Source organism: Hemiscyllium ocellatum, chromosome 7 (genome assembly GCF_020745735.1).
Source record: "Hemiscyllium ocellatum isolate sHemOce1 chromosome 7, sHemOce1.pat.X.cur, whole genome shotgun sequence".
Lineage (NCBI taxonomy): Eukaryota > Metazoa > Chordata > Chondrichthyes > Orectolobiformes > Hemiscylliidae > Hemiscyllium > Hemiscyllium ocellatum.
Window position 1 is genome coordinate 4406035 of NC_083407.1, and position 68018 is coordinate 4474052.

General features: G+C 44.4%; 1 protein-coding gene and 1 non-coding gene across 2 annotated transcripts; both read left to right on the forward strand.

The window, feature by feature from the left end:
• Window positions 1-14741: 14741 nt before the first annotated feature.
• On the forward strand, window positions 14742-58327 carry arpc2 (actin related protein 2/3 complex, subunit 2). Its single transcript, XM_060827780.1, has 10 exons — window positions 14742-14889; window positions 21173-21207; window positions 26020-26132; window positions 32787-32832; window positions 34785-34971; window positions 42852-42945; window positions 43850-43976; window positions 47558-47658; window positions 50579-50679; window positions 57944-58327. The coding sequence occupies exons 1-10, from the start codon at window positions 14816-14818 to the stop codon at window positions 57966-57968; spliced, it is 903 nt and encodes a 300-aa protein (XP_060683763.1). The 5' UTR covers window positions 14742-14815; the 3' UTR covers window positions 57969-58327.
• LOC132817750 (small nucleolar RNA SNORD89) lies at window positions 57465-57578 on the forward strand. The gene has a single exon (XR_009644917.1). It is a non-coding gene; the product is annotated as a small nucleolar RNA SNORD89 (small nucleolar RNA).
• Window positions 58328-68018: the final 9691 nt, after the last annotated feature.

Genomic DNA, 68018 nt, shown 5'->3' on the forward strand with positions numbered 1-68018 from the left:
CACATCCTTTGGCAGCTCATCCCATACACGTACCACCCTCTGCATGAAAACGTTGCCCCGTAGGTCTCTTTTATATCTTTCCCCTCTCACCCTAAACCTCATCCCGCCTCAGGAGACTGACTGTGCGGAGTTTGCACATTCTCCCCGTGTCTGCGTGGGTTTACTCTAGCTGCTCCGGTTTCCTCCCACAGTCCAAAATGTGCAGGTCAGGTGAATTGGCCATGCTAAATTGCCCATAGTGTTAGGTGCCAGGGTCAATGTAGGGGAATGAGTCTGGGTGGGTGCGCTTCGGCGGGTCGGTGTGGACTTGTTGGGCCGAAGGGCCTGTTTCCACACTGTAAATAATCTAATCTAATACCTATGCCCTCTAGTTCTGGACTCCCCGACCCCAGGGAAAAGACTTTGTCTATTTATCCTATCCATGCCCCTTATAATTTTGTAAACCTCTATAAGGTCACCCCTCAGTCTCCGATGCTCCAGGGCAAACAGCCCCAGCCTGTTCAGCCTCTCCCTGTAGCTCAGTTCCTCCAACCCTGGCAATATCCTTGTAAATCTTTTCTGAACCCTTTCAAGTTTCACAACATCTTTCCGATAGGAAGGAGACCAGAATTGCACACAATATTCCAACAGTGGCCTAACCAATGTCCTCTACAGCTGCAACATGACCTCCCAACTCCTGTACTCAATACTCTGACCAATAAAGGAAAGCATACCAAACACCTTCTTCACTATCCTATCTACCTGCGACTCCACTTTCAAGGAGCTATGAACCTGCACTCCAAGGTCTCATTGTTTAGCAACACTCCCTAGGACCTTACCATTAAGTGTATAAGTCCTGCTAAGATTTGCTTTCCCAAAATGCAGCACCTTGCATTTATCTGAATTAAACTCCATCTGCCACTTCTCAGCCCATTGGCCCATCTGGTCAAGATCGTGTTGTAATCTGAGGTAACCCTCTTCGCTGTTCACTACACCTCCAATTTTGGTATCATCTGCAAACTTACTAACTGTGCCTCTTATGCTGGCATCTAAATCATTGGGAAAATGTTCAAAGGTATTGTTAAAGAAGCCATGGGATGTTTGCTGATGTTAAAGGTGCTTTATTAATGCAGTGTGTTATTGTATTGGGATATCATATTGCAGCTGTACAGGACATTGGTGAGGTCACTTCTGAAATACTGCATTTAATTTTGGTCTCCATGCTATAGGAAAGATATTATTAAACTTGAAAGGGTTAAGAAAAGATTTGCAAGGATGTTACCAGGATTGGAGAGTTTGAGCTACGGGGAGACTGAATAGGATGGGGTTTTTTTCCTTGAAGCACCAGAGGCTGAGGGGTGGCTTTATAGATGTTTATAAAATCATGAATAGCCAAGGTCTTTTTCCTAGAGTAGGGGAGTCCAAAATTAGAGGGCATCAGTTTTAGCTGAGAGTGGAAGAGTGATGCATGTCTGGAACAAGCTGCCAGAGGAGGTGGTGGAGGTGAATTACAATATTTAAAAGGCATCTAGATGGGTGCATGAAGGAATATGGGCCAAATTCTGGAAAATGGTTATAGATTGGTTTAGAATATCTGGTCAGCACAGATGAGTTGGACCAAAGGGTCTGTTTCCATGCTGTATGACTCTATGATTCTATAAGTTTTAGCTGGACATTTAGATAAGATCAAAGTAATCGAGCAAAGTCAAAATGGTTCCATGAAAGGCTATTATATTTAACCAAGCTTTAGCATTCTTTAAGGAAGTAACATGGACCATGGATAACGAGAATAAAAGGGATGTCATGTAGATTTCTAAAGACAGTATAGCCAAGGTGCCACGTGGAATATTATTGTGGAAAATAAAAGCTTGTGATGTAGGGGAGCACATATCGATATGGAGATAAGATTGGCTGGCCAACAGGGGGCAGAATGGATCTTTCTTCAGGTTAGCAAGATGTAACAAATGGTGTGCCATAGGCATTGGAACTGGGAATTCAACTATCTACAACTTATAAATCTGATTTGGATAAAGGAACCAAAGATATAGTTACCAATTTGCTGATGATACAAAGATAGGTAGGAAAGTAGATTGTGAAAAGGATGTGAAGAGGCTACAAAAAAGGTATATAGGTTTAGAGAGTGGGCAAATATTTGACTGAATTGTGGGAAAATATGAAAGTATCCATTTTAACAGGAAAAATAAAAAATAAAAATATTATCTAAATAGTGAGAAATTGCAAATCTCTGAAATGGAGAGGGATCTGGGTGTCTTTGTACATTGTGCAGGCAAAGCAATTAATCAGGAAAGCTGATAGAATGTGACCATTTATCAAGAGGGGAACTAATTATCATAGTAGGGAGGTTATACTTCAGTTATACACAGCACTGGTGATACTCCATTTGGAGTACTGCACAGTATTGGTCTCCTCATTTAAGAATGGATAATAATGCATTGGAAGCAGGTCAGAGAAGGTTTACCAGCCTAACACCTGGAGCGGGTATTGTCTTATGAGGAAAAGTTGAACAGGCTAAGTTTGTATTGACTGTATGTTAGAAGGTTAAGAAGTGCCTTGATTGAAATATGTAAGATTTTGAGGGGTTTTGGCAGGAAGAGCATGTTTCTTCTTGTGGAAGAATGTAGAACTTGGACTTACTGTTTGAAAATCAGAGACTGCAATTCAAACTCAAACTCATTGTTATCTCCTTGTTGCTGCCTGACACCCACTGCCTTCTGGTTCTGTCAGTATTTGTTCTTCACCATGGGCTATCCTGCATGAACAGCCTTGAATTGTGATGATCTTTCAGAAAAGGTAAAGAAAGGAGAAGGTGTTACATGGTTTGGAAAGTGAGAGGTCAGGAAAAGCCAAGTGATACATGAAGAGGTTAAACAATGAAAAGGAAGTTCCTGGAATGCTATAAATGAAATAGGAGAACTGAGACACAGGTGGACAGGTGGAGCTTTGTGTGTGGACTGTGAACTACATGGAAAGTTTGAGGAATATCTTAACAGAGTATCCAAATTCTTCCTCATTTATTGCATTTCCATATTGAACTGAACTGCACCAGTTCAGTGTGGAAATGATTGTTGGGTTCTTAATCATAAATTAGGAAAAATGAGAGAAGTAATGTAATAAATGAAACAATAATAGTTAGATCAGGCTTCAGGAATTTAAAATACATATGATATGTCAGCCTTCATCTCAGTTATTTTTAAGAAATTGGTGGATTTCCATTTATGCTGCTACTGAACCCTTCACAGAAAATTAGAGCTGAAATGTATTAGCATAAGCACCTAAGCACTGTCTGCATTTCAGCACAGTGTCAGTTAACTCACTCGCCCAGAAAAGCTTCAATCTGAAGTATTCACTCTGATTTATGCATTTTTTTGTAGATTTAAAAATTGATTTTTGATTTTTTTGTGTTTCCTTTCTGTTTCATCATTTTTTTCTCTTTCTCTTCACTCATTCTTTCCTTCAACCATAGAATCACAAATTGTTATGGTGCAGAAGGCCATTTGGCCCACTGTGCCTGCACCAATTCTGTTATCTTGTCCAACTTATTACCTAGTGCCAATCTCCTGCCTTTGCCCCATATCCCTCTTCATTAACTTTATCCAAAAAAACATGCAGTTCTCTCGAGTGCCTCGACTGAACCTGCTTTCACCACATTTCCTGCACCTACATATCCCCCCTTCCACCTCCATCCAAGGCCCCAAAGGATCCTTCCACATCCAACAGACATTTTTCTGCACGCCCACACACATCATCCACTGTGCCAGTTGCTCTCAATGTGGTCTCCTCTACATTGTGGAGACAGGATGCCAACTTGCAGAATGTTTCAGAGAACATCTCTGGGACTCACGCACTAAACAATCCCACCGTCCCGTGGCTGAACACTTCAACTCCCCCCTACCACTCCACCAAGGACATGCAAGTCCTGAACCTCCTCCACTGTTAAATTCTATCCACCCGACGCCTGGAGGAAGAACAACTCATCTTCCATACCCAGCCCCTACTGTACTCACTGTATAGCCATGACTGTGTTGCCAAATACCAGACTAATGCCATTTACAAGTTCGCTGATGACATCACCATAGTCAGTTAAATCCCAGATGGCAACGAAACAGACTGCAGTTGGGAGGTGGAAGATCTGGAAAAATGGTCCACTGAGAACAATCTAGCTGTCAATGCCAGCAAAACCAAGAAACTCATTATGGACTTTCAGCGGGATGTTACTCATGCCTCCCCTATACATCAACAGCACAGAGATGGAACGAGTGGAGAGTGTCAAGATCTTGGGAGTGGTCATCCACAACAAGCTTTCTTGTATTCTTCATGTGGACACACTGGTTACAAAGGCCCAACAACGTCTCTTCTTCCTCAGGCAGCTGAGAAAATTTGGCATGGTGGTGAATACCCTTGCCAACTTTTATAGGTGCCCCATCGAGAGCATTCTGTCTGGATGTATCACTACCTGGTATGGCAACTGTACCATTCAGGATCGAGACGGTTACAGAGAGTGGGGAACTCGGCCCAGACAATCACAAAGGCCAATCTCCCATCTATAGAATCCATCTACCAGGCCCACTGTCAAGGAAAGGCTGCCAGCATTCTCAAAGATCCATCCCACCCTGGCAATGTTTTTCTACAATCTCTACCATCGGGGAGAAGGTACAGAAGCCTGAACACATGCACCAGCTGATTTTGCAACAGTTTCTACCCTGAGTACTGAATGGACTCACAAACTCTTAACATTCACCTGCACCTGTGTTTTTGTTTTTGCTGCTGTTTACCTGTTATTTACTTATCTATGCTGCTTAACTCTGTGATCTACCTGCATTGCTCACAAACCAAAGCTTTTTCCGTGCCTTGGTACACGTGACAATAAATTCAATTCAATTCAGTACCTATCACATTCTCGGACACCTTCCCCCATCTCCCTCTAAACCAGTTCATGTACCTGTTCCAAAGGTTTTGGTTCACCACAATTTAAACCAGAGAAAGTGACCATTTGGCCCAACTGCCCAAGAGGTGTTGATGCTCCATATGAGCTTCCTCACACTCTGCTTCATCTCATCATCAACAGGACTTTCTGCTTCTCTCACCTGTGCCCTACAGCTTCCAAAGCCATTAACAGCACAGTCAGGCTACTGGAGAGAATCACCCAAGAGAAGAAGAATAAGGAGAACTCCCAGCTCCAGATCCATTAACAAAACATCCAGACAACAGCTGTGTAAGCAGCTAGTTTGGAACAGTCCATTAGATCCATTCCCTTTGCATAATGATTGAGAAGAGAACACTTCCAGCCATTGTCTAATCATGTCTAAACCATCATGTCAACTTGCTATGACCTTGTTAGAGTAACTGGCTCATTGGTGACAGGAGGTCATGCGATAAGCTAATTAACTGTTCAGTGTTCAGTTCTAGGCACCTTACTTAAGGAAAGCTGTTAATGTCCAAGAGAGTTCAAAGGAGATACACTAGAATGATACCAGAAATGAAGGATTTTGGATACAAGGAAAGATTAGAAAAAAATGGGTCTTATTCTTCTTGAAGCAAAAAAGATTAAGAGATGGACCTATCGAGGTGATCAAAAATGTGAACAATTTTGCCAGGATAAAAAAGGATATTGTTGACTTGTTGTAGTCAAATTATGAGTAGGAAAAAAATAAGAGCTATTCCATCGTTTCTCATTTGGGCAGACTAATAATTATAAAGACCTCTATCTGGTCATCTCTCACTACACTATTTCCTGGCAATTCCATTCATCCAGTTCTAGCTACATGCTTGTAAATTTCATTGTACTTTATCCAGTGTTTCTATATGCATGTTGTAATATGGCAACCAGAATTGGGAACACTGCTCTCAGTATAGTCTAAACAAGGTATGATTCAAGTTTACCAAATTTCAATCCCTTAAAATTCTATTCCATTAGAAGTAAATTCCAGTGATTTGCATTCGTATTTTAAGGCTTTATTAACCAGCATCACTATATCTGGTGACTTGTGTGCTTACACCCCCAAATTCTCCTTCTCCTGAACTCAATTTACTCCTATTTTCCAGGGGTTTGTGGGCTCCTTTAATTCCCACAGAAGTGTACCCTGTAATATTCATCTATGATAAAAAAACAGTCTGCAATTTACAAGCCCATTTTGCAAAGTTTATTTATATTATAAACTTAAGAATATCATGACTGATCTTCAATCCAATGCTTATTATCTCCACACTATCCCCATATCCTTTTATGTCATTGGTATTTACTTTAAAAGTACCCATTGACTGAATTTCCATAGCCCACTGGATGATAAATTCTAAAGATTCCCCACTGAGTAAGAGAATTTAATCTCATCTTGATTCTAAGTGCAATTAATGTTGATCTTGCTTTGTGCACCACCTGTGCAGCCATAATCTTGGATTGCCTAATTCTGTCCAAGCACCCTGTGATCTGTATGTCCTTGTTTGCTATGATCAGGAGTGGTACCTTGGCTCAGTGGTTAGCACTACAGCCTCATAGCACCAGGGACCTGGGTTTAATTCCAGCCTTGGGTGACTGTCTGTGTGGAGTTTGCACATTCTCTCCGTGTATGTGTGGGTTTCCTCCAGGTGCTCCGCTTTTCTCCCACAATCCAAAAGATATTCTGGTTAGGTGAAGTGGCCAAGCTAAAACTGCCCATAGTGTCCAGGGATGTGTAGGTTAGGTGCATGTCTGGGGTAAATATAGGGAATGGGTTTGGGTGGGATACTCTTTGGAGGTTTGGTGTGGACTTATTGGGCTGAAGGTCCTGTTTCCACACTGTAGGGATTCTAAGATCTGCCCGTACTGCTCACGAAACAAAGCTTTTCACTGTACTTAAGGACATGTGACTGCAATGAATCAAACCAAAACTGACTAATACTGAATTGTGTCCCCTGCTTCTAGCCTCCCCAGCCCAGGGGCAACATCTTATTAGCTCCTATCCTGCCTGTGCCTTTTGGTATTTTGTTGGTTTACACAAGATTGTAGATTGCCATAGTACCGTCTAATATTCCTCTCCAGAGGAGAGAATCCATCCAATTGGTACATTTTGAGCACTGACTCCTCACCACTGGTACACGGTGATGGCTGTGTAAACCATCTACAAGATGCACAGCTGTAGCTCACCAAGCCACCCTACACAACATTTTAAAAAGCTGTGAACTCTATCGCCTAGAAAGACAAGGAGAGGTGATACATGGAAATGCCACCAACTGTAAGTCCCCCTCCAAGCCATTCACCATTCTTTTGAGAACATATATATTAAATATATATTTATGGATTATTAGAATCTCTCTCTCTCTCACTCTCAAATTGCAGAACAGAACTTCCCCTTTTCACAATGAACATGGCCATAAAACCCCGTCTCCCCGTGTCTGCGTGGGTTTCCGGGTGCTCCGGTTTCCTCCCACAGTCCAAAGATGTGCAGGTCAGGTGAATTGGCCATGCTAAATTGTCCGTAGTGTTAGGTAAGGGGTAAATGTAGGGGTATGGGTGGGTTTCGCTTCGGCGGGTCGGTGTGGACTTGTTGGGCCGAAGGGCCTGTTTCCACACTGTAAGTCTAATCTAATCTAATCAAACATAGCAGATGTTGTGAGTTCATGGAATGCCCTGCCAGTAGCAGTGGTGGACTCTCCCTCTTTATGGTCATTTAAGCGGGCATTGGATAAGCATATGGAGGTTATTGGGCTAGTGTAGGTTAGGTAGGCTTCGGTCAGCGCAACATCGAGGGCTGAAGGGCCTGTACTGCGCGGAATTTTTCTATGTTCTATGTTCTATGTATGCCCCTTAAGTAATTGAAGAATTGTCTATCATGGTGACAGTTTTTGTGGAGATCCTTCATCTGGTAAGAAGTAGGGCAAACTTCTAATCTTTCTTCAAATATTCATGGTCCTTTCAAGCTCCCATCCACATTTCTGCCTGATAAGCCATAGAGACATTCAGCCTCTAACAGTAATCTCTTTCCTGGATCTGGGCAGACTGACTGTTTCTGTGAGTTTCAGGGATATCTTAGACATACTTACTTTCTAAAAGCTAATCTCAATGTGACTGTGAATCTAATGGAGCTTGTAGCCAGGTGGGAATGCTGATAAGTTATCCTTGAGATTCAAGTGTTCTATCTGACTATGGAAGCAAATGCTAAGTTTACAGGATGACACTCTGAACATCTTTCTCAGACTTTGGAGACTATCAATCTAACTACTGTAAACACAGATGCTGCTGCCACCATCTCCAAGTGAGAACACATTACACCTTCTTTTCAAGCTCCCCCTTAATCTCTAACAGTTACATAACCCAGGTCTATGTCAGGCTGATTTAAGAACAGATTACATGGCATCTTTAATTTTACCTAAGTTAAAGGTATTATAACAGATAACATTCCAGATTGTAAACCTCTTGATTTTAATAAGATAAAAAAGAGGAGCACAAAGTTGTCAGAAGGTTATAGGCCTGGTGGTGATTATAGATCAAGAGGTCATGCAGAGAGTTTAAATTGGAAGCAGTGGAGGACAGAATTTATGTGGATTAGCAAAATATGGTGATTGGGACTTGGTGCAGATCAAATAGACGCACCAGCATTTTGGATAAACTGCAATGTACGGAGATGGGGGCTAAATATTATGGAGATTTGGAATGAGTTCTGGAAAGTAAAATTATGGTCAAGCTCAGATCACCAGATTATCAACTAGTGGTAAACTTTTATTTTATATTCATTCACAAGATGGAGGTATCACTGGCTAGGCCAGAATTTATTGTCCATCCCTAATTGTCCAGATAGTAGTTAAGAGTCAACCACATTGTTGTGGGTCTGGAGTCATACTTGGGCCAGACCAGGTAAGGATGACAGTTTTCCTAAAGGTCACTATTAAACCAGATGGGTTTTTCTGACAATTGGCAATTGTTTCATGGTCATCATTAGACTTTTAATTTCAAATTTTTATTGAATTCAAATTTCACCATCTGCTGCGGCAGAGTTCAAAGTGGGGTCCTCAGAACATTACCTGGCCTCTGGATGAATAGTCCAGTGATAATCCCATGAGGCTTTATTAGCATCCATGGTCCCACTCGTGAATGAAGATGTTAGAGAGCATGGATATACACAGCCTGTTACTGGGGTATCACTTCTCACCTTGCTCTGGGCAACAGCAGATCTTGTAAGTTTGGTGCAGGTAGATCCTCAGCTTGCCTCCATATGTGGTCATTGCCTGCAGTGTTTTTCCAAAAGAGGTGATCTGCAATGCAGAAACAGCCACACTTTTTTTTTAAATGTTGCAGCTGTACAAAACTCTGCTGCAGCTGCACTTGGAGTATTGCGTACAATTCTGGTCACCGCATTATAGGAAGGATGTGGAAGCTTCGGAAGGGATTCAGAGGCGATTTACTAGGATGTTGCCTGGTATGGAGGAAAGGTCTTATGAGGAAAGGCTGAGAGACTTGAGGCTGTTTTCATCAGGAGAAGATGGTTAAGAGGTGACTTAATTGAGACATATACGATAACCAGAGGGTTAGATAGGGTGGGCACTGAGAGCCTTTTTCCTTGGATTGTGATGGCTAGCACGAGGGAACATAGCTTTATATTGAGGGGTGATAGGTTTAGGACAGATGTCAGAGGTAGTTCTTTACTCAGAGAGTAGTCGGGGCATGGAACATCCTGCCTGCAATAATAGTAGACTCACCTATTTTAAGGGTATTTAACTGGTCATTGGATAAACAGATGGATGAAAATGGAGTCGTGTAGGTAAGATGGGTTTCAGATTGGTTCCACAGGTCGGCGCTACATTGAGGGTCGAAGGGCCTGTACTGCACTGTAATGTTACATTAACATGTCCATGTATTATTTGTACTGACCACCATAATGTAAATTGTCCCAAGATGGTTTCCCAAAGGTGAATTACGTGAGGATTTTGTAAACATCCATGTCAGAGACATGGCCTACTCACCTGTGTTGAATTTTTTAAGTTCATGATCCTAGCAAGACAAAGAACCTCATCGTGATGTTGTCTTAACATTGAATTCTCATGCCAGCCCTCAGACACATTGGTGGAAGGGTTCCAGAATTTTGATGTGGCATCTGTAGTAGACACAATCAAGTCTCAGAAAGTAGGAGCAGGAATTCACCATGGATCCTGCTGCTGCATTCAAAATAAACATGGCTGATTTGATCATTCACTTCTACTTTCTTAATCTCTTCCCTATCCCCTTGATTCCCAGAAAGAGCAAAAATCTTTCTAACTCAACCTTAAATTCATTGAACAATGGATATCCTCCAGGATAGAGAATTCTAAAGATTACAACCCTCTAAGTGAAGAAATTTCTCCCTATCTCAGTCATAAATGATTGGCTCCTTTTGCTGTGACTGTGTCCGTGTGTTCTAAATTCCCAATGATCCGGGGAAGATGATCTCTTGGTGTTTATCCTGCCATGTCTTTTCAGAATCCTGCAAGTGAATTAGGGTCATCTCTGATTCTTCTAAACTCCAGAGAATATAGAGCCAGCTTACTCAGCTTTTCGTTGTTAACCCCCTCAATCAAGAAACAAATCTAATAAACCTTCACTGTGCCACCTCAAATGAACATAGAACAGTACAGCATAGTACACATCCTTCGGCCACTGATGTTGTGTCTTACTCTAAGATCAAACTAACCTACAACCTCTTCAATTTATTGTCATCCATGTGCCCATGTAAGTGTAGCTTAAATGTCCCTAATGTATCTGACTTGACCACCACCGCTAGTAGTGCATTCCACGCACCCACCACTTTTGTGTAAAGAACCAAACTCTGACATCTTCCCTAGACTTTCCTCCAATCACCTAAAGATGATGCCCCCTTATGACAGCCATTTCTGCCCTGGGAAAAAGGCTCTAACTATACACTCTATCTATGCCTCTCATCATCTCTATCAAGTCATCTCTCACCCTTCTTCGCTTCAATAAGAAAAGCCTTAACCTTTCTTCATTAGACATGTCCTCCAGTCCAGGCAGCATTCTGGTATATTTCCTCTGCACCCTCTCTATAGCTACTACATCTTTCCCATAATGAAGCGATCAGAACTGTATACAATATTCCAAGTGTGGTCTAACCAGGGCTCTATAGAGGTACAGCATAACCTTGCGGCTCTTAAACACAGACCCCCTGCCAATGAAAGCCAACACGCCATATGCCTTCTTAAAAACCCTATCAAACTTGCATGGCAACTTTAATGGATCTAGGGACATAAACCCCAAAATCCCTCTGTTCCGCCACACTGCCAAGAATCCTGCCTTTAACCCTGTCATCTGCATTCAAATTTGACCTTCCAAAATAAAACACTTCACACTTTTCCAGGTTGAACTCCATCAGCTACTTCTCAGCCCAGTTCTGCATCCTGTCAGTGCCCCATTGCAACCAACAGCCCTATACAGTATCCATAACTCCACTAACCTTCATGTCATCGATAAACTTACTAACCCACCCTTCCACTTCCTCATCCAAGTCGTTTATAAAAATCACAAAGAGAAGAGGTCCCAGAACAGACCCCTGCAAAAACACCACTGGCCACTATCTCCAGGCTGAATAATTTCCATTTATTACCACTCTCTGTCTTCTAAAGGCCAGCCAATTCTGTATCCAGACAGCCAAATTACCCTGTATCTCATGCCTCCTTATTTTCTGAATGAACCTACGCTGGGGAATCTTATCATACATCATGCTAAACTCCACATACACCACTGCTCTACTTTCATCAAAACATTTTGTCACATCCTCAAATAATTCAATAAGGCTTGTGAGGCATGACCTTCCCCTCACAAAGCCATGCTGACTATCTCTAAGCAAACTATGGTTTTCCAAGTCATCATAAATCCTGTCTCAGAATCCTCTCCAATAATTTTCCCACCACGGATGTAAGACTGACTGGCCTGTAATTCCCAGGATTATCCCTATGCCCTTTCTTGAACAAAGAAATAAAATTTGCCACGCTCCAATCATTTGGCACTACTCCAGTGGACAGTCAGGATGCAAAGATCATTGCCAAAGATGCAGCAATCTCTTCTCTCAATTCCTGTAGTAATCTTGGTATATCCCATCTGGCTCAGGGGACGTATCTATCCTTACGTTTTTCAAAATTTTCAGCACATCCTCCTTCTTAACATCAGCCTGCTTCACACTGTCCTTACAGACAACACCTTTTAGAACAGAGATAAGGAGAAACTCCTTCAGCCAGACAATGGTGAATCTGTGGGATTCACTGCCACAGAAGGCTGTGGAAGCCAGGTTATTGAGTATATTTAAGGAATACTGAAGCAAAGTATTCGTTCAGGACCTCCCCTATCTCCTCCAACTCCAGGCACAAGTTCCCTCCATTATCCCTAATCGGCTCTACTCTCACTCTGGCCATCCTCTCGTTCCTTATATAAACATAGAATGCCTTAGGGTTTTCCTTAATCCTACCTGCTAAATATTTTTCATGCCTCCTTCTAGCTCTCTTAAGTCCATTCTTCAGTTCCTTCTGGCTACTTTGTAACCCTTTAAAGCCCTGTCTGATCCTTGCCTCCTCAACCTTCAGTAAGCTTCCTTCTTCCTCTTGACAAAATCATTAGGTCCACACTCCCCACCAACCCACCCTCCCCTCACGGCACCTTTCCCTGCCACCACAGGAATTGCAAAATCTCCCTTTCACCTCTATCCAAGGCCCCAAAGGAGCCTTCCACATCCATCAATGGACATTTAATATATCAGTTGCTCCCGATGCGGTCTCCTCTACATTAGGGAGACAGGACACCTTCTCGAAGAGCACTTCAGAGAACACCTCCAGGACACTCGCGCTAACCAAGCCCACTGCCCATGGCCGAACACTTCAAATCCCCCTCCCATTCCATCAAGGATATGCAGGTCCTGGGTCTACTCCATCACCAATTCCTTACCATCTGACACCTGGAGGAAGAATGCCTCATCTTTCACCCTGGCACCTTCCAACACCAAGGCATCAATGTGGATTTCACCAGTTTCCTCGTTTCCCCTCCCCCACATTATCCCAGATCAAACCTTCCAGCTCAGCACCGCCCTCTTGGCCTGTCCTACCTGTCTATCTTCCTTCCTACCTATCCGCTCCACCTTTCCCTCTGACCTATCACCATTAACCCCCACCTCCATTCACCCAGCGCACTCTCATCTACATTCCCCCACCAGCCCCACCCCTCTCCCATTTATCTCCCCATCCCATAGGCTCCCAGCCTCATTCCTGATGAAGGGCTTTTGCCTGAAACATCGATTTTCCTGCTCCTCGAATGCTGCCTGACCTGCTGTGCTTTTCCAGCACAACTCTAATCTCAAGCATTTCCAGCATCTGCAGTACCCACTTCTGCCTAGAATACTGAATGACTTGGACAGAGTGGATTTTGAGAAAATATTTCCATTGGTAGGAAGACTAGAACCCAGCAGTACAGCCTTAAATGAAGGGAAGACCTTTTAGAACAGAGATAAGGAGAAACTCCTTCAGCCAGACAATGGTGAATCTGTGGGATTCACTGCCACAGAAGGCTGTGGAAACCAGGTTATTGAGTATATTTAAGACTGAGATAGGTAGGTTCTCGAGTATCAAGGTGATCAAGGGTTATGGGGAGAAAGCGGGAGAGTGGGGTTAAGAAACTTATCAGCCATGATTGAATTGCAGAACAGACTCGATGGGATGAATGTCCTATTTTCTGCTCCTATGTCTTATGGTCTAATATGACCCTGTACCCTCTTTCTGCATTCAGTATCTCTGAACATCAACATTTACAACTTATACCAAATCTTCTCTGCCATACAGCAGGCTGTTAAGAACAGCTGAACAGAATTTGATTTAGACTTCAGTGGATTTCATACATAACCATGGACTCAATTATAGACAAAATGCATTATGATTTCTGAATGCATACGTGGATATCTTCATCAAGTGACTTTTCTATTATACTGCAGTCATGTTATGATATTGTTTCTATAACCTTGAAAATTGTAACATATATAGTTATGTCTGGTGCTTCATAGCCACTATTTGATGTTTGCTGGAGCATAACTTCAGTTTTGGATACTAATTTGTCTTTAACAGCACACAAGAATGTGGTTTCAATCGTCTGGATGTTTTTCTGTTGTGGGAAGGATTCAGAAGCAGCAGTCTGAAGAGACCAAGAGCTTCCCTGAATGGAACCTAGTGTTAATATCTGCAGACATATATCTCTGGTTGCCTTCAGCATTGCAGCAATGAAGATGTTGAACAACTGGGAAGCGACAATCCATCCTACTTCATGCTGGTTTTTGCTGCAAAGGCACCGAATCAGTAATGACCCTCAAGATGTACATTTCCTTTACTCAATGCTTTGTTTTTTTTCATATTTCCCACCTTTCACCCCATCGCAAATCTATATTTTACCTCATTTCCCTCTTCCTCACTTGCTCTGCCTCTATGTTTGCTTAACAACTGTTACCCTCTAAGTCGCCCAGGTTCATATGCTAGTTCAGAGGCCTCAAGCTATTGCTCAAGTTTTTAAAGGCGTTGAGAATGCATCCATCAACTGAATGTTTAACTGATCTGTTTAATTTCGTACATCTCCCTCACTCCTCTGCCCACCTATCTCACCTCTGCAGAGATGACAATATTTCTCTGAAGGTTTTCAGGAAGCTGGAGAAATGGATGCAACAATGGTGGTGAGATATCCCAGGATGCCGCGGGGTAGTGAAAGGCCTCTATCCCGCGCTGAGCGGATGCGGAAGTGATTCTGCGGGTGTGTCCGGGCCTTGTTTCCGGTTGCTCTGGGTTGTGAGGAGAGGCCGAGAGTGAGCCCGGGTTCCCTGCCGCCGCCGCCATGATCCTGCTGGAGATTAACAACCGCATCGTGGAGGAGACCCTCAGCCTCAAGTTGGAGAATGCGCTCGCGGGGTACGGGCCCGGGAACTGTTTCTGTATCAGCGGGAGATCCCGGGTGCGGCCTGAGCCGGTCACCCAACCCCCTCCCCCACCATCGCCACCCGCCTCCCCTCCCCCACCATCGCCACCCGCCTCCCCTCCCCCACCATCGCCACCCCCCCATCACCACCTCCTCCCCTCCCCCCCCATCACCACCTCCTCCCCTCCCCCCCCCATCACCACCTCCTCCCCTCCCCCCCCCATCACCACCTCCTCCCCTCCCCCCCCCCCATCACCACCTCCTCCCCTCCCCCCCCCCCATCACCACCTCCTCCCCTCCCCCCCCATCACCACCTCCCCCCCCCATCACCACCTCCTCCCCTCCCCCCCCATCACCACCTCCTCCCCTCCCCCCCCATCACCACCTCCTCCCCCCCCCCGATCACCACCTCCTCCCCTCCCCCCCCATCACCACCTCCTCCCCTCCCCCCCATCACTTCCCCTTCCCCCCCCACCACCACCCCTTCCCCTCCCCCCCACCACCACCCCTTCCCCTCCCCCCCCCCACTACCACCCCTTCCCCCCCCCCCCCCCACCACCACCCCCTCCCCCCCCACCACCACCCCTTCTCCTCCGCCCCCCCTCCACCCCTCACCACCCCTTCCCCTCCCCCCCTTCCCCTCCCCCCCTTCCCCTCCCCCCCTTCCCCTCCCCCCCTTCCCCTCCCCCCCTTCCCCTCCCCTCCTTCCCCTCCCCCCCTCACCACCACCCCCTCCCCACCCCATCACCAACCCCTCCCCTCCCCCTACTGCCCTCGGCCCTCGCCCCCACCCCTCTGCTCACTGTTCACTACTCCCCCCATCCACCCCTCCACAGCCCCACCCAGTCTCTTTCTGCACTCCCCTCCCCCCCCCCCCAACCCCACCCAGCCTCTGCTTTGCTCTGTATCGTCCCTCAGCCATCCCATTTCCCCAGTAGAAGGTTGTTTGCCTGTGGCTGAGGTTGACCATTTGATCTCTGGTATCAGTGTTGCTTCTAGGATCTTGCAATGTACAGATTGCATAAATGCTTTGGCAATATTACTGTGTTCACCCCTGATTGTATCTGAAGGATATGGAGGCGCTGAGGTAGAAACCATCTGATGTCGAACTATACATCCTACCTGGTGTAGAATGGCTGAGTGATTGATTGAAAGGGACAAATGGCTGCCATGTACACCTGTATTCCTAATCAACACCTGATCCCTGCTCCACGTGTGGGGAATGATCAGGTGGATCACAGTGGCCCCATTGAGGTGGGTAGGTGAATGTTAGGCAGTATTACAGGGTCACGCTGCAATGCAGGCTCCAAGGGCATTGATCTTTTAATCACTTACAAATCCTGTACTCAGCACTGTGAAGCTCACCTAGTTGACCAGCTGCTCTGTAACAATAGGCTGTGTTAAATATGGGCTGATCCACCCTACTCCTTGGGTGCCTGTCTTGCCCAGGGCTACTCCATGGCCGCTCTCACCATGAGAATGAGAGTAAACTTATTCCTGTGAAAATGAAGGATAAGGATGGCATGATTCTGAAACTTTGGGTGACAAGAAAATTTGGAAGTTTAGTCAAGAAAGAAAAGGGAAGCATATGTAAGGTTTAGGAAACCGAAATGAGACAAGGCCCTTGAGAAATAAAGGAAGCAGAGAAGGATTTACACAAATTAGAAAGGTTAGAAGGAGCGATGAAATGTCCTTAGCCAGTAGTATTGAAGTGAATCCCAAGGCCTTTCATATGTATATTAAAAGCAAACGGCTATCTCTGGTCTGATTAAGCACAAAGGGAATTTATGCCCTTAATGTGTACTTAGCATCCGTGTCCACAAAGGAGAACATGGTGAGTCTCGGATGGAGTATTTTAATATTCCAGAGTCAGTCGATATTGAGGAGGGAGGTGCGGGTGTCATGAAAAATATGAAGACCCCAGGACCTGATGGGACCTATTTCAGGATAATGAAGCAGGGGAGGAAATTGCTGGGAACTTGACTGAGATCTTTGTATCTTTAGCCATAGCTGAGGTCCCAAAAGATGAGAGATTAGTCAGTGTTGTTCCTTTGTTTAGATAGGGCAACAGGCTAATCCAGAAAATTATAGGCCACTGAGCCTTGCATTAGCAGTAAGGAAATTATAGGAGAAGATTCTCAACAACAGGATTTACTTACATTTGACAAAGAATGGATTTATTAGAGATAGTCAGCATGGCTTTATGTGGGGGAGATCTTGTCTCACAAGCATGACTGGGTTTATTTTGAGGAAGTGACAGATGACTGAGGGTAGTGCAGTGAATGTTGCCTAATGGACTTTAATAAAGCATGGAACACTGCTCCAAAAGATTAAGTTGCATGGGATCATTGGTGAATTGGATACAAAATTGTCTGGGCCATAGGAGATGGAGGGTAATTGTGGAAGAGTATTTGTCTGACTGGAGGACTGTGACCAGTAGTGTTGCACAACGATCAGTGCTGACACCTCTGTTTATAATTTTATATGTAAATAATTGGATGAAAATATAGCTGTTTGGATCACTGACATGACAATTGGAGTTGTGGATAGTAAGGTTGTCAAAGGATACAGCAGGATATACTCCAGTTGGAAATTTGGTCAGAGAAATGACGGTTTAATTTGGACAAGTGAGGTGATGCATTTTGAGGTCAAATGCAACAGGAAATTCTACAGTAAATGGCATGACCCTGAGGAATGTTGACAAACAGAGGGATCTTGGGTTGCAAGTCCAGAGCCCTCTGAAACTGGCAGCACAGGTGGATAAGGTGGTAAAGGTGGTGTATGGCATGTTTGTCTTCATCGGTCAGGACATTGAGTATAAAGGTTGGCAAGACATGTTGCACCTGTATAAACCTTTAGTTAGCTCATGTTTGGAGTATTGTGTGTAGTTCTGGTCGCAATACAAGAAGGATGTGGAGTCTTTGGAGAGGGTTTACAAGATGTTGCCTGGATTGGAGTATATTAGCTGTAAGGAGAGGTTGGACAAACTTGAATTTTTTTTTGCTAGAACGTCAGAGGCTGAAGGATGGTCTGACAGAAGTATATAAAATTGAGAGACATGGATAGGGTGGTTAGTTGGAGTCTTTATTCCAGAGTGGAAATGTCAAATACCAGGGGCCTAAGGTTTAAGGCAGATGTACAAGATAATTTCTTTACACAGCGGGTGGTAGATGCCTGAAACACCATGCCAAGGGAAGTGGTAGAAGCAAATATTTTGTGAAGTTTGTGGCATTTAGGTAGAAGCAAGCAAGGAATACAGGAATATAGACCATGTGCTGGCAGATGGGTTTCGTTCAGAATGGCGTCATGGTTGGCGCAAATATAGGTGGTATGGTGGCTCAGTGGTTAACCTCAGTGCCAGGGATCTGGGTTTGATTCCAGCTTCGGGCGATTATCTGTGTGACATTTGCACATTCTCCCCTTGTCTGTGTGGGTTTCCTCCGGGTGCTCCGGTTTCCCCCCACAAATCAAAGGTTAGGTAAATTGGCCAAGCTAAATTGTCCGTAGTGTTCAGGGGTGTAGGGTTAGGTGCATTAATCTGGGTTAAATATAAAGTAATAAGGTAGAGTGGGTGGGAAACTCTTCAGACGCTCCGTGTGGGCTTGTTGGGCCGAAGGGCTTGTTTCCACACTGTAGGGATTCTATGATTCTATATGGTGGGCCTCTTCTGTGCTGTAGTATTCCAGGGAATATAAAGCATACTGTAAAAACTTTTATAAGTACATAAAAAGAAAAATATTAGTGAAGAAAAATATGAGAAGTATGATTGACAGCTAAGATTTTAGTTTTGAATTCACAGAAAAAACATTTCCCAGGAATGATAGGGAACCAAGGATCTAGTGAGGGGGAAATTTCAAAAAATACTGGATAAGTTAATACATCAGAACAGATAAAACTCCCTCGCCTGATAACCTACATGCCAGTGGCAGTAATGAATGTATTGGTTATCATCTTTGAAAATTCTACAGTACCAGCTGCTGGGAGTGTAGTAAATATAATTCCACTGTTTAGAAAAAGTGAGAAGGAGAATGCAGGGAAGTACCAACAGGTTAACTTAGAATCTACTCCATCTGATTCAATATCAGAACATGTTGAAAATATCAGCGGGATTGGACAACATCGTCATTGAATCTATCAAAGAATTCCCAGTGTGGAAGCAGCCATTTGGCATCTCACCCAGACTCTTTCCCCCGAAATGCCCCTAACATATCTGTCTCCACCCCTAACCTTGGTAGTGTGTTCCAGACTCCTACCACTCTCTGGAAAAACAACTTGCCTTTCCTTTGAATTTCTCCCCTCACCTTAAAGGTACATCCCCTAGTATTAGACATGTCAACTCTGGGGGAAAAGGGTTCCAAGCATCAACCCAATCTTTGCATCTCAAGTCTCCCTTCAGCCTTCGCTGTCCCAGAGAAAATAATCCAAGTTTTTCTAACCTTTCCTTACTGCTGATGTTCTCTAATCCAGGCAAACCACTTTTCCGTCATCTCCAAAGCAATGGATTTGGGAATGTTGATGCCCAAAATGATTTGGGTGCCCTGGTACACCGGTTACTGACAGGAAGCGAGCAGACATAGCAACCATTCAGGGTTATGTACAGGGACAAGGGCCTCTTACTGCAGCTATATAGGGCCTTTGTGAGACCACATCAGGAGTATTGTGTGCAGTTTGAACCTCCTTACTTAAAGATGCCATTAGCGGAAGTGCATCAGTAATTCAGTAGAGTGATTCTTGGGACAGTGGATTGGTGAATGAGAAGAGAATGTTTCCCTATCAGTGCAGCACTACTTTCAGTTGTCAGTCTGAATTATTTCTCATGAATCTGGAACAGGCTTGAACCTATGATGTTCTGATTCAGATCAGTAAGGAACCTTTTGTGCACTCCTCTTACCTGACATCTGGTACTGAGAGAGGATGTAATCTCTGTGCCCACACTGAACTGGTACTTGGCTCCCATGGGTAAGATAGCCAGGTGCCTGTGAAACTCATGGCCTGGTTGCAGCCAGTGTCTGGCATCGAAATAGGGGATGTAAATTGTACCGAATCTTACCAGCACAACTGAGCTGGTTTGAAGTACAAAACAGTTCGGAAATAAAGTGAATTGTTAGAAGTTGGGAGTTGAAACCATGTTGAATGTAGGCTGTTCACTGCTGAGAGTTAACTTGAGTTCCTGTTCTTCCGCTCAGTTCCTGTTATTGATTTTTTGCATGTTTGGTTTCCCCAGTCAGGAGAGGGTGAAGCAGTAAATGTCAAAACTGACTTTGCATTGCACTCCTGGGAAACCAGCTTGTTCTCCCCACACTATTGTTCTGTTTTTAATTTCCTTAATAAAGGCTACTCGCTAACAGCAGCACAGGGAACTGAGTGTCTGATCACACCACACTGAGGGTCTGGTCTCTATTGGATTTGAGCCCTGTGCTAGGTTGCTGGGGATGATCTGAAAATCGCATTGTGTGTGGGGGCATGGGGGTGAAGGCAGAATTAAGCTTTGGGCGCTCAAAGCAAGACAGATCAGCAAACCTCTTTCCAATCTCTTCCATTAGGCAGAAGATAAAAAGCTTAAATACATATATCAATAAGTTCAAAAATAGTGTCTTCTATTAGACTTCTGAACAAAACACTCCAGTTTCAAATCTAACGTTGATCTTGCTTCTTGTGGACCTTCTCTGCAGCCACAGCTTTGTATTCCTCACTCTGTTCAATCCCCCTGTGATCTTTGTATGGTATGACCTGCCTGCAACGCAAAACTTTTCACTGTACTTAGGTACGTGTGACAACAATAAATCATACCAAACCACTGGTGAGAGGCTAGAGTTGTCTGTGTGGGGTGAACACACAGGGTTGAGTTATGGATAAGAATCAGTGAGTCAGACAGTCAAATGGCCCCAAGTTTCAACCCCAGGAGAAGGAAATGTGTGTAGAATGAGAGATTTGAATCTTGTTGGAGAGGTACACGCACACAGCTGCATTAATCCTTTGTGTAAATTTGCATTGGTAATAAGGCAATACATGGGATCATTGTTTCAGATAACAGAGAAGTCACGTCATGTGGGCAGGTGCACACAGCAAGGTGCAAATAATCTCCTTTTGCTGCATCAGTTTCGGGAGAGACATTGTTCAGACCCTGAGAACACAGTCAAATAATGCACAGACCTTCCTAGTGAGAAGGACTGTTAGAGGTGGGGACTACAGTTGATTGAAATTACAATTTTAGTTATGTGGGTGTATATTGCTGTTTAAAATTCCTGTCTGAGCTAATACTTTCTTTCTCTGCAGGAACAAACCAGACACAGTGGAAGTGACATTTGCGGGTAAGCTCTGGCCTGGCTATCTCTCCGCTGATATCACTGCTATGGTAGCAGCTTGGTGTGAGGGTCCGCATGTCGGTTCAGTGTAGGTTGCTTCTGCCTTGACGTGTTTTGAGTCCTAACAGCACAAGAGGAAACCATCAAGTCCATGCCAGCTCTCTGTAGAGCAATCCATTCAGTCCAATTCACCCTGTCTATCCCAGTAGGCTGGGAGAGTTTATTTTCTTAAGTGCCCATCCTGTCTCCTTTTGAAATCATTCATCGTCTCTGCTTCCACTTCGTCATGGGCAGAGAGTGTTTCAGGATATTGCTACTCATCATCATCCTCCTCACAACCTGTATGTCTCACCCAAAAGCCTTGAACTCTGCCATCATCCAATGGGACCGCCATTGCTTTTCTTTGACTCATCTATTCCTTCACAACCTGATACAGCTTTGATCAAACCTCCTGTCCAGCTCCTCTACTCCAGGGAAAGCAGCCCAGTTTCTCCAGTCCCACCTTGTAGCTAAACTGAAGCACTTTAGTTAGTGTCCTCTGCACCCTTTAGAATCTCACGAATGCTTTACAAATGTTCAACACAGCCTCCCTACTACTTGTACATGATGCCTCTGTATATGAAACATAACATTCCAGATGTGAATAGGAGTGAATCAAAGAAGAACAAAGAAAGTTTACAGCCCAGGGACAAGCCCTTCACCCCACCAAGCCTGAGCCAATCCAAATCTACTGTCTAAACCTGTCACCCTCCCATTCACCCACTCGTGCCTGCCTGCTATTTGTTGTATTTTACCCACCCCATCCCCATAACCCTGTTTGCCATCTCCAGGAATTTATCAATCTTTAACTTTTAAAAATGCTCAAAATCTGAGCTTCTATAGCCCTCTAGGGTACAGAATCCCAAGGGTTTGCAACAAAACCATTTTTATCTTGTATATCCTTTGTTTTTAGATTATGGTGACTAGTTCTAGGCTCCCAAACCAGGGGAAAGCATCTTACCTTCATCTGCCCTGTCTATCCCTTTTACATATTTTGGAAGTTTCAATGAGACCAACCCTCATTCTTCAAAACTTTTTAGGGAGTACAGGTCCATGCTTGCTGCCCAATCCCTACTACTGATGTCACGCTGACAGGTAAAGTCATAGAATCAGGATAGTAGTTCCTGGTTTTCCTTCCCTCACTCAATTAAATAGCATTTGCTGGCTTCCAATCTGCTGGAATCATTGATTATCTTCTAAAATTCCATTGATTCTGTAATTGATTATCTCTATGACCACCTCCTTCAACATTCTGGAATATAGATGTGGGATTTATCAACTTTCAACCCCATTATTATCTCCAGTGAAACATTTATTCCTAATTAAAATTGGCTTCATCTCCAAATTATCTCTCACTACTTAGAATTCTAGTTCCAGAAGATGTCTTGTATCTTGCTCAATGAAAACAGTCAAGTCCTCACCTTCAGGTGGCACGGTGCCTCAGTGGTTAGTACTGCTGCCTCACAGTTGCTGGGACTTGATTCAGTTCCACCCTTGGGTGTCTGTCTCTGCAGAGTTTGCACATTCTCCCAATGTCTGCACGGTTTTCCTCGCATAGTTCAAAGATATGCACGTTAGGTGGGGATTGGTCAAGCTAAATTGCCCCATCGTGTCCTGGGATGTGTAGGTTAGGTGGGTTAGCCGAGGTTACGGGAATGAGGTGCAATGGGTGGGATGCTATCCAGAGGGTCAGTGCGGTCTCGGGCTGAATGGCCTTCTGCCACACTGTGGAGGGATTCTGTGGTCTCTATCAGGGCGGCACGGTGGCTCAGTGGTTAGCACTGCTGCCTCACAGCACCAGGGTCCCAGGTTCGATTCCAGCCTCGGGCGACTCTGTGTGGAGTTTGCACATTCTCCCAGTGTCTGCCTGGGTTTCCTCCGGGTGCTCCGGTTTCCTCCCACAGTCCAAAAATGTGCAGACCATGCTGAATTGCCCATAGCATTAGGTGCATTAGTCAGAGGGAAATGAATGTGGGTGGGTTACTCTTCGGAGGGTCGGTATGGACTAGTTGGGCTGAAGGGCCTGTGCCCACACTGTAGGGAATCTAATATTTCTATTTCCACATTATAAATTCTCCTGATCTGCCTGCAATGGACCCACATGTATTTGAGCCAAAGATTTGATTTTGACATACCTATAGAAGCTTTCACCATCCATTTTTGTTATTTTTGAGATTACATTTATATTCTATTCTCCCATCAGTTTCTTGGCCTTCCTTTGTGTTTATTAAAGCCTCCTAATCTTCCAATTTACTGTTGTTTCTAGCAACTTTTTAGGCTATTTCTTTTAATCTTCTACAGTCCTGACATCCTTTGTTGGCAAAGCTTGAGTAACATTTATTGAATGTTTGCATCGTGTGACGAATTGTATACTTGCTGTCAGTCATGTACTGTTTTGTTAAGGACTGTCCATTGTCATGTCTTAAATCATCTCCCCATTCCACATCAGCCAGTTTGTGCCTCATCTTCATAATTGTCCTTATTCACATTTAACATCCTTGCTTTAGATTAAACGACTTCATTTTAATGTACATAATGTAAAATTCTGCCACATTGCGGTCACTCATCGCCCAGAGTTCCTTTGCAACACGGTTGTTAACTCACCCATTTTTGTTACAGAAAACTAGATTTTTTGAGAAGGTTGAGATAGAAAACTAAATCTAAAATGGCCTGCCCTTCAGTCGACTCCTCGACATCTGCTGTAGCAAATCTTGAACACACTCCAGAAACTCCTTCTCCGCAGCTTTGGTGCTCAATTTGTTTACCCAGTCTATGTTCAGATTGAAGTCACTCACGATAACTCTCGTGATACATACGTCTCTCATCCCCTGGTTCATACTGTGCCCCACCCCATTGCTACAATGTGGCTTAGAAATAACCTCAGCCAATGTCTGCTGCCTCTTTAATGTTCCCTAATTTCACCCAGGCAGATTCCATTCATTGTTCTTCTGATCTGGGATCCTCCCTTATTCATGTACTGATCCCATTCCTTATTAGTACAGCACCACCTTACTGTTCTTCCTAAACATTGAATGTGGAGTTCCCAGTCCTGTCATGGTGCAGCCATGTTTCTGTAATTGGATCATAACTATGTAACTCCAGTTATATCTTCACACCATATGCTTGTTGAGAATACTGTATGCTTTCAGGTAGAGTGCCCTTTAACTTTTTCTCTTTTTGACATTGTTCTACTTTCGAAGCATACTTGATGCTCATATTTGTTTCTCCTGTCTTCTAGTCTTCCTGGTATTTTGCCATAGAATCACAGTATTTTACAGGACAGAAGGATGCGATTTGGCCCATGATGTCTATACCAGCTCTCGAAACAGCTGCCCATTCTAGTCCAACCCTATCTCCATCATCCTCTGACTTCATCCCTTTCAAATATGTCTCCAGCTGTTTTTTGAAACCTCCTATGAATCCATCCCCTCCGCTCTCCCAAGTAACGCATTCCAAATCCTAACAACTGAGTAAAGAAGTTTCACCCCATCTTACTCTTAGATCTCACACTGACCATTCTGAAATTGTGACCACTAGTTCCTGACATACCAACTAATAAAAACAGAATATCCTTCTTTACCCTGTCAAAATTGTTCTTCATTTTGAACACCTCAATAAGGTCACTTCTTAATCTTCTCTGCTCCAAGGAGAATAAGCCCAATCTTTTTCCTCTTTCTTTGCATCTAAATTCCCTCATTCCTCGTATCTTTCTCGTGAATCTACTTTGCACACTGTCCAGGTTTTTAACATCCTTCCTTAAGTAAGGTGCTCAAAACTGAACACTATTCCAAATGTGGTCTGACCAGTGATTTGTAGAGGTGTAGCATTACTTCCTTGCTTTCATTCTCTCAGCCTCCATCTTTAAACTCAAGGATCCTATAAACCTTCTTTTCAATTTCCTGTTACCAACTATTTTTTGCAGTTTGGATTACCCCCAGGTTCCCATCTCTCTTCCCTGACAAACTAGTTTAAACCCACCTCAACAGTAAGAGCAAGTCTCCCTGCGAGGATATCAGTCCCAGTCCTCTAGCCTGTCCAGCTGGTCTGCACCAGAATCTGTCCCAATTCCTTGTAAATCTGTTGGTCTTTCTACACCAGTTCTTCAGCCATGTATTCAATCAATCGATCCTCCTGTCCTATACAAGGTCACATACAACACTGAGTGTAATCCAGAGATTGCTATTTTTGAGATCCTGCTTTGTACTTCTCCTCTAAGTGCCTGAAATCTGCCTTCAGGATCTCCTGCCTCTTCCCACTGATGTTGATGATAAGAATGTAGACTCTGACTTATGGCTGATCTCTCTCTTGTTCCCCCCAGAAGGGTTTCCTGCAGCTACTCTGTTACATCCTTGATGTTTCATCCTGGCGTCACATTTAATGTATAGATCTGCTAATAGCTGTCGGTGTATTTTGTAGCTCCAGGTGTGTCAGTTGCTGGCTCTATAAGCTGACCGTGTCATGCTTATGCTGTACAGTGCTCTGGTTTCTGCTCCGTGTCGAATCTGAAGGGCGGGGAGGAGCACATTACATTTCCTGAGCTCCCCAATTAATCCCAATGTAATGTCAGCTACATCCTAAGATGATACCATAATGTCCAAGTGGAAGATGCTGGTTTATGTCTTTGTCTGTCTCTAACTCCCATGTCTGGCACACCATTTGTGTGGTTTGGAGAGATAGGGTGATTTTCTTTTCGGAGGGGTCTTGGGGGGGTGTTAACTGAGCACCAATATGCGTCAAGGTTCCTTTTGAAGGTTTTCCTGCATTTCTATTTTGCTCCAGATTTTGATGGCGTCCTTTATCACATTTCCAACCCAAACGGGGACAAGACCAAAGTGATGGTCAGCATTGCCCTAAAGTTCTACAAAGAGCTGCAGGACCATGGAGCAGATGAGGTAAGTTGTAACCAAGTTGGCTGGAAGGTTTTCACTCTCAAATATTAACATCTTGCATTAATGGATAGCCTTTTAAATTCATGAGGTATCCCATAGCACTTCATGGAAGTTCACTGGGGGGGAAAGAAATGACATTATATTTACATGAGAAAATATTAGGTCCAGTGATCAAAATGTTTATAGCTAGCCTTAAAGATGAAAAGAGAGATAGAGATGTTGAGGATGAAGGGAGCTGTAGATAGTGGAAATTAAACATCAGATGTACTGACATTGGCAGAGATCTCAGAAGCCTGCAGGATTTTACTGATTGAAAGCATACGGCCATGGAAGGATTGAATGTGAAGATGAGATGCTGTTAGTATGGGTCGTTTGGGAGCAAGTGTGTGGAGTTGTCTATCTCTCCACCCCTAGGATTTCCAGCATTTCCTATCTTAGTTTTATTATCATAACACTCAAAAATCCTTCAGAAATATTTTGCATGATGAATTATCTCTGGTCTTCAATGATGGTTGCAGGTAAGATAAGTAATTCTTCATCGATCTGACCCTATGCAGAGTGAGCTCGCCACTCTATCAGATGTCACTTCATCTAATTAACCTGTGTTTTTACACGAAACTTAAGTGATCAAAACCTTGGCAGATGGGATTGCAACATTTGCACATTAGCAGGAAGAATAGAAAAATTGAATATTACTTAAATGGCAAAAAGATGCAGCAAAGGGTGAGTTGCGGTTCCTTGTGCTTGAATTACATAAAAGCTAGCATCCAAGTTCAGAGGGTAGTAGGGAAAGCAACTTGGCTGTTGGATTTTACATCCGAGATTAAGTAGGGAAGTCTTGCTAAAATTAAAAGATACAAGTCAAACCACTGCTAGGTTAATTCCAGGTATGGAGGGATTTTCACGTGAGGAGGGGTTGAGTCATTTAGACTGATACTCATTGGAATTTAGAAAAATGAGATGTGACCTTATTGAAATGTGTAAGATTATAAGGGACTTGACATGTTAGATATGAAGAGGTTGTTTCCTTGTGCGAATGTCTAGGATTGAGTGCATAATCTCAGATTAAGGGTCACCCCATTTAAAACAGCAATCTGCAGGAATTTGGTCTGGACGCTGTCAATCTATCAAATACTTTATCACAAAGAGCTCAGACTGTTGAATGCTGGGATGGACAAATCAATAAGCAAGTCAAGGGTTAGGCGATAAGGGAGGAAAGTGGAGTTGAAGATTATCGGAACAGCCATGATCTCATTGATTGGCAGAGCTGAGCTGATGGGCTGAACAGCTGCTCCTAGAACTTATGCTCTGATGGTATCCAGGCCAGAGACCGTGTGAAGGTGGATGAGCACAGTGAGTCATTCTGATCTTACCTCAACCTGCCTCCACTATCCTTTCAAAGCACAGCTGATTGGATAGCTCTTTCAAAGAAGCAAACACAATGCTGGAGAAACTCACAAGTCTGGCAGCATCTGCAGAGAAAGAAATAGAGGTAATATTTCTGTAGAAGAGTTATACCAGACTCTGAACGTTAACTTAGTTTCTTTCCCTGCACATGCTGCCAGACCTGCTGAGTTTTTGGCATTTTGTTTTAGGTTTCCAGCATCTGCAGTATCTTAGCTTTATTCGAGCTCTTTGAAAGAATCTTCAGAAAGATGATGGGCCAAATGGTGTCTCCACCCTGGTGTGAAATTTGAGATATTCCCTTTCTGGGGACAACCTGAGTTTGAAGCTTCAGGGAAAACAAATTCTATGATTCATCCGCTGCAACGTGCCCAGTGAGAGAGGTGACTGGGGAATTGGTTGATTGTGAAAGCAGGAATGAAGGAGGTCAGGCTCATTGAATAAGGTTACAGAGGAGAAGGATTGAATTTATTTGGAAGTAGAAAACCAGTTTCTTGAACTGTTCTTATTCCCAGATAGTTGGATGAATGAGAATGTTAATAGAAGATAGGACATTGCAGCGCAGTACAGGCCCTTCGGCCCTCGATGTTGCACCGACCTGTCATACCAATCTGAAGCCCATCTAACCTACACTATTCCATGTACGTCCATATGCTTGTCCAATGACGACTTAAGTGTATTTAAAGTTGGCGAATCTACTACCATTGCAGGCAAAGCATTCCACACCCTTACTACTGTCTGAGTAAAGAAACTCCCTCTGACATCTGTCCTATATCTATTACCCCTCAATTTAAAGCTATGCCCCCTCGTGCTCGCCGTCACCATACTTCGAAAACCAAGAACTTGTTAAACCAGTCTTGGGAGTAGAGCACAAGATTATTTTCCTTACCTCAGCTCCATTGTTGAGCACCCTAGCGTTCCTAGTTTCTGCTGACCTGTATCAGCTCACTCTCTGACCATGGGGGGGGGTATCATGGATGGTCATAAAAACCCCAGTGGCTCACTGATGACTTTAGGCATGGAAATTTGCCACACCTACAGCAACTCTTGATTACACTGTGAAGGGGTTTGACTCATAACCATAATATCAAAACACTGCCAGCAGTTTGAGAAGGCAGCACCTCACCGCCATCTTGGGCAGCAAGAGGTAGCTAACAAATACTGACTTCGCCAGTGACAACAATATCCCGAGAGTGGGACTTTAAAAATAAAACCTTGGGAATGAATTTGGAACTTTGCTTCTGCATTAAACATCGTTGTTATCTTGTCCATGAGCTGACTGAGCAAGTTATGCCACAGACCATGTGAAGCTCTTTGGCTACTTTCACTTAAATTGTAAATTTAAAACCCTGAGCTCCCTCCCTGATGATTTCCTGTCAACGGTTTTGATTCTCATTCGAGTGCAGCAAAAGGTGAAGTTGTTAACTGATGATCTGTGGTGAACATCCTCCGACAGTAATGTAGCAAGAACCATAGGTCACAGGGTTCCCTCCGATCTATCAGGGGCTGGATGAAAGCTTCCCTGGCAATGCTGGTTACATTTTGAGAGAAATGGATATTTGATTGATATTAATACTTGAGAAGATCAAACTAGTATAACTTCCAGTTCAGCTGGTTTCTAAGAAGATCCTGTCTCAAGCCTGTCCTAGCCTCCCTACACCTATTTTTTTTTTAGTGGCTGCTAAATTCCCTCCTTTCTCACCCTGTTCTCTCCGGTTCACTGCCCATTCTAATATTCTGTGCAGTGTTGTAGAGAATTAATTAACTGATCAACTGATGAGAAGAGATTTTTGCATTGATCCTACCTTGACTCAACTTGCAATCACCCTACCCCCAAAAATGTCCTCTCCATTGCTCCAACCCAGCAGTAGCCACATACTGCACAGGGTTTGGGTGGATGAGGGATAGTGATGTTGGGAGATGAGGTTTGTGGAAGGCAGGATTCTGCCTGCATGGCTGTGTTGGGAACTCTGTGGGTGTGCAGTTAACTATAAAGTGTAGTCTGTGGTTAGAACCAGCCTTCATCTAAGCAAAGAGCACACCCGAACTAATCCTTTTATGGTATTTCATTCTGCTGTTTGTAAGACAGGAAGTTGTGACTCAGTTCCTAAATCAGCTTCTGCAGTGAGGTTTTTACCTTGTTCTGCAGAGTCACCACCCACTCCAGTCCACAATGTATGAGCAAAAAGTATCCATGTTCTGCTTTAATAATTTTATCTTCTGAACTTTGAGTTTTATCAGGATGAGAGAGATTCGATTTCTCAAAGTAGATTAAATGCATTTCCCAAGTCAGGTTAAGTACACAGTAAAACATCTCCTGTTTCAAACTGAAACTATAATGCACTCTAAACTATCCCCCAGGACAGGGACAGCACAGGGTTAGATACAGAGTAAAGCTCTCTACACTGTCCCCCATCAGCACAGGGTAAAATGCTCTCTGCACAGTTTTTTTGTATTATTTTGTGGTATGTGAACATAGCTGGCTAAGTCAGCATTTATTGCCTATTTTGAATTTCAGTTCAGAACTTTGACCCAGCAACCCTGAAGGATAGGGCTGTATCTCCAAGTCAGGGTGGTAATGCCTTGGAGAGGAATTTGCAGGAGGTGGTGTTCACATAAATCTGCTGCTTCTGTCCTTTCTAGATGGAAATGGTATTGGGCATGGAGTCATAGAGTGATTGAGATATACAGCATAGAAACAGTTCCTTCGATCCAACTCATCCATGCCAACCGGATATCCTAAATAAATGTGCAGAGGAACCTCGATTATCTGAAGAAGATGGGCGGGCACTATTTCATTCTGATAATTGATTATTCAGTGAATTGATTCAATGCTTTTCCTCTGGGATTCAGAGTTGACTGTTAAGTCTGCTCCCTATTCAGGAGACCAGGCAGCAGCAGCACAGTGCACGAGCCCCCACACTCCCATCCCCGTCCAACACGACCCTCGCGGCTGCCTCCCAACCCTGTCTAACACTGCCCCCAACCCATCCAACACCACCCCAACCTGACCCTGCCCTACCCCCCAACACCACCCCCTTCCACCCCCCATCCCCATCCAACACTGCCCTCCTTCCCCCCCCCCCCCCCAACGCCGTCCGACACTGCCCCCCTTCTCCCCCTCCCCCCCCCCCCCCCCCCCCCATACCGTCCAGGGCTCCCCCCTTCTCCACACACCCCCCAAATGTTCTGCAGCCCTGTCCCCTTCTCTTCTCCCCTGCCCCCCCCCCAACCCTGTCCAGCACTGCCCCCTCTCCTCCTCTCCATCAAACCATGCCCCCCCCCCCCCGGGATCCCCGTCCAACACTGACCCCACCTGCCCTCACTCTGGGGCAACTGGACGACAACAACAAAACTGCCGGGGGTGGGGTGTGTGGACAGAGAGGGGGGAGGGTATCTCCCCAAATACCATATGCACGTGTACACACAGTCTCGCGCAACGTTTTGACAGGTTCACCTTTATCCTGCACAAGGCAATATTGGAGAGATTATCTGGGGAAGGGGGATTTAGGATACATGCCTGTGTACAAGTCCAGGTAAATTGCAGGGGGGTGGAGGTGGGGGAGATCAGCCATTTGGAGATGGTGCCTGGGCTTCAATCAGTCCGGGACAGTTCTCGGCAGCATTTCAATAAGCAAAGTTGACTTTTAATCACTGTAATCAAATACACTATCAGTGTTGGAAGCATGTCTTTGATGTAATGTTTCTATCGGGATCTCGATCTCCTCCGAATAATCCAGATATTCAGATAATCAAGGTTCCTCTGTAGTCCCATTTACCAGCATTTGGGCTATATCCCTATAAACACTTCCTTTTTCATATACCTATCCAGATGCTGTTTAAATGCTGTAATTGTACCAGCCTCCGCTGCTTCCTGTGGCAGCTCTTTCCATACATGCACCACACGCTGCATGAAAAAGTTGTTCCTTAGATCCCTTTTAACTCTTCCCCTCTTACCTTAAATCTATGCCCTCTAGTTTTGGATCCCCCAACTCGGATAAAAGACCTTGTCTTGGAAGATGTAAGTGCAACACATCTTGTAGATGGTGTCCACTGCTGCTGTGTTTGTAGATGATGAAAGAAACAAATGTTGAAGGTGTGGCTGGGATACCAGGCAAGTATTCCATCACACTCCTGACCTGTGCCTTGTAGATGATGGGCAGCATTTGAGGAGCTAGGTAGTTGCTTGCTGTCCTCTGCACTTGTAACCTGAGTATTTATATTAAGTTCAGTTCCATTCATTGTCAGTAATAATCCCAGGAAGTTGAAACAGCAGATTCAGTGATGATAATGCCAAGGGAGGATGATTTGATCCTTTTCTGTAGGAAATAATAATTGCTCAGCACTTGGCATTCATATTGCTTGCCATTTGTCACCGAAGAAAGCTGAAAATGTGTTGCTGGTTAAAGCACAGCAGGTTAGGCAGCACCCAAGGAATAGGAAATTCGACGTTTCGGGCATAAGCCCTTCATTCATTCCTGATGAAGGGCTTATGCCCGAAACGTCGAATTTCCTATTCCTTGGGTGCTGCCTAACCTGCTGTGCTTTAACCAGCAACACATTTTCAGCTGTGATCTCCAGCATCTGCAGACCTCATTTTTTACCCCCATTTGTCACTGAAACCTGGATGCTTTTCTGCATTCTTCACTGAACCAGGGTTAGAGAAAGTTAAGGGGACATTAGGTTACTGTTTATGGGGGTTGATCTCATTTCTGCAGATAGACCGTGGAGGCCTTATGGATGTGATTCCCAGTTTTGAGTTCCTGGATCTATTTGAAATTTGTCCCATTTAGCTTTGTGCTACATAGCATGACAGGGCCTTATCTCCACAATAATTGTTGAATGGTAACTCTCATCAGTACTGCCGTGGACAGATATATCTGAAGCCAGTAGGTAGGTGAGGATGGAGTCGGGTAGTTTTCTCTTGTTGCTCCTTGACAATTTCCAAGGACAGATTCAGCACAGGCTCGATACAGCGTTAATCTCCCTGTACAGTGTCCCTAACAAGTATTTGTGGGGTGCTTACAATGTAGTTTGAAGTAAAGATCTCTAATCTTTACAAACCCTCAGGATTGAAAGGAACTGAATAGTGGTAAAATGGATGTGTTGATAAATGAAAGTTTTTTTTAGCATTTTACTTGGAGTACTGGGCTGAGTAACAAGTTTGCCAGACTCCTCTATTAAATTAGGGAGCTTAATGAAGGAACTTGCTTCTCTCTCATGTTAACTGTCTGCTGTGGTCTGTCTTTGCAGTTACTGAAGAGAGTTTATGGCTCTTACCTCGTGGCTCCTGAAGATGGTAAAGTATTCTAACTGTTCTCCGTTGTATCAAATGAATGACTGGTCTGTACAGACTGGGATTTATTGATGTCTGCCATTGAATCTGAAATATGAGCGGCCACATTGACCAGGCTTCCTATTCCCACTCATTGGCTGGTTATAACTGTTATAGTTAGACATTACTGAGTGAAGTCAGGATTAGGCTGATTTGGAATTGAGCTCTAATTATCTGTCACTGTCCCACCTCGTCTCCTGCAGGCTCCTGTGTGAGGTGATAAATGGTCACCTTTTGTTTGATTGTGAGGAGAGTGGGGAATAATCAGTGAGGAGTGTAAATGTATGGGGAAAAGCTGCTGACCCTCTGACTGTAAATTGTCCTGAGTGAATTCAAATTCTCATTGTCACAGTACAATTTGAGCTGGCGTTGTATATGATGGTGCAGTCATAGCATCATTACACTGTTGTGTTTGGGAAGGTGTTTCCTAACCCGAAAATGTCAAATAAGTAGATAGTCCAAAGCTGTATGCTTAGCTGCTGCTGTTTTGTATCCTGTTTGTGCAGCGGGTGTGGGGCTGGTTTAATCACTGCTATGGAATAAAGAATAGTTTTCAATGACAACTATTCTAATATTGATACATCTCATTTTACATTGGGCACTTGTCATTCTGAGAACATCTGCTTGCTGGGAGTAAAGGCAAAACAAAACTGCTTCCCCATTTCTCTACATCGTCTTTGATCAGCCCGAGGCTGGTTATTCAATTGTAGATGCTTAGGCCAGCATTAGGAAAACTCTATTCCATTTGCTGTATGAGGTACTGATCTCTCTGATTCCCTGATGCACACAGGGCTATGGTAAGCCATACGCTGGAGTCCATGGGTGTAACTGCTCAGATCCGGTTAGTATTGTATGTCCACACCCCCTCGGAACCAAATTAAATCACCCAAACACAACCCAGTGTAGTTGGAAGCTGGGTGGGATGATCACTCGGTGGTTTGTTCTGGATTAGGCCACAATCAGATTGCAGCAGGAGGGACACAATCGAGGAACCTCGCCCAGCAGGGTCACCTGATTACGTAGCATCGTCCGAGCACCCTATGGCTGTTAACAAGTGTCTGTAAGAGCTGCTGGACTCTATGTATGAATTTGTGTGACGCGCTGCAATTTGCATAACATCAAAAACATTTCTTCTGTTTCCCAATTGTTGGTTGGATCTTGATTCATTTGACTATCCCCATGTCAATATGAGCTTGTTGCACCAAAAGTCAAATATCAGACACTGTGGCACAATTGCCGGGGAGGTGGGGGGGGGGTGGGGTTGTAGTTGGGACAGCGGGTCAGCGAGAGGGACACAAGTGTCACAGAGGGGGCAGTGGGGTCCTGCTGTCACAGGAGCAAGGCGACGAGGGAATTCTCATGCCAAGACTAATAGAAAAAGTAAAGAGACTTACTTTGGAAACTGAAGTATCTGAAATGATGGAGGCATATGGGGAAACTGGGTCTAGAAATTACTACTAAGACCAGAAAGAAAGGTCAAATAAAGCATGATAGACGGGAGATGCTAATACTACATTTGCTTAGGTTGGACCTCACATAGAGTCCTGCCAACTGTTCCGGTCTCTATGTAATATAAAAGAGGCACTGAGGAAAGTCCAAAGAATAATTTGCAGCAATGATACCAAGTAGATATCATGGGAGGGTGGCCCTCTTTAGCTCATGCAGAGGATGATGACAATGTGCAGATCACTATCAGAGTGGTTCAGATGAATGGAGAAATTACTTTTAACGGGAAATTGGAAAGGAGCATGTGGGATAGAGGAATGGGGCTCAGTGAGGAAGTGGGAGAGGACTGCAGTATAAATACTGGCATGACCCTGGTGGACTATTTCAGCATCTGACCCAGTGCTGCAGAATGGAATGATCTTAGCTCTTGAATTTGGGCCGTACTAAGGACCACCTTTTGTCTTTTTCAGGGTACAATGTATCTCTGCTGTTTGATCTGGAAAATATTCCAGCCAACAAAGATGAATTGGTGCACCAGGCTGGCATGCTGAAAAGAAATTGCTTCGCCTCTGTTTTTGAGAAGTACTTCAACTTTCAGGCGGAAGGCAAGGAAGGAGAGAAACGCGCGCTGATCCACTACCGTGATGACGAGACCATGTGAGTGTCCAGCAGATGTGGTCTCTGCTTTTAGCAAGATTCATTTTAGTGTCTGCCTGTCGGTCACTGGAAATTTTGGTAACCTCCCTTGCTTCAAGCTCTTACCACCTTCTGTAAATTTCTCGTTGTAAACTCTATTGGGTTTTCAGATCGAGCACAAGAAGTCTTTCTGCTAGTGACCTAATGTAGTGACTTTGGAATCCAATCTAAGGGTGGTGGGGGGAGGGGGCGGGGGGTGTAAGAAGCTGCTTGCTTATCCACCTTTTCCATACCCCTCAGTCAGGTCCCCCTTTGCCTTCATCTTTCTAATGAAAATAATCCTAACTTGCTCAACCTCTCTTCATAGCTGGCAGTCTCCTCTTCAGGCAACATCTTGGTGAACCTCCTCGGCACCATCTCCAAAGCATCCACGTCCTTTTGGTAATGTGGTAACCAGAACTGTACACTGTATTCTAAATGTAGCCAAATCAAAGTCCTATACCATTGTAGCATGACCTGCCAACTCTTGTATTCAATACCCTGTCTGATAAAGGAAAGCATGCTATATGCCACCTTGACCACTCTGTACCATCAATTTTCCCCAGGACTTTTCTATTTACTGTCTCATTCACTCTTGAATTGGATCTTCCAAAATGCATTTGTATTTGCCTGGGTTGAAGTCCATCTGCCATTTCTCTGCCCAGCTCTCCAGTCTATCTATATTCTACTGTATTCTCTGACAGTCCCCTTCACTATCTGCTACTCCACTAATCTTAGTGTCATCTGCAAACTTGCAAATCAGACCACCTATACCTTCCTCCAGATCATTTATGGTATCACAAACAGCAGTGGTCCCAGCATGGATCCCTATGGAATACTGCTGGTCACAGTTCTCCATTTTGATAAAGCTTACTTCCACTACTACTGTCTCCTGTTGACAAGCCAGTTTCCTATCCATCTAGCAAGTACATCCTGGACCCCATGTGACTTCACTTTCTCCATCAGCCTACCATGGGAACCTTATCAAATGCCTTACTGAAGTTCGTGTATATGACATCTACAGCCCTTCCTGCATCAATCAACTTTGTCACGTCCTCAAAGAATTCTATGAAGTTGGTAAGACATGACCTTCCCTGCACAAAACCATGCTGCCTATCACTGATAAGCTCATTTTCTTCCAAATGAGAATAGATACTGTCCCTCAGTATCTTCTCCAGCAGATTCCCCATGACTGACATCTGGCTCACCTGTCTATAATTACCTGGATTATCCCTGCTACCCTCCTTAAACAAGGGGACAACATTAGCAATTCTCCAGTCCTCCAGGACCTCACCCGTGTTCAAAAATGCTACAAAGATATTTGTTCAGGCCCCAGCTATTTCCTCTCTCACTTCCCTCAACTTGGGATAGATCCCATCCGGACTTGGGGACTTGTCCAACTTAATGCCTTTTAGAATACCCAACGCTTCCTCCCTCCTTATGCTGACATGGCCTACTGTCATCAAACCTCTATCCCTGACCTCAACATCCGTCATGTCCCTCTCCTCAGTAAATACCGTTGCAAAGTACTCGTTAAGAATCTCACCCATTTTTTTCTCCGACTCCACGCATAACTTTCCTCCTTCGTCCTTGAGTGGGCCAACCCTCTTTCTCATTACCCTCTTGTTCCTTATATCTGAATAAAAGGCTTTTGGATTTTCCTTAACCCTGTTTGCTAAAGATATCTCATGACCCCTTTTAGACCTCCTCATTCCTCATTTGAGGTTGGTCCTACATTCCTGATATTCTTCCAAAGCTTTGTCTTCAGTCACCTTGACCTTACGTACACATCTTTTTCCCTCTTAGCTAGTCTCTCAATTTCACCTGTCATCCATGGTTCCCTAACCTTGCCATTTCTATCCCTCATTTTCACGGGAACATTTCTTTCCTGAGCGATAATCAACCTCTCTTTAAAAGCCTTCCACATATCGAATATGGATTTACCTTCAAACAGCTGCCGCCAATTGACATTCCTCAGCTCCTGCTGAATTTTGCTATAGTTGGCCTTCTCTTTCTCCCCCCCCCCCCCCCCTCCCCCCCCAGTTTAGCACTCTTCCTTTAGGACCATTCTTGTCTTTGTCCATGATTATTCTAAACTTATGGAATTGTGATCACTATTCCCAAAGTAATCCCCTACTGAAACATCAACCACCTAATTCCCCAGCACCAGGTTGAGTATGGTCCCTTCCAGAGTTGGATTATTTACCTACTGTTCCATAAAACCCTCCTGGATACTGCTTACAAATTCTGCTCTATTTAGACCTCTAACACTGAAACCCAGTCAATGTTAGGAAAATTAAAAACTCCCATCACCACCACCCTGTTGCTCCTGTATCTTTCCATAACCCCTTTACATGTGTCTAGAGTCATTGAGATGTGCAGCACAGAAACAGACCCTTTGGTCCAGCTAGTCCATGCTGACCAGATATCCCAACATAATCTAGTCTCATTTTCCAGCACTTGGCCCATATTCCTCTAAACTCTTCCTATTCATATACCCATCCAAATGCCTCTTAAATGTTGCAATCGTAACAGCCTCCACCACTTCCTCTGGCAGCTCATTCCATACACGCACCACCTTCTGCGTGAAAGAGTTGCCCCTTAGATCCCCTTTATATCTTTCCCCTCTTGCCCTAAACCTATGCCCTCTAGTTCTGGACTTCCCCACCCCAGGGATAAGACCTTGTCTGTTTATCCTATCCATGCCCTTCAGATTTTATAAACCTCTGAGGTCACCCCTCAGCCTTCGACCCAGTGAATTCAACCTTTCCCTATAGCTCAAATCCTCCAACCTTGGGAACATCCATGTAAATATTTTCTGAACCCTTTCAAGTTTTGCGACATCCTTCCGAAAGGACGGAGACTAAAATTGCATGCAGTATTCCAGAAGTTGCCTAACCAGCATCCTGGTACAGCCACAACATGAACCTCCCAACTCCTGTACTTTGCTCTGACCAATAAAGGACAGCATACCAAATGCTGCCTTCACTATCCTGTCTACCTGCAACTCGACTTTCAAGGAGCCATGAACCAGCACTCCAAGGTCTCTTTGTTCAGCAACACCCCCCCCCAGGTCCTTGCCATTATGTTCTAAGCCCTGCTCTGATTTGCTTTCCCAAAATGCAGCACCTCCCATTTATGGGCAGCACAGTGGCACAGCAGTTAGCACTGCTGCCTCACAGCGCCAGAGACCCGGGTTCAATTCCTGTCTCAGGCGACTGACTGACTGTGTGGAGTTTGCGCATTCTCCCCGTGTCTGAGGGTTTCCTCTGGGTGCTCTGGTTTCCTCCCACAGTCCAAAGATGTGCAGGTTAGGTGAAGTGGCCATGCTAAAATTGCCCGTAGTGTTAGGTGAAGGGGTAAATGTAGTGGAATGGGTCTGGCTGGGTTGCGCTTCGGCGGGTCGGTGTGGACCTGTTGGGCCGAAGGGCCTGTTTCCACACTAAGTAATCTAATATCTCAGTCTAGTCTAATCTAATATCTAAATTAAACTCCATAACTCCTCAGCCCATTGACATATCTGATCAAGATCCTGTTGTAATCTGAGGTAACCTCCTTCGCTGTCCACTACACTTCCAATTTTGGTGTCATCTGCAAATTTACTAACTATACCTCCTATGTTCATATTCAAATCATTTATGTAAATGACAAAAAGTAGAGGACCCAGCACTGATCCTTGTGGCACTCCACTGATCACAGGGCTCCAGTCTGAAAAACAACCCTCCACCACCACCCTCTGTCTTCCACCATCGAACCAGTTCTGTATCCAAATGGCTAGTTCTCCTTGTGTTCCATAAGATCTAACCTTGCTAACCATTCTCCCATGGGGAACTTTGTCGAACACCTTACTGAAATCCATATAAATCACATCTACTGCTCTGCTCTTGTCAATCCTATTTGTTACTTCTTCAAAAAAACTCAATCAAGTTTGAGACATGATTTTCCACGCACAAAGCCATGTTGACTATCTCTAATCAGTCCTTGCCTTTCCAAATATGTGTAAATCCTGTCCCTCAGGATTCCCTCCAGCAATTTGCCCACCACTGAGGCCAGGCTTACTGGTCTATAGTTCCCTGGCTTGTCCTCACCACCTTTCTTAAGTAATGGTACCACGTTAGCCAACCTCCAGTTTTCTGGCACCTCACCTGTGACTATTGATAGTACAAATACTTCAGCAAGGGGCCCAGCCATCACTTCTCCAGCTTCCCACAGAGTTTGCTAGTGCTCTTTGGGAGGGTTTAAACTAACTCCGCCGGGGCATGGGAACCTGGACTGTAGCTTTAGGGTACAGGACCTTGAGTATAGGGAGGTTATGAACAAGGCAGCAATCTCGAAGAAGGGTGGCTTAAAGTGTGTATACTTCAATGCCAGAAGTATAAGAAATAAGGTAGGTGAACTTGCAGCGTGGGTTGGTACCTGGGACTTCGATGTTGTGGCCATTACAGAGACGTGGGTAGAACAGGGGCAAGAATGGCTGTTGCAGGTTCCAGGGTTTAAATGTTTTAGTAGGGTCGGACATGGGGGTAAAAGAGGGGGAGGTGTGGCATTACTTGTCAAAGATAGTATTACAGCGGTGGAAAGGACGATGGAGGAAGACTTGCCATCTGAGGTAGTTTGGGCTGAGGTTAGAAATAGGAAAGGTGAGGTCACCCTGTTAGGTGTTTTCTACAGGCCTCCTAATAGTCCGAGAGAAGTAGAGGATAGTATTGCAAGGATGATTCAGGAGAAGAGTGAAAGTAGCAGGGTGGTTGTTATGGGGGACTTTAACTTCCCAGATATTGACTGGGAAAGCTATAGCTCGAGGTCGTTAGATGGGTTGGTGTTTGTCCAATGTGTGCAGGAGGGTTTCCTGACACAATATGTAGACAGGCCAACAAGAGGTGAGGCTATACTGGATTTGGTTCTAGGTAATGAACCAGGCCAGGTGTTAGACTTGGAGGTAGGTGAGCACTTCGGGGACAAGTGACCACAACTCGGTGACTTTTACTTTAGTGATGGAGAGGGATAAGTGTGCACTGCAGGGCAAGAGTTATAGCTGGGGGCAGGGAAATTATGATGCGGTGAGGCATGACTTAGGATGTGTGGATTGGAAAAACAGGCTTCAAGAGAAGAATACTAATGATATGTGGAGATTGTTCAAGGAACAGCTACTGAGTGTCCTTGATAAGTATGTACCTGTCAGGCAGGGAGGAAAGGGTCTTGTGAGGGAGCCGTGGTTTAATAAGGAATTGGAATCCCTTGTGAAAGGGAAGAAGGCGGCCTATGTAAAGATGAGGCGTGAAGGTTCAGTTGGGGCGATTGAGAGTTATAAGGTAGCCAGGAAGGATCTAAAGAGAGAGCTAAGAGCAGCGAGAAGGGGACATGAAAAGTCCTTAGCTGGTAGGATTAGGGAAAATCCAAAGGCTTTCTATAGGTATGTCAGGACTAAAAGGATGACTAGGGTAGGTATCGGTCCAGTCAAGGATAGTAGTGGGAAGTTGTGCGTGGAGGCGGAGGAGATTGGAGAGACACTAAATCAATACTTTTCGTCAGTATTCACTCAGGAACAGGACACTGTTGCTGGTGTGAATATTGAGTCACAAGTGATTAGAATGGATGGCATTGAAGTATGTAGGGAAGAGGTTTTGGGAATACTGGAAAGGATGAAAATAGATAAGTCTCCTGGGCCTGATGGCATTTATCCTAGGATCCTCTGGGAAGCTAGGGAGGAGATAGCAGAGCCATTGGCCTGGATTTTTATGCCGTCATTGTCAACGGGAATAGTACCAGAAGACTGGAGGATGGCGAATGTGGTCCCCTTGTTCAAGAAGGGGAGTAGGGATAGCCCGAGTAACTATAGGCCAGTGAGTCTGACTTCTGTGGTGGGCAAAGTCTTAGAGAGAATTGTAAGGGATAAGATTTATGAACATCTGGATAGGAATAACGTGATCAAGGATAGTCAGCATGGTTTTGTGAAGGGCAGGTCGTGCCTCACAAACCTTATTGAGTTCTTTGAGCAGGTGACTAAGGAGGTGGACGAGGGTAAAGCAGTAGATGTTGTGTATATGGATTTTAGTAAGGCGTTCGATAAGGTACCCCATGGTAGGCTAATGCAAAAACTACGGAGGTATGGCATTGAGGGTGCATTAGAGGTTTGGATTAGAAATTGGCTGGCTGGAAGGAGACAGAGGGTAGTAGTTGATGGTATAGGTTCATCTTGGAGTGCAGTTACTAGCGGTGTACCTCAAGGATCTGTTTTGGGACCATTGCTTTTTGTTATCTTTATAAATGATCTAGAGGAGGGGCTTGAAAGCTGGGTGAGTAAGTTTACGGATGACACAAAAGTCGGTGGAGTTGTGGATAGTGAGGAAGGATGTGGCAGGTTACAGCGGGATATAGACAAGTTGCAAAGCTGGGCAGAAAGGTGGCAAATGGAATTCAATGTAGCTAAGTGTGAAGTCATTCACTTTGGTAGGAGTAACAAGAAGATGGATTACTGGGCTAATGGTAGGCTACTTGGTAGTGTAGATGAGCAGAGGGATCTTGGTGTCCATGTACACAGATCTCTGAAAGTTGCCACCCAGGTAAATAGTGCTGTGAGGAAGGCATATGGTGTACTGGGCTTTATTGGTAGAGGAATTGAGTTCCGGAGTCCTGAGGTCATGTTGCAGTTGTATAAGACTCTGGTGCGGCCTCATCTGGAGTATTGTGTGCAGTTTTGGTCGCCATACTATAGGAAGGATGTGGAGGCATTGGAACAAGTGCAGAGGAGGTTTACCAGGATGTTGCCTGGTATGGTAGGAAAATCGTATGAGGAAAGACTGAGGCACTTGGGGCTGTTCTCATTGGAGAAAAGAAGGTTTAGGGGAGATTTGATAGAGGTGTACAAGATGATTAGGGGTTTAGATAGGGTAGACACTGAGAACCTTTTACCGCTAATGGAGTCAGCTGTTACAAGGGACACAGCTTTAAATTAAGGGGTGGAAGGTATAGGACAGATGTTAGGGGTAGATTCTTTACGCAGCGGGTTGAGAGTTCATGGAATGCCCTGCCAGTAGCAGTGGTGGACTCTCCCTCTTTATGGTCATTTAAGCGGGCATTGGATAGGCATTTGGAAGTTATTGGGCTAGTGTAGGTTAGGTAGGATTCGGTCGGCGCAACATTGAGGCCGAAGGGCCTGTACTGCGCTGTATTTTTCTATGTTCTAGGGTACACCTGATCAGGTCCGGGGGATTTAGCCACCTTTATGCATTTTAAGTACTTCTGTCTCAAACTCACTGTTGGGAGGCCTGTAATACAGCCCCAGCATTGTTACCGCACCCCTCCTATGCCTGAGCTCTACCCATAATGCCTCACTGCTAGAGTCCTTCATAGTGCCCTCCTTCGTCACAGCTGTGATATTCTCTCTGACCAGTAATGCAACTTCTCCACCCCTTTTGCCTCCCTCTCTATCCCACCTGAAGCATCAATATCCTGGGCTGTCTCGTTGCCATTCATTCCTTTCCCTCAACCAAGTCTCAGTAATAACAATAACATTTTAACATTTAGAAAATTATGCTTCATTGCAAACTCATGCAAGTTAAGGGTATAGGATTTCTGGCAAATTGGATCTGAGCAGATCCTGGGACTTTTGACCTGCAAGATTATAGGGTCACGTGTGATTGTTGTTGGAGACTTTTCATGGTGGCCCAGTGTCTCTCCGATTCTGTGCTCAAAGTTATAATATCTCCGACAGTACTCCTTCCCCAGCCAAACCCAGCTGCTCCTCTGTCATCGGACAGTATAATCACCTGGACCATTCCTGTATCTGGTTGCATTTGTATATAATTCAATTCTGTGGGAAGTTGATCCTGTGATTGAGCTGTGACCCTGCTGTCTTCCAGGTACGTGGAGGCAAAAAAGGATCGAGTGACCGTTGTCTTCAGCACAGTATTCAAGGATGATGATGATGTTGTGATTGGGAAGGTCTTCATGCAGGTAGGAGGAGTGGGTCGTGACAGTTTTCCCTTGGCCACTGGGTTGTATCCCTGCCCCTCACTGCATGCTCTGTTCCTCACAGCATCCGCTCAAAATGTCCTAACAATGTTCCCTGCAGATGTGACCAAGACTCATCAGGGAGGCTTTGTTATGAACTCTCCCTTTGATTCAAGTCTTTGTGATCAAAGCTGCATTTTGTTTACTTATGAAATGTTGTCTCTTTTGTCTCCCTTTATTTGTGTGTTAGCTGACTGTAATTTAAACTCTTCAAACAACTGAGTGTCAAACTGGAAATAGGCCAGTGTCAGGGGCAGTGCACGCAGGTTTTTTCTTTTTTAACCCGGGCCAGGATGGGAGGGTTAATGCTGGTGTCATTTCAGCAGATCCCTCTGTTGTCCCTGTGCTTTACTGATCTGTTGTTGCACATTTACAGGTGGTTACAGCAATGTCGCTGTAACACATTGGGGAAGGAGCATGGATTTGGGGTGGTAGATGGTTTGCTCTGGTTGTGGGTGGTGGTGTGAGAGGACTGTACATGTAGAACAGTCTGAGTAGAGTGGGTGTGGTACTGTAGCATGTCGGGACTAAATAACCTTCCGTTAGCTGGGGCTTGTAGTGCCAGGGAAACGGTCCAACTCCTGGAGAATAGAGTTTCAATGACTGGTCTCCAACCCTGGCCTGGGTGCCCTGTGTGGTGACCCCCTCGAGTCAGAGGCATGTGTTTTAAATGAACAGAATCATTTTCAAATCTCGATGGGAAAATCATATATTCTGTTCAGCTGGTGAAAGATTTTAGGATAACTACAACTACCCTTGTGCCAGTCAGTTGAAGAGTATAGAGCCCAGGATACAGCCATGTTGTAAGCATTGCTGATATATTTTTCCATTTCTACGATTACCTCAGGAGTTCAAAGAGGGTCGGAGAGCCAGTCACACAGCTCCGCAGGTGTTGTTCAGTCACCGAGAGCCTCCTCTGGAGCTGAAGGATACTGACGCAGCAGTGGGTGACAACATTGGCTACATCACTTTCGGTAAGTTCTCTCCTCACCGCCAGTTTACGAATTAATCCATGGCGTGAACGGAGATTGAGAATCTGCCACGGTCAGCTTGAGAAGGTTCGACCTTGACGTTTTATGCAGCAATTGAAAATGTCAATCTAAGATTATAAGCAATTATTGAATACAAAATGTAATTAAAATGTAGGGTTTTTTTTAACAATTTCTTTTTCAGGGCTCCCCAGCTTTGGCTTTCTGTCAGGCAGGAATCCCTCAGCAGCAGCAGTCACATCACCCATTGTTAGGTTTCCTTGTGAGCAGAGATATTGAGTCATGTTCCCAGCTGATTAGGGAGCAGAACAGTAACTTTAACCAAGAATTTATGAAGGGCCTTCATGGTGTTAATGGAGCATAAAGGATGGTAACCTGAATAAAGGTCCCTCTACACATTAAACACTTTCAGGACCAATCCAGCACAGGGTTAAATATAAAGTAATGGTCCGTACACACTATCAAACACACTCAGAATATGTACACACAGGTGTAGATAGAGTAAGCCTTGCTCTATGCTGTTCCCAGGGCAGGGACAGCATGGCTTTAGACAGAGTAAAGCTTCCTCTGCACAGTCTCCATCAAACATTTGTAAGACAGGTGAAAAGCACAGGATTAGATACAGAATAAATGCCACCCTACATTGTTCCTATCAAACTTTCCCAGGTCAGTGACAGTGCAGACTTAGAGTAAAACTTCCATTACACTGTCCCCATCAAATAAACCGAGGACAGGTAAAGCCCTGCATAGTTAACGTGTCGAAGTATTACAGTTTGATCTGCTGAATTGCTCGTGTTCTCAGTTAGCAGTTCCATCTAACATTAAAACTTACTAATGGGCTTGAGCAGAATGGTACATACCCTTTACCTCCCCTTTCACTTTTGAAATGAGCCATGTAGAGCCCTTGGTATTTAGTGCCTCCTGTGGAGCTACATGTCGGAGTATCCCTGATGCCACCCTCTCTCTCCATCCCAAATCTCTATCCAGCTTGTTCCCTCTCATGGGACTTTACGAATGTTAAATGTGAGATCATAAGATACAGGAGAGGTCTCTCATTCAATGAGATAATGTCCAATCTGGAAATTCTCAACTCCACTTTGCTGCTTTATTCCCATAGCCCTTAATTACTTTCTGCTTAAAAATCCATCTATCTCAGCCTTGAATATATTTAGTAATCCAGCCTCAACAGCCCTCCCATAAGAGAAAGTGACTGTTTTGTATCTATCCCGTCAAGTCCCCTAAGAATCTTGTAAGTTTCAATAAGATTGCTTTTTAAATTCTATATTCCAATGGATACAAGCCCGACCTAACCAACCCCTCATGACACAGTCCCTGTGTGTCTGGTATCAGCTGTGTAAACTTTCTCTGGACTGCCTCCAATGTCAACCTTTCCTTGGATAAGGGGTCCAAAACTCTTCACAGTATTCCAGCTGTAGTCTGTCTAGTGCCACACAATGTCTAAGGAAAACCTCCCTACTTTTACACTTTATCCTCTTTGAAACAAGTAGGTGTTGGGCCACATTTTCTGTTCCTTCATATTTACAACTTATATTTTAACATTCTCAATTAATGAGAAGTATGTACAATCTGCAAAGTATTACTGTTCTAACCTTATGTAGTAAAGTTTATTATCATTTTTTCAAATCTGTGAAATCTTGATTTTATTCTCCATAAGAAACTAGAATCTCACACTTGCTCACTACTTTAAAGGAGCAAATACCCACTTGGAAAGACATGGGTTAATTAGGGATAGTCAGCATGGCTTTCCGAGGGAGGTCATGCCTAACATAGTCATACAATTTGTTAGAATTTTTTAAAAATGTGATCGTGTGTGGATGAGGGAAGTCCAATTGATGTAGTTTATATGTATTTTAGCAAAACCTTTGGCACGGTCCCATGTGGGAGACTGAGAATGTTAAAGAACATAGATTTGAGGGAAACTTGATGAGATGGATCAGGAAGTGGCTTAATAGGACACAAAGGGTAGTGGTACAAGGCTGTTTGAGTGACTGGAGGCTGGTGTCCAGCAGTGTACCACTAGGATCAGTACTAGGACCCTTATTGTTAAATCTAAATGATTTAGATGGAAATGTGGGTAGAATGTTAAACAAATTTGCAGATTAGTATCGTTTATAGCAAGGAAGATGGTTACAGGAAGATATAGATTGTTCAGATGGTCAAACCATTGGCAAATGGTATACAAGATGATGAGCGGAATGGATAGAGTCAATAGCCAGAGACTTTTCCCCAGGGCAGGACTGACTGGTACGAGGGGTCATGGTTTAAAGATATTAGGAGGAAGGTATAAAGGAGACATCAGAGGTAGGTTCTTTACGTAGAGAGTTGTGAATGTATGGACTGCGTTGCCAGCGGTGGTGGTGGAAGCAGAGTCAGTAGGGACATGTTAGCGACTGCTGGACATACACATGGATAGCAGTGAATTGAGGGCTGTGTAGGTTGTTGTTATATTTTACATTAGGATTAAACCTCGGCACAACATCGTGGGCCAAAGGGCCTGTTCTATGCTGTACTTTTCTATGTTCTGTGTTCTAACCCTGATAAGTGTGAGGTGATGTACTTTGGAAGAAGAAACATGATGAAGAGGTATTTAATGAATGGCAGGAAACTGGGTAGCTTCGAGAAACAGAGGGATCTTGGGGTAATTATTCACAAATCCCTGAAGTTGGCAGAGCATGTGAATGCGATAGTTAAGGCATGTGGGGCAATTGCTTTCATCAGTCATGGCACAGAATGTAAGGGCAAGGATTTAATGTTGGAATTATATAGTGTGTTGGAGAGGCCACAGCTGGAGTACTGTGTGTAGTTCTAGACACTGCCAGATGGATGTGATAGCACTAGAGGAAGTATTGAGGAGGTTCATCAGGATGTTGCCTGGGATGGACAAATGGAGCTATAAGAGGAGACGAGATCAGCTTGTGGTGTTTTCTTCAGAGCAGAGAAGACTGAGGGGGACATGATTTGAGGTGTATAAAATTGAGGGTGGACAGGGTGAATAGAGAGTAGCTGTTCCCCTTGGCTGAAGGGTCAATCCTGAGAGGACAGAGTTTTATGCTAAGGACCATGAGATTCAGAGAGGATTTGGAAAAACCATTTTCATTCAGCAAGTGGTGGGAATCTGGAATGGACTGTCTGGGAAGGTAATGGAGGCTAGAAACCTTACAAACTTTAAAAAAATATTTGGATCAGTACTTGAACTATCACGACATTCAAGGATATGTGACAAGTGCAGGAGATTGTGATTAATGCTCTTTTGTGGTAGTTATTGTCAGTGCAGACTCAGTGTGCTGAAGGGGCTTTTCTGTGCTGTATGAACTTGTGAATTTATCTGTTATTAGGCACTAGCCAGATCATAATATGCATTTGCTAGCCTGGTACATATCAGAAATCCCGTAATTGCTTTATGCAATTTCTCGAGCTTTTTAATTCTGCTCCCTTTGGGAATCTGGGCTATCTCATTTAAAGGGTGTGGTGGAGAGGTCTACGACTGGGAGTTGTCCTCTATGTTGTCTCAATTCTGCTGACCAGTTTTATTTCTATTTTGCCAGTGCTGTTCCCTCGACACACCAGTCCTAACACCCGTGACAATACCATCAACCTGATCCACACCTTCAGGGACTATCTGCACTACCACATCAAGTGTTCCAAGGTGAGGAGACAAATAGAGCATCAGTATCCAGTGTTTCAACAGTGGGAATAAACAGAGTCTGTACAGATGGGAGAGGAGATGTTTTGCTTGTATTGATGATCCATTTCAGCTATAACCAGTGCTGCTTCCCTATACAAGACCCACGGGGATGCTGTCAGTTGTGTGCGGTCAAGTTGAGCACTGGGACTAGCTGGATTACGTTTTTTTACAGAACTGTTATAATAAAATACTGCAGGTGCTAGAGATCTGAAATAAAAACAAAAGTATTGGAGAAACTCGGCAGATCTGGCAGCATCTGTGGAGAGAAGAGCAAAGTTAATGTTTTGAGTCCAGTATAACTGTAATTTCTGCTTTTGAGGCTGTGGTCTCTTGTGCTGTGATTCTATAAAATGCTCTGATCATGTTATTTTGCATTTGTGTATTTTGGGGAAGTGTTAAATTATACTGTTAAGATCAAGGCTGAAGGAGTAATCTGACATTAGAGTCACTTCTTATATTAAAAAAAAAATCCTGGCCATTAGGACTATTCCTCAAGGTAAAATGTTAAAGCATAGAATGTTTAGAAGTGATTAAATGTGCAAGAGTAAGCCACTAATCACATTGTTGTTTCTGGGGTCTTGGTGGTGATTATAATATTGACATGTTTTTTCAATCACTCTGGGTTTCACCCAGTGCTGAACAAGATGGTGCCCTGTTCCCCAGAGCACACTTCGTCCATCCCCTGTTCAAACAGGCCCAGCTGTTGTCTACACTAGACAAGCAGTTATAACTTCCTTCTTGGGAAGTCTTGATTTTGAAACAATACCTTCAATGCCCACATTAACCTTTCAATTTTTTTCCAAAAAGAAATCACCACCCAGGGATTTCCACAAAACTTGAAATAAGTTAATTCACCTCCAATCCTGAAGTATGAAGCATTGATATAACAGTGTGCTGGTGTCACACTCAAGTGATTATTGGTGTGGTTCTGCTCGCCGAGCTGGAAGTTTTTGCTGCAAACGTTTCGTTCCCTGGCTAGGGAACATCATCAGTGCTGTTGGAGCCTCGTGTGAAGCGCTGCTTTGATGTTTCTTCCGGTATTTATATTGGTTTGTTCTTGCCGCTTCCGGGTGTCAGTTTCAGCTGCAGTGATTTGTATGTGAGGTCCAGGTCGATGTGTCTGTTGATGGAGTTTGGGGATGAATGCCATGCTTCTAGGAATCCTCTGGCTGTTCTCTGTCTGGCTTGTCCTATGATAGTGGTGTTTTCCCAGTCAAATTCATGTTGCTGGTTGTCTGAGTGTACACTCAGACAACCAGCAACATGAATTTGACTGGGAAAACACCACTATCATAGGACAAGCCAGACAGAGAACAGCCAGAGGATTCCTAGAAGCATGGCATTCATCCCCAAACTCCATCAACAGACACATTGACCTGGACACCATATACAAACCACTACAGCTGAAACTGACACCCGGAAACGGCAAGAACATCCATCAACAGACACATCGACCTGGACCCCACATACAAATCACTGCAGCTGAAACTGACACCCGGAAGCGGCAAGAACAAACCAATATAAGTACCGGAAGAAACATCAAAGCAGCGCTTCACACGAGGCTCCAACAGCACTGATGATGTTCCCTAGCCAGGGAACGAAACGTTTGCAGCAAAAACTTCCAGCTCGGCGAGCAGAACCACAACAACGGATACCCGAGCTACAAATCTTCAATCAGATTTTCAAGTGATTATTCTCAGCATGCTGACCTGAATGATGAACCTAAACCAGTTGCAAGACACCGAAGCGCAGCATTGTTATCTGTCACCTTGTCTTATTTAGGAAGAGTATCTTGACAACTGTCCCTTTCATCAGTCACCAGTTCAGAAAGAGCTTTTATCCGACATTTATCTCGACTATGACTCGTTCTGATCCCAGCAGATAGTAATGTTGGACAAGCCCAAATTCCATAAGGAGGTGAGGCTTGATATTGCCCGTGCCTAGTCTTCCTGGTGAAGGTGGTGGTCAGCTGCTTTTTGAACCACTATATAGTCCGCATGCTGTAAATAGATCCACAATGCTGTTGGGAAGGGAATTCCAAGATTTTGACCCAACAACAGTGAAAGAACAGTAATGTATTTCCAAGTCAGGGTAGTGATGATTTGGAGGGGAACTTGCAGCACATGCATCTGCTGCCCTTGTTCTCCAAGATGAAAGTGATGGTTGGTTTATAAGGAACTGTTGGTGTGACTGTATCAGACTGTGGCTCAACTAGGCTGAGAGCCAGCTTTCCCAGTTATAAAGCTAGCCCCCAGATGTTGGTAGGAAAGATTTGGCAGCATGAACAGAGCTGAATTTGTGATCATTGTTTTTGGTGGCCAGGTCATTGTGTGGTGGCCTGCCCAGTCTCAGTCCTGTTTTGAGACTTTGGTTTAGCAGTTTGATACAACTGACCAGCCCAAAGAAAGTTGGGAGGTCTTGGCATAATGATCTGTGGGTTACTAACCCAGTGATAATATAAAGGTTTATACTTCACCACAGCAGATGGTGGAAGTTGAATTCAATAAAAATCTGGAATTGAAAGTAAGGATAGCAGTTTTCCTTTCGGAAGGGCATTGATTAACAGTGGCTTCATGGTCATCGTTTAGACCTTCAATTCCAGATTTTCATTGAATTTAACATCCACCATCTGCTGTAGAGGGATTTGAACCTCAGTCCTTGAGTTACTAGCCCAGTGACAACATCGCTATGCCAACACCTGCCAACTTCCTTTGTCACATCTGCAGGCTGCTCCACCTCTCCCTCCCAAAAATAGCCTGCAATGGACAATAATACAGGGGATCAGTTACTCATCTAAAACCTGGTGAGTAGTCTATATTCCTGAGGTTCTGCATTGGACTGGTTTGAGGGGGAACCTCAAGTATCTTTCTATTGTTCGTAGGCTTATATCCACACTCGTATGAGGGCTAAGACCTCGGACTTCCTGAAAGTGCTGAACCGTGCACGGCCAGAAACTGAGAAGAAGGAGATGAAGACAATGTCGTGAGTACCAGGCAGGAGGGTGGGGCTGAGTAATTATTGCTTATCATCTGTCTGGTTCACTGGGCCAGGGAAAATGAGCATAAAGCAGTGCACTGTCCCTGAGCTGCTTCTCTCTGCTGTCGGAGCAAACCACGCTTCTACAAGGATCGCACTGCTGTCAAGTGAGGTCCAAACAGGTCTTGTATGTAGAAAGCAGCAGAGCCGGCAGGGAGGGTGGGGGAGAGGAGCAGTGTCCTGTGGAGGAGTTATCTGAAAGGCAGGCCTTTGCACAGGAGCAGCATCAACCGAACTGTCCTACTGCAGTTTTGTGCTTCAAGTGGCATATTGATGTCTCACATTTAATTTCGAGGGGAAAAAAGTTTGTGTTTTGCAAACAGCATTGAATAACTTTCCCATGATTGATAATTGGATTTATGACATGCCACTGAAACCTGGGAAAGAATTCAGAACCCTGTGGTGAATTTCTTCTACTTTTAATTCAATGGGAATTATTGGAATTTGTCCCCTTTGAAGGGGAGCGGGTCGGAATTAAGCCGCTTAATTGCTGGTACAGAAACAGGAATGCAGCCACAGGGCAAGAGCTGGGAAAATTCGAGCTTTCGTTTCTGGACCTACTCAGTTGGAGTCAGGTAATCCGAGCACTAGAGACTGTCTGAGAGTTACTCGGGTGAGGGAGGAATGGGATAATAAATCTCCAAAGGTCCCTGAATCTTGTTTCTGTTCAGTAGCCATTCCCTGCTAGAAATGTTTGAAGATGAAGAACAGCTTTGACCATAACTGAAATAAAAGCAATGCTGGAGAAACTTAGCATCTGTCAAGAAACGGAAAAAGCAGGTTCATGGTTTAGAGTCCAACATGACTCTTCTGTAGAATAGTGATCTGTAGTAGGTTTCCAAAGTAAATCTTACAGAATAAGATATTATTTTAGTCCTGCCCCATATGACCCAGCAGAATGCAGGAAATCGTGCAATGGGAGCAGGCAGGAAGCCTGTGTGAGAGGCGCTCTGCCCATTGCCTTCAGTCTGTGGCAAAAGACTTCACTAAGAACTCGATCAAGTTATGATTGTACCTGATGTGCTGAAAGACAGACTGAGCTGTTAGGATCCTATCTGCTATGGCTGTGCTGAGTTGGCCAGAGGGGTAATATGACTCGACCAGTTTCCTCGTCTGGTGTATGTTCCTTGCTGTCCCTCCTGTTGCTACATTTTAGAATTTTCCATCTGCTTTGCATCCCATACGTTTGTGCCTGAAAACTTTTATAATGAAGGATTATTTTTGTGTATAATTTGAATTCTGTTTTGCATACCCCAGTCTGTTCAAATGAATTGTCATCCGCCTCTGCTCGGTATCTGCATTGCCTTTAAAATGCTTTACACTTTTTCACATTTCAACTATCCAGTGAACTTCTATGTTACATTTTAGCAAATTAAAACCAATAAACCAGGCAATCTACAATAAAAGCAAGTATGCTGAGATATTTGATTTATCCTCGGAGTCTAACCTGACCCCACTATTCCTGTACCTGTGTTTGACAGCGAGACCTGCCCCCACCAGTACTGTACCTGTGTAACAGTAACAGATCTAACCCCAATACTGTACCCCAGTATTAGTGACAGACCTATCCCCATCACTACCATGCTGTACCCTGTGTTGGTGACAGATCTAACCCCAATACTGTACCCCAGTGTTACAGTGATAGACCTGCCCCCACCAGTACTGTACCTGTGAAACAGTGACAGATCTAACCCCAATACTGTACCCAGTGTTAGTGACAGACCTGTCCCCGTCACTACCATACTGTACCCCAGTGTTACACAGTGACAGATCTGACCCCACTAGTACTGTACTGTACCCCAGTGCGACACTGTGACAGACCTGCCCCTACCAGTATTCTACCTCTGGGTGAAACGGGCCACTACTAGATCCAACTATATTGTTCAGTGACAGTCAGTATACGTAAGCTTTGCATGTAGCTCTGCCTGTAGCATGTTGCTTTGCGTTATTGTGCTTTTTTGTATTTCTCCCTTCCTTCAGGTATTTCCATGGCAGACTCTACTCTGGCTTTATGCGGCAGAGTGCTTTTGGGGATAGTCCAGTAGCTACAGTGCCTAGAGAGTGGACAGACAGTGCAGTGCAATCCAGGACTGTCAGGTCTTCTGATAGATATACGCGTGAGTGATACAGGGAGGTCAACTGACCACGTTACTCAAGTGGAGACGTCCCATTTACAATATGCTCGCGTAGTTTCACCACAAGCTGACTTCACCCAGCCTCATGGAAATTAGTAGTTAAAGTAAAGCACCCCGCCTACACAGAACCAGAGATCACAGCCCTGTTTAACGCTTCAAGGTCTTCAGTCCAGGTTCGATCCTTGCTTTCTGCTGAATCTTGCAGCAGTTGTGCTATTGTATAGTTTTCATGGAGGAAGAAACGAAGTACCACTTTGCTCCCTACTGGCTAAGAGCCGGGTAGTGGGTACACCTGAGCAGATTGGCTCCTTGGGTTTGGTTCCAGGCGGAGGGAGCTGTGATCAGAGGAGTCGGAAATCTGGGGAGAGGTGGGAAAAAAACCAAGTGAACTTTTTTTAATTTGTGGAATATGGGCATCACTGGCTGGGCCAGCACTTAATGCCTCATAATGTGTGCCATTAAGAGTCAGCCACTCTCTTGTGGATACTGGAGATCAGTGTGAAGGTTAGAGTGGTCCTGGAAAAACACAGCAGATCAGGCAGCATCCGAGGAGCAGGAAAAATCAACACGTCAGGCAAAAGCCCTTCATGCCCGAAATGTCGATTTTATTTTTTTTCCTGCTCTGTGCATTATGATAATGCAGAACCTAAACTTTTGCAAATCAGTAAATGTCAGCAGACATTCACTTGAGTCAACACATTGCTTGACTTCTCATTTTCAACACAATTATTTTCAATCTATAAATGATTTAAACGCATTGCAAGATTACATAACTGTTTAAACATTGAGTTCAAATATATTAGTTAAGTTTAAGACAGTGGTGATTGCTTGTCTTAATATTAGGTTTCTGGTCTAGTGTTTAATTGAAAGCCAAGCCTCTTTCCTGCACTGTTTCCATTCGCAGTCCACTATTTTAAGTAATACATGGAAAGTTGGTGATTTAAGCATTTTGCCATGTTGTGAATTGGTAGTAAGATCCTGAGCAACTTGCCCAATTTCCCTGGTAGTTATTGGCTTAGGCCAGGAGAAAGTGAGGGCTGCAGATGCTGGAGTACCAGAGTTGAAAAATGTGGTGCTGGAAAAACGCAGCAGGCCAGGCAGCATCCGAGGAGCAGGAGAATCGACATTTCGGGCATAAGCCCTTCTTCAGGAATGAGGCTGGTGTGCCAAGCGTGCTGAGATAAAAGGTGGGGAGGCGGGCGCTGGGAATACGATAGGTGGAAGGGGGTGAGGGTGTTAGGCCAGAGAGGGGGTGGGGGCGGAGAGGTCGGGAAGAAGATTGCAGGTCAAGAGGGCGATGCTGAATCAGAGGGTTGAGATAAGGTGGGGGGAGGGGAAATGAGGAAGCTGGAGAAATCAACATTCATCCCATGTGGTTGGAGGGTTCCTAGGCGGAAGATGAGGCGCTCTTCCTCCAGGCGTCGTGTGGCCAGGGTCTGGCGATGGAGGAGGCCAAGGACCTGCATGTCATTGGTGGATTGGGAGGGAGAGCTAAAGTGTTCAGCCACGGGGCGATTGGGTTGGTTGGTGCGGGTGTCCCAGAGGTGTTCCCTGAAACGTTCTGCAAGTAGGCGGCCTGTCTCCCCAATGCAGAGGAGACCACATCGGGTGCAGTGGATACAGTAAATGATGTGTGTGGAGGTGCAGGTGAATTTGCGATGGATATAGAAGGATCCCTTGGGATCTTGGAGGGAAGTAAGGGGGGAGGTGTGGGCGCAAGTTTTGCAGTACTTGTGGTTGCAGGGGAAGGTGCCAGGAGTGGAGGTTGGGTTAGTGGTGGGTGCGGACCTGACGAGAGAGTCACAGAGGGAGTGGTCTCTACTGAATGTTGATAGGGGTGGAGAGGGAAATATATCCCTGGTGGTGGGGTCTGTCTGGAGGTGGCAGAAATGACAGAGGATGATACGATGTATCTGGAGGTTGGTAAGGTGGAAGGTGAGGACCAGTGGGGTTCTGTCCTGGTGGCGATTGGAGGGGCGGGGTTCAAGGGCGGAGGTGCGGGAAGTGGAGGAGATGCGGTGGAGAGCGTCGTCAATCACGTCGGAGGGGAAATTGCGGTCTTTGAAAGAGGAGGCCGTTTGAGTTCTTTGGTAGTGGAATTTCTCCCCTTGGGAGCAGATGCAGGGGAGGCAGAGGAATTGGGAATATGGGATGGCGTTTTTACAGGGGGCAGGGTGGGAGGAGGTGTAATCTGGGTAGCTGTGGGAGTCGGTCAGTTTGTAGTAAATGTCCGTAATGAGTCGGTTGCCCGAGATAGAAATGGAGAGGTCTAGGAAGGGGAGGGAGGAGTCTGAGACGATCCAGGTAAATTTGAGATTGGGGTGGATGAACTGTTCGACTTCCTCGTGGGAGCACGAGGTAGCGTGGATACAGTCATTGATGTAGCGGAGGAAAAGATGGGGGGGTGGTGTCAGTGTAGCTGCGGAAGTTGGACTGTTCCACATATCCAACGAAGAGGCAGGCATAGCTGGGGCCCATGCGGGTGCCCATGGCAACTCCTTTGGTTTGGAGGAAGTGAGGATTGGAAGGAGAAGTTATTCAGGGTGAGGACCAGTTCAGTCAGTCGAAGGAGGGTGTCAGTGGAAGGGTACTGGTTGGTGCGGCGGGAAAGGAAGAAGCGGAGGGCTTGGAGGCCTTCGTGATGGGGGATGGAAGTGTATAGGGACTGGATGTCCATCGTGAAGATAAGGCGTTGGGGGCCAGGGAGGTGAAAATTTTGGAGGAGGTGGAGGGTGTGGGTAGTCTCCCGAACGTAGGTGGGGAGTTCTTGGACTAAGGGGGACAGGACAGTGTTGAGGTATGCAGAGATGAGTTCGGTGGGGCAGGAGCAGGCTGAGACAATGGGTCAGCCGGGGCGGTCGGGTTTGTGGATTTTGGGTAGGAGGTAGAAACGGGCGGTGCGGGGTTGTGAGACTGAGGTTGGAGGCGGTGGATGGGAGATCTCCTGAGGTGATGAGGTTATGGATGGTCTGGGAGATGATGGTTTGGTGGTGTGAGTTGGGGTTATGGTCAAAGGGCAGTAGGAAGAGGTGTCCGCGAGTTGGCGTCTAGCTTCAATGGTGTAAAGATCGGTGCGCCAAACTACCACTGCGCCTCCCTTGTCTGCCGGTTTGATGGTTAGGTTGGGGTTGGAGTGGAGGGCTGCGTGTTGAGGGTGAGAGGGGAGGGGGGAGGAGAGGGGCTTAAGCTACTCAACCATGTACTGTACTTGATGGTGGTCTAAACTTTGGACTGGATTGCGACAATAAATCAGTAAATGAAGATTGAATCTGAATTGCTATCTTTTTGAAGCATAGAGATTGATGACACAAGACTTCAGATATAAAGTTTACTCTCTAGAAAACTAAAATAGCTTAAAATATTGATCTTGTACACAAATTTTCAAAATCAGCATGAAGCAAAAGTGAATTAACAAGCAAACTGTGGTTAAATAGAATGACCCACACATTGGACGTACATGGAATAGTGTAGGTTGGATGGGCTTCAGGTTGGTATGACAGGTCGGCGCAACATCGAGGGCCGAAGGGCCAGTACTGCGCTGTAATGTTCTATTTTCTATGTTCAGATGCTGCCTGACCTGCTGTGCTTTTCCAGCATCTCTCTAATCTTCACCCTTTTAATGGAGTCACTTGTAGGCTAGACCATGGAAATTTGCCAAATTGCATTCCTGAACCAGACGATGATTACAACAATGGACAGTGATTACGCGTCACTGAGGCTAGATTTTTCTTGCAGATTTATTACTGGATTCTAATTTCACAATCAGCCATGGTCACATTTGAACCTGTGTCCTCAGCACATTGAAGCCCTGGGTTACCAGCCTGATGACATTACCACAATGTCCTCACTTCCCCTCAGGTGGAGAATGCTCAAAGTTCAGTGCTTCAGTCCATTGGCTGAAACTGAAGTTAAACCTCTGGTTGGTTTCTCAATGTTGGTGTAGAAAAGCTTGAGGTTTTCTGACTTTGTAGTTGCTGTGTAAGGCAGAAGGAGTAAGCGAGGATATTATACAGTTATTTAAAAATGCCTGTTGAATTAAGGTTACTACAGCCCCAGCCAGACAAATGGATCAAGTGCTATGGTCCAAGTGTTCCATATTCCCAAGTTTATCTCTGTTTTAAATGGTCAACCCTCTACGTTAAACAGTCGCCCCTAGTCGTAGATTCTCCCACCAGAGGAACCATCCTTTTCACATCCACCCAGTCAAGTCCTCCCGGGAACTTACATGTTTCAATTCAGTCACCTCTAACTCTTCGAAACTCCAGAGGATACAGACCCAGTCTGTCCAGTCTTTTCTCTCAAGGCATTCCAAGGATTGGTAAAACATCTCTGCTGAGCTTGGTGATGCCCTCCAATGTGTTCACTTTCCATAATGTGGGCAGGTGCTCCATTCCCGAACCCAGTGAGCAGTCTCCCCATGCTCACTCCAGGGAACTTCCTTCTGAGAAGGACCTTATTGAACCCACCAAACCTCGCAGAGTACCATGTTCGTTTACTTCCTCAGTTACACCGTGTTTTCTATGCCTCCGGTTATTGGAATACTGGGATGTGTTGGGAACTGGCTGCCAGCTGTCTGGATTGTGCTGTGAGGACGTGCCGGAGGGATGATGACAGTGAAAGGCCGAATTGCAGTGTTTTCACCAGCAGTTTGTTCTCAGTGTGCAGCACAATGACAAAACTCCTTGAAGCGACCATTAGTCTGACCTCCCATACAGCACTGACACCCTGTGCAGCTTGGAGACAAGGGAGAACCATGGGTAAAACCAGACTGGTCTGCACACACACACAACGTGGGTGCTGGGGAAAAAATAAGCACTACTGCAGTTAGGCGGTAGTGTGGGTGGTAAAAATGGGGAGGAAAATAAACAGGAGTGTCAGAGGTTCTGTTCACTCTGAGAGCTGGCTCTGAGGGAGCTGGAGCAGTGTGTGTGTGTGTAAGGACGCTCAAAAAAAATTTAAAAATAATAAAACCAGACTGGTGAGGGATAAGTGAACTAAACTGGGGAGGGCTGGAGGTTGTGTGTGGAAGGAGCTGTTATCTTGAATTGTTTCTGATTGTTGTCTTCTGCCCACAGGGGGAAGACATTTTCAGCCCGATAATAAATCTTTGGGCCGATAAGCCTGAAGCTGATACTCGCAGATCTCCAGCATGGGGTCAGAGGGAGCCCTGTGGAGGGCAAACCAGGAATAATTTCTTCTTCTTCTGATTATGGGAGCTGGTTCCCAGCAGAGCTTTGCTTGCAGTTAACTCCTGTCGTTTTTGTGGTGCCTAAGCAGACTCATGATTAAGAAATTTTTCCATCTTTCAGCTACTTCTCTTCCCCCTATTCATTAATGTTATGCTGTTGCTTCCCCTGGCCATTAACACTGAATACAGGATCTGATTCAGCAGGGATGGTGTGACTGCAAAGTGGCAGAAATTGTATGCACTTCCAAAACAATAAATCTTTTATATGTCACAGCTGCCTCTGACTTTGTTGTGTATTGTGTATGCATTTGGGTTTTGTACAGGTGAGCAACATTAAGGCTGAAATGATTAAACTCTTCAGTTCAGTCTCCAAAATATCTGATTTTTGCAGGTTTACTCTTTTAAACTCCAGCAGATCCAAGCCTGTAAAACTGTTCCTCGTTAGATAGCCCACTCATTCGAGGAATTAGTCTGATAAACCTTCCCTGAACTGTTTCCATCACATTAACATCCTTTGTTCAATAACGAGGCTAATACAGTATTTAAAAAAAACAAAATTGTAGATGCTGAAAATCTAAACAAAAACAGGAATTGCCTGAAAAGTTCAGGTCTGGTAGCACCTGTGGAAAGAAATCAGTTAATGGCTTCATGTCAGATGACCGTTCAGCTCTGTGGAAGAGTTACTGCACCCAAGATGTTAACTTTGATTCCTGTCCACAGGTGCTGCCAAATACTGTGTGCAGTGCTCCAATTGTGGTCCTCACCAGAGTAACTGAAGTACCCAGAGTCTATTCTGTCATTTAATATGATCAGATGATCTCATCTCAGCCTGAAGCCCACTTTCCTGCCCCCTCTCCATAGCCCTCAACCCATTACTAATTAAAATCTGTCTATCTCGCAAGGTTTGTGAAGGTTTGTAGCTCAGGTTGAGGTTTAGGGTGTAGGTTTTGCTCGCTGAGCTGTAGGTTTGATATCCAGACGTTTCATTACCTGGCTAGGTAACATCATCAGTGGCGACCTCCAAGTGAAGCGAAGCTGTTGTCTCCCGCTTTCTATTTATATCTATCACCACGATGGCGTTCCTGGGGTTTGTGGTGATGTCATTTCCTGTTTGTATTCTGAGGGGTTGATAGATGGCATCTAGATCTATGTGCTTGTTTTTATGGTGGTGTGGTTGGAGTGCCAGACCTCTAGGAATTCTCTGGCGTGTCTTTGCTTAGCCTGTCCCAGGATAGATGAGTTGTCCCAGTCAAAATGGTGTTTATTTTCATCCGTGTGTAGGGCTACGAGGGAGAGGGGGTCGTGTCTTCTTGTGACTTTTGTTTCATCCGTGTGTAGGGATATGAAAAAGAGGGGGGAGGGGAGAGGCCTCATAGCCCTACACACGGATGAAACAAAAGACACGACCCCCTCTCCCTCGTAGCCCTACACACGGATGAAAATAAACACCATTTTGACTGGGACAACGCATCTATCCTGGGACAGGCTAAACAAAGACATGCCAGAGAATTCCTAGAGGTCTGGCATTCCAACCACAACACCATAAAAACAAGCACATAGATCTAGATGCCATCTATCAACCCCTTAGAAAACAAACAGGAAATGACATCACCACAAACCCCAGGAACCCCATCCAGGAGAAAGGTATAAATAGAAAGCGGGAGGCAACAGCTTCGCTTCACTTGGAGGTGGCCACTGATGATGTTACCTAGCCAGGTAATGAAACGCCTGGATATCAAATCTACAGCTCAGCGAGCAAACCTACACTCTAACTCTGTCTATCTGTCAAATTTACTCTCGGTCCAATCCACAGGTTCATGACTCTTTGAGAGAAGTAATTCCTCCCCATTTCTGTTTTAAATCTGCTGCACTTATCCTAAAGAATTGACATTTTGTTCTTGATTCGCCCATGAGGTGAAACATCTGCTCTATATCCACTTTGTCAATCCTGTATACTTTTTTTTGAAGTTAGTGAGTTTTCAACCTCTCTTCATATCTTTAAAAAAAGCCTTCCACCTCCTGGGATGAACCTGGTAAATCTTCTCTGATTTACCTCCAGTGCACTGGTATCCTTACTCAATGATTTCACTTAAAGGTTTGCAACAACGCTCCCATTTTTTTTCATATATGCATTCTCCATTCCTATGGCAATGAATGCCAAAATTCCACCAGCTGTCCTTATTACCTGCTGCCCCTGTGTAGTGTTTTCTGCAAGGTAAAAACAATGACTGCAGATGCTGGAAACCAGATTCTAGATTAGAGTGGTGCTGGGAAAGCACAGCAAGTCAGGCAGCATCAGAGGAGCAGGAAAATCAACGTTTCAGGCAAAAGCACTTAATCCGAAATAGACCTCTATCCCTGATGAAGGGCTTTTGCCCGAAACGTCAATTTTTCCTGCTCCTCGGATGCTGCCTGAATTGCTGTGCTTCTCCACCACCACTAATCTAGGATATAGTTTTCTGCATGAGTACACCAGCTTCTGTACCAAGGCATTTTGAAGTCCTTTCCATTTACTGAAATTGCATTATTTTTTAAAATTTATTCACTGGATGATGGCATCACTGACTAGGCCAGCTAATTACCCAGAAGGCAGCTAAGAGTCGATGTCATTGTTGTACATCTGGAGTCATGTGTGTGAGCCAGACAGGTAAGGATGGCCGTTTCCTTGCCTAAAGGATGTTAGTGAGCCGGGCAGATTTTCCAACAACGGAATCATGTTCATTAGACTGTCAATTTCAGACTTTTTTTTTAATGGAATTCAAATTCCACCATCTGCTGGGATTCAAACCAGGGGACTCCAGAAAATTACCTGGTCTCTAGATTAACAGTCCTGCAATAATACCACTAGATTGTCACTTCCCTATTCTTCTGAAGAAACTAGATAGCTGGCCACACTTATCTTATTTAACATCTGGATATTAGTGTGGGATTCAATGTTGCCTTGATATGAAAGGCAATCGCTCACTTTTTGGAGTTCAGCTCCTTTGCTTTGGCTTTGATCCTGGTCTTAGTAGTTTTCTGGTCAAAGGCAGTCCCCACCATAAGGACAAAAGGGGGTTGTTCACTGTTGACTGCATAATGTTCCAATATGATTTGCAGGAGATCTTTGTGACTCATTCAGTCATGTTCCTATCTCTCAAAAGTTCTGAGTTCAAAACCCACTCCTAGACTTGACAGCCACTGAATAAGTATCATTTTGCACGTTGATAATTTGCCTGTTAATCCATCCAATACTATCTCCCAATGGTGGGAGATGTCTGTGGGAAGAACCATATGGAAGAGCACTAGATTAAACGAGAGTTAAAAACGTTGGTAACATGACTAATAAGCATGAAGATTTGGAAGGATTTTAAATCAGCAAAGTATAATGTAAAATAGAATGTGGAAATTGCGAATTAGCAAAAAGTATAAATGATTGTAAGCATGTTTACAAATATCCAACCATTTGATATGAGTGCAAGTAAATGTGGCTTCCCTAGAAGCAGAGACAACATAGATCATCACGGGGGGCAAAATGGCAGATAGGGTAAATATTTTGTGATGCAAAAGAAGACATAAACATATTTCTAGTCACTGGTAGTGGACAGCATGAGTATTGGAGACAAAACGAGGCACACTGTTGAAGAGTTATGTCTTCTGTTCATCAGGATGGAGTTGCAAGAATTTAATGATGACGTTTGGCAAGTCATCTTTGACTTGAATTGTGACTCTGAGAATGCTGTGATGAATTGGTTTTGTTTAATTTTTTTTAAAGTTACAATGCTTAGGTGATTTCCTTTTACCTGCAAAGGACAGGCCTCTGAATATGAATGTAATTTTCCAGCTACATTGTGAGCCTGACTGACATTCTTAAAGTGCTTGTTCGTGTAACACTTAGCATATCTGAGATTCGCCAGTAGGTGCTGTCCAATCGCAGAATCGTATTTGATGTTCTGTGTTTGACAGACACAGGCTGGTTGAGTTTGCTGCATATTCTATTCTGAATAGCCAAAAGAATGTGCTAATTGATACAGTCCAGCAGTTGTTGGGATATATGGCCCACATATACATATGGCATCAAACTTCATAGACCCAGTTGCTCAGTTGGGAGAATATCTTTTTGGCTGGATGACAAATTCCTGTGAGTGGTGAATATCATTTGTGTTGCTACTGCGTAGTATCAGCGAAAAATGGGTCACCTCACCCATTGTTCAAATTTCTGAAGGGCCTTTCAAGGTAATTTGGGGTCAGAAAGCAGTAATATACAGCAAGAGCTGATCCAAACTGAGTCACCATTACCCTGAAGGATAACTTTGATGCACCTTTCTCACGAGTTAGTCAACTCGCAATGTCAAATGAGCTCTTGGTCACGACATTACCGTCTTCCTGATGGTGAAGGAATCTTTCACCTTATCTCTGGAAACCTCATTCAGAACTGTTTGCAGCAACTCACAATCCTTGGCCAGTGAGACAATTAATCAATATAGGTAAAAGGAGGGTGCTGGAGGATGGCCTGGTTAAGTTCAATAAATTGTCACAAGTTGGTCCCTTTTTTTTCTAAAAGCTGATCCTTTTCTCATGGATACTGTGTCCTTGATTTTATCAGAGGGGTCATAAATGGGCTGGGCTCTGATTAGACGAGTTTGGTACAGAGATGAAAAGGATTTTGAGAGACGTATGTTTGTATCTAAACAGATGAGACTTCAGGCCAAAGTGGTCTTGTTCTAGAAGTGACCTATATAATGGACAGGGAGCAGTCAGCTCTCTAGCTGAGTAATTCACTCCAGAACTACTTAGGAGTTCAACAGTGAACTGTGTGGAAACAAACTCTCTCTTTCTGCCCTTTTAACTTCAACCTGTAAGCATTTGTTTCATTTTTTTTTACTTTTATTTTGGGAGGTTTGCTTATTGAAATTGTTGTGTATATTTGGAACAGCATAATTAAGTCTAGTTTGGATAGCTGCAAATGTGTTGCTGGTCAAAGCACAGCAGGCCAGGCAGCATCTCAGGAATAGAGAATTCGACGTTTCGAGCATAAGCCCTTCATCAGAATTATTCCTGATGAAGGGCTTATGCTCGAAACGTCGAATTCTCTATTCCTGAGATGCTGCCTGGCCTGCTGTGCTTTGACCAGCAACACATTTGCAGCTGTGATCTCCAGCATCTGCAGACCTCATTTTTTACTCTAGTTTGGATAGACTGAGTTCTGTAGGCGTTCCTTATTCCGTTCTTTGTGTTTCGTTGCGTAATCTTGTGAATAAATTCTTTGTTTTTTAAAATCTGGTCGTGAACCTAGCTAGCTTACTCTGGATAATTTTCACTGTACACTTACTGAAACAAATTGCAAAGTTATGGTCTGGGTTGCCTGCTCAAGAATGTTTTGAGGGGAGATCCAAGATGGCGGCGACCCAACAAGTCTGAGTCTGTACTGCTCCTCCCAAGACTTGAGCAAAGTGGGCCACCCGCCTCCACCACACCTACCAAATCATTTAAAATAGTTTTTATTTAATATAATTAGTTGCTCTGTACTAAATTTAAACAGTCTAGTCTCCTGCAAAGATGACGAAGGGGAAAGGAGCCCGCAGCTCTCAGCACACAGGAGCCCCTCCCCCACCGTCCCCAGCTGCAGCAGAGGCGTCCGCAGCCACCCCGGGGGACTTACCTACGGTGGCGAGCCTCGTGGAAGTAATTTCCAAACTTGACGTGAAGATCGACACCTTCATCGAAGAGTCCCGGAGCTGATGGAATTCACTCTCGGTCGCACTACAAAAACACGACCCAGACATTGAGGAAATCGAGCACTGAGTCAGAGGGGTGGAGCTAAAGGCCGCGACCTCTGAGACTACTGCAGAATCGGCCGTGGGTCGGGTCTGGACCCTCGAACAGCGAGTGTGGACCTTAGAAAAATATTCGTTTGCTGGGCCTTCCCGAGCGGGAAGAGGAAGGCCAGCTTACCGCATTCCTTGAGCAGCGGATTGATTTACAAAGGATCCAAGATTATGCTATTCCAGGACTTCTCCCCAGCTTTTGTCTGAAACAGGAAAGTGTTTGACGAAGTGAAGAAGCGTTTAAAGGACTTAAACATCCAGTATTCCCTGCGCTACCCAGCAACGCTATGCTTTAGCCATGAAGGGTCCGTGTACAATTTCGGATCGCCAGAGAAGGCCAAGGAATTTCTGGACTCTCTTAGATAAATTGTAAGAGTTAATTCGAGTGGTGAATGATGTTGTTCTGCCCTCCCCCCACCCGGTTCACCCCCTTTTTTTTTCATTTTAGTACCTTACTGTTTAATATTATCTCCGGGGCTGGGGAGATGGGTTTATTTATTTGTTCTTCACTTAGCAATTTCCCCCCCTTTTTTTAAAAATATAAATAGGCCGGGTGGTCTAGTTAATGTAGTAGGGGTGGGGTGTGGTTACCTTATCCTATTTTATCTCTGTCTTTAAGAGTGGGGCTGTTTTCCCCTGTTATTTTGTATTACTATATTTAATTATTAATTGTTGAGACTGTAATTTTATAGTTATATATGTTCATACATGGCATTAACATTACCAAATATATCTAGGTGTTGGTGTGTGTGTGGGGGGGTGGGGCGGGGGGTGGTAGGGTACTTACTATTAACTCTAGCTTTGTAGTTTATTTGAATTTTCTTTATTCCATTGTGGGGTGCCTGGGTCAAGGGTGGGGCACTGGTTGGGTGAGGATATGATGGGATTTTGGAAAGGAATTGATGCCCCCTGGGAACAAGGAGGAAAATCTCTGTTTAAATATGTTTTATATTTTTTCTATTTAGGATTTTTTTTATTATATTGATGTGAGTGTATTAAAGAACCTCTATTTTTGTGAATTTTATGTGTTCTCTGCTCGGGATATTTTGGATAGGGTTTCTTCTCCCGAGAGGTCTCGGACTTTCCCGGACGATTATGGTTAGTCATTCGATTAAATGGTGCACCTGGAATGTCAAGGGCAGTAATTCACCAATCAAAAGGAAGGAAATATTTTCAAGCCTCAAGAAAGAAAAGGTTGATATAGCTCTCCTACAGGAGACACATTTATTGGATAAAGGACACTTGAAACTACGACAGGGTGGATTTGATCAGGCCTTCTTTCTTCCTTCAGCTCAAAAAGTAGGGGAGTCTCATCCTTATTCAGAAGAATCTCCCTTTCAAAATCCTAAGTCAGACAAAAGATGAATCTGGACGATATATTCTAATTAAAGCCCTTATAAATGGAGAGGAATATGGGATCTTAAATCCGTATTGTTCCCCAGCACATCCTTTTAAACTTATAATGGGGGCCTTCTCCAAATTGATGGCTCTCGGTGCCCGTCATACAATTATAGGGGGAGACTTTAATTGTATTATGGACCCAGAAATAGATAGGATTCCCAAGAGTACTGTAGGGACCTTGTAAAGGTTGGCAAAATTATGAGGGGCATGGATAGGATAAATAGACAAAGTTTTTTTCCCTGGGATCGGGGAGTCCAAAACTAGGGGGCTTAGGTTTAGGGTGAGAGGGCAAAGATATAAAAGAGACATAAGGAGCAACGTTTTCACGCAGAGGGTGGTACGTATATGGAATGAGCTGCCAGAGGGTGTGGTAGAGGCTGGTGCAATAGCAACATTTAAGAGGCATTTAGATGGGTATATGAATAGGAAGGGTTTGGAGGGATATAGGCCGGGTGCTGGCAGGTGGGACTAAATTGGGTTGGGATATCTGGTCGGCATGGACAGGTTGGACCGAAGGGTCTGTTTCCATGCTGTACATCTCTATGACTCTATATGAATTTGGTGATAAACCTGGTAGGTACTTAGCATTTCTCACAAAGAAAAAAAGGCCCCTCAAACTGTCACGTCTATCAAGGAAAGTGCGGGTACTCTGACTCATGATCACAAAAGGATTAACACAATCTTTAGAAAATTTTATTCTGATTTATATAAATAACAGGATTGCGAAGATAGAGCTAGGAGGGTGCAGTCATTCTTTAAAAACTTGACCTTTCCGGACCTAACCCCGGAACAAGTATTGGTCCTGAATGTTCCCCTAACAAGCCAAGAAATACTTGACGCAATCAAGCAACTTCAGAGTGATTAGGCACCTGGCCCAGATGGCTTTCAAGCTGAATTCTATAAAGAATTTACAGGAATATTGGTTGCTGAAAAATGTGTTGCTGGAAAAGCAGGTCAGGCAGCATCCAAGGAGCAGGAGAATCAACATTTCGGGCATAAGCCCTTCTTCAGGAATCAGCTCTGATCTCCAGCATCTGCAGTCCGCACTTTCTCCTAGGAATATTGGCTGTGTATGGACACTTATGGACATGTATCACTACTCATACAGTCAGGGCTGTCTCCCACCTTCGCTGAAAGAGGCGAATATCTCCCTTATTCTCAAAAAAGGAAAGGACCCAGAAGATTGTGCGTCATACAGACCAATATCCTTGCTAAATGTAGATTTTAAAATCCTCTCTAAAACATTAGCATTGATGCTAGAAAGGGTACTGCTATACATCATAAAGGAGGATCAGACGGGGTTTATTAAGGGCCGTAGATCATCCAATCATGTCAGAAGGGTTTTGAATGTGATTCAAGCCTGCCATCAGGGAAAGATACCAGGAGTAGTAGTCTCATTAGACGCGGAAAAGGCATTCAACAGGGTTGAATGGTCATATCTGTTTTACACATTGGAAAGATTTGGTGTTGGAAAGGTGTCTGCCAAAAGGGTCTGAACACTGTATAATGATCCCAAAGCAGTTGTGATTACCAATGAATTAGACTCTGATAGCTTCAGTGTGGATAGGGGCTGCCGTCAGGGATGTCCTCTTTCGCCATTGCTATTCACACTAATATTCGAGCCGTTGGCAGAAGCTATACGGGCTAACCCTAACATAACGGCCCCGAGGATTGGTACAGGTAAACATAAAATTACCCTTTATGCAGATGATCTTCTCCTATTCCTCAGTAATCCCCTGATGTCTGTGCCTCGCTTAATCCAAGTTAGTAATATATGTAGTGTATCTCCAGGCTATAAAATTAATTTCTCAAGATCGGAGGCTATGCCAATGGGCGGCCTCGCTAGTATATCCCATCCATCGGATGGATCCCACTTTCCCTTTCGGTGGTCCCTGGAGAGTTTCTTATATTTAGGCATTTTTATTACCCCAGTATTTGCTCAGTTATACAAGGCTAACTTTGTGCATTTACTGGAAAGGCTAAGGCAGGACCTCCAGCGATAGGGAGACCTTCCAATTTCCTGGTTAGGTAGAAGACCACTAATTAAAATGAATGTCCTGCCTGGTCTCCTATACCCTATGAGAATGCTCCCGGTGATGCTGCCGAGGCTGGCACTACGTAAATTATATGGCTGGTTGGGTTCCTTCACCTGGAATCATAGACGACCCCTCATTAAGTTGAGGAAGCTACGGCTTTCACAGGCAAGGGAGGACTAGATTTTCCAGATTTAAGGAAATATCTGTTAAGTTCCCTATTAAGCTACATAGCTGATTGGGTCTTGCCTGACCCACAGTCAATCTAGCTGGACATCGAGGCTTCTCAAGTAAAATGCCCACTTACTAACCTCTTATTTTCAGACAAGCGGAAAATCATCATGGATCACTGTAAAAACCCTTTAACACTAAATACAATTAAAGCTTGGAATATAATGTGGCAAAATGAGGGCAATTCACATAAAACATGCCCCTATACTCCGATAGTGGGGACATGGGGGTTTCAACTGGGGCTTACAGATACCGCTTTCAAACTCTGGAGATCCAGGGATATCTCATGTTTAGGGGATCTGTTTAAAGAAGGGGTCCTGATGTCTTTTGAACAGCTGCATCAGAAATTTGGATTACCTAACTGTGATCTCTTTCAATACTTCCAAATTCGAGATTACATACAGAAGAAGACTACGTTATTAGATAGTCTTTATAAATCAGAAATGTAGAGTGTTATAGCCAATGGGGGTACCTTTGGTCAGTACTCTTT

Coding starts and splice junctions, on each gene's coding strand:
- arpc2 (XM_060827780.1), top strand. CDS start 14,816: ATGATCCTGCTGGAGATTAACAACCGCATCGTGGAGGAGACCCTCAGC. Junction 43,977..47,557: donor CATTGGCTACATCACTTTCG/GTAAGTTCTCTC, acceptor CTATTTTGCCAG/TGCTGTTCCCTCGACACACC. Junction 47,659..50,578: donor ACCACATCAAGTGTTCCAAG/GTGAGGAGACAA, acceptor TATTGTTCGTAG/GCTTATATCCACACTCGTAT.